Source organism: Indicator indicator, chromosome 3 (assembly GCF_027791375.1).
Source record: "Indicator indicator isolate 239-I01 chromosome 3, UM_Iind_1.1, whole genome shotgun sequence".
In the NCBI taxonomy this organism is placed as follows: Eukaryota; Metazoa; Chordata; class Aves; order Piciformes; family Indicatoridae; genus Indicator; species Indicator indicator.
The window spans coordinates 15,573,670-15,645,758 of record NC_072012.1 but is presented as its reverse complement, the minus strand read 5'-3'; positions in this window follow the sequence as shown (position 1 = coordinate 15,645,758).

Here is a 72,089-nt window from a genome sequence, read left to right as displayed (position 1 = left end):
ATTCCTTGAAAATTAGTTTTAGTGTGTGCACTTACCAAATATAGGGAGATACTGGTCAAGTGGCCCTAAAGCTTCTTCCTTTTTCTTATATTATCCTATGTAATGATGTTGCCTGAGGGAATTTCTAGGGCTTGGAGTTTAATGAAACCAAGTATATGGGATTTAATACTCAAGGTGCTTAGTTTCCACCACTCCCATTGGCTTAATATTATCCTGTATTTTACGTTCTCCAATTTCACAGCTTTAATAATTTCACAGCGTTTATGGACAGAGGGCACCATTAGGTCATCTAGTCTGACTGCTTGCCTATCGTAGTCCATTATGTTACACATTCATTCAGTATCTTAAGCCCAAATATCTAAGTTAAACTGAAGGTTTTCAGTCTTGAGAAGAGTAAATCCTGTGCCACAGAGAGGGAATATGAAGGAAAACAGGTAAGAGTTTGTCTAGTGACTACAAACAGAAAATTGATTGTCTGATGCTTCAGAAAATAAGAAAATGAGATCTAAATACAGTGAGATAATTGTGCATGAGATGGTCCAGACTTCCTGAATAACAACTGAGTAGATGAAATCTTCAAGCATAGGAATTAATTTCAGTCAGTTGTAATCATTACCTGACTTTAGGTTGACATTTTGTAAGAAAATCCTGCACAATCTCATGATTGCATTGCCCCAAAGCAGCTGTAGAAAGGAGGCAAGTACAGCAATTCAAACATCCACCTCTTCTGAAAGTGCAAAGCTGTAAAATAAGCATAAAGCAACAGATTTCCTATATCAAGCTCTTGGCTGAGTAAAAGCTAAGGATTTTGGATATTGGTATTATAATTTAAAACTGTTCAAAATCTGTGATATCTCATATCTAAACAGCTGAGCTTCTGTCCTTCATAGTCATCTTGAGAAATGGCTGCTCAGAGAAAATTTTACCATAGCATTTGAAGTTTCAACATAAGCTCTAATTAAAAGACATAAAAATCCTCTTGCCGATCCAAGGTTTCATTTTCATGGTTCCACAGGAGTGATTTAGAATAATTTTACTTTATAGACTGCATAATAAATAAAGCCAATCTCAGAATCTCAAAACAAAACCATGTGAGGTAAGTAGGTTATAAATCTGGAGAATCTGGCCTGCAAAAGCAATGGAATTTTCATGGCTTTAATGTGTGATTAAATTATTTTTAGCTGAAGGAAAAAAAAATAATCATTCAAGACAAATATCAAGCTGCATAAGTAATATACTAAGAAGTGCCCCATTCCAGTCGTATGTCATAAAGTACAAAAGCTGCAGCCTCTGCTTCTACAGTGGGTGACACAAACAGAGGAAAGGGTTGCTAAAATAGTTGGCATCCTTGGATGTTTTAATCCCTCCATCTTCCACTACTGTTTAAAACTGCATACACTTGAAATTATCACTGTAGGAGTATTAACACTGGAGAGCCAAGGGTAATTTTGAATGTATAAGCCTATTCCCAAATAAAAAGGCACTTTCCACTGTGATTTTCATTCAGTGAATGAAATGTTCCAGACTTTAATATGAGAGTGATAAAGGATAATAATGTGCAGCCATATCTTTAAATCCAGTGCATTTAAGTATTTAACAAGCTATTGTCTCCTGCTAGTAGAGGGAAATGCACCATTTTTCTTTACCCAATAAAACTGGTAATTGTGGTATGGTTCTTGCAAACTAGTGTTTCTTCTAAGATATTCTAAACTGTATCTGCAGTAATTTTTTTCTTTATATATATCATTTTTATAATTGTTTCTACTCTCATATGCACACCTGCAAAACTATATCGTTTGAGGAGCTAGACTGTTGTCTTCTTGCCTTTTTAGATCTCTGGTTAAAAGCACAGGAAATTTGAGGAGTGCAAAGAACAAAGAAAGGCAGCTGCAAAAAGTATAATAATAAAAAAACCCCTTACATCTGATACCGCTGCTGCCTGCAGTAATTGTACATTGTTCAAGGCAAAGTAATCCTTTAACACAACAGGTAAGTGTTAATTGTGATGTGGACAACAGCTGTGGCTGAGGGCACACATCTGCCCTCTCCAAGTTGTGTATCAGTTATACATGCAGACATGAGCCAAAGAGAAACAGGATAAGTGAAGGTGTTTGGGAAGTGAGGAACAGCACACAGAATGGCTGAGTTTGCTAGGACTCCTAGTGTGGTTTAGCAAATAATTTTACTATCTCTTGCTGAAAAAATTGCAGACATGGGGTGGAGGGGGGTGTTTGGTTTTTGTTGTTGTTGTTTCATTGTGTTTATTTAATTGTGTTTTTTTGTGTTTTTTTTTTCCTGGGGTGGGGAAAATTTTTTTCTAAACATTCAAATGGTTTCCTCCAATGTTTCTGAAATTTATGGAAGTGGAAAGTAGTGACATCCATGTGAAAGAGAAGGCAGGACACATTTCAGATAAGTGACTGATGTATGATAAACTAGAATGGAAATCATGCCAGCAAGGGGCATACATCAGTAATTTTATAGGTATTTTGAGCATCTTCTCTCCCCTGCTGCTGTGGAAATGTATCTTCTCATGAAAATAGCTTACTGGACATGCATCAGAAACAGAAACCACCCATCCTGTGTCAACAAACTGCAGATGGGTGACCTATCTGGAAGGGTCAAACACTTACTGTTACTCTTAAGTAACATACAGTTTCTAGAAATTTCTGAAAAGTACCTGGGATTCCTGGTGGACAACAGGATGACCATGAGCCAGGAATGTGCCATTGTGGCCATAAAGGCCAACAGCATTATGATGGGGTGCATCAAGACGAGTGTGGTAAGCAGGTTGAGGTAGGTTCTTCTCCTTCTGTACTCTGCCCTGGAGGACTGTTTCCAATTCTGGGTTCCTCAGGTCAAGAAGAACAGGGAACTGCTTGAGATGGTACAGCAGAGGGCTGTGAAGATGATCAGGGGACTAGAACATCTCTCTTACAAAAAAAGGCTGAGGTACTTGGGGCTTTTTAGCCTAGAGAAGACTGCGCTGGGGACCTTATTAATACTTACAAATACTTGGTGGGTGTCAGGAGGACTGGGCCAGTGGTTTTTCAGTGGTTCTCAGTGACAAGACAAGAGGTAACAGGCACAAACTTGATCATTGAAAGTTTCAGCTAAGCATAAGGGGGAACATCTTTATTTTGAGGGTGGTAGAGCACTGGAACAGGCTGCACAAAGAGGTGGTGGAGTGTCCATCTTCAGACACCATCATGTGCAATCTGCTCTAGGTGAACCTGCTCTGGTAGGGAGGTTGGACTTGATGATCTCCAGAGGTCCCTTCCAACCCTTATCATTCTGTTATTTTGTGATTCTTGAAAGGACTAGGGCTTTACTATTGGCTATGCTATCATTTAACTCATCTTTTTCCAGTGAGTGCTCTCAGTCAGGCAAAAATGGGCATGAATTGAAGTTACAGGCAACCCCAGATGGTACATGAGTGGTTAGACTATGCATCAATTAATTTACTTTCTTAGAGGTATCTTTTAAGTTGTTAGCCTTGATTGGCACATTTGCTATTTGAAAACAGCTTAGAAAAGAAACCAATGTTCCATATGATCAGAACCAAAACATGATGATAAGCAAAACAGCAACAACAAAAGTTTGGTCAGTCTGAAACGATTTGTTATGATTTAGCCAAGAAGGCAGAATAAATTGATGTATGCAGCTCCAAACATGAAGCCCCAGCATTTTACAAGGATAATACTTCTGCTGGCAACACAAGTTGTACACACACACAATGACCAGATCTTTTCCTAAAATCAGAGTCTAGATCAATCTTTCTTAGCTACTTTTTAATGACACATATACGGTGGGTAAATATCACTCACAGTTCAGAGACCTTTGATATTTAGTCTACTCACTGTATGTGGAAATCCCAGGGATGAATACTCATGCAATCAACCTGTGTTAGGAAATGTGGAATTAGAAATTGAGAGTTTATCAGAAAATAGATATTAACAAGTAGATACCTAATCTAAGTGCTACTAGGTTTTCCTGTGGTGTGTTGAGTTCACCTTCTGTCCAGCTTTCTTACTGCAGTGCTGATATATTGGCAGCTGGATTGATCTAAACTATTTAAAGCACTTTTAAATGGTCAGGGCTTAGGGTGAAAATCATCTGGGCAGATATTGAAATGATTGTACTGCAACACAGCTGGCTAAAAGAGGCAATAGGAATCGTGGCCTAACTTTCCACTGGCTTTAGAAAGAGATGATGTTTGGATTAGATATTGCAGAGGTCTGATGTAAGACATTCCTACTCTTAGCACCTTTAATTACATATCAACCACTGACTTCTTGGACATCATTTGATAATTACTTCAAGGCATCCTGTGGTCACAGGAGATCATTAAGGTTTTGATAATTGCTTTAGAAAAAAATATACTTTCCTTGGCTCAAAATGTCTGAAATAGATTTTGCTTAAAGTTTGCTCCTAAAATCATCTTTCCCTATTAAAAAAAAAGTACAGAAAGATATGGATTTTCAGAGGAATCCGGGGGAGGGGGGGGGAAAGGCAGATGATTTAGGAGTCTGATTTTTTTCATTTAAACTACTTTACTGAATAAAAAATGTTCATTCAATAAAAGGACAAATAGATGATTGAAAAGAATTAATTTTATTTTAAGCACTAATTTTTAATCAGAGGAGTTGTAAGTAACAATAGAATTTTTTTACTAAGTAGTGTGGACATGAAACAAGCATGGTTTTGAACACAGGAGTGAAGTAGTGGGTTTAAAACTGAATGGAAACTGAAAATAAATTATTAGCTTAATTAAATAAGTATCAGGTCACAACTCTGGAAAAAAGTGATTAGTAGTGAGGAATAGAGGCATATTTCTATAGGAATATACAGATACTGATGGAAAATGATGGAAACATCATAATGTATCACAAAATCAAGACTCTGAATCTGATTTTTTTTTTTAGCAAGTATTGAGTTTTTGTTCTCAGATTCACCTTTGAAGGCTTTTCTGATTTTCTTTTGATGATAAAAATTCAAAAAGTAGTAAGTAACTGTTTTGCAGGAGAAAGAATCTCCAAAGTGGTTTTGTTCATTATTTATTGTCTGCATGGTTAGTACTTGTGCTTTTCTTTCACAAGCAGGACATTTGGTAAACTTGATGAAATGTAATCTGTGCTGCAAAAAGACAGATGAAAGCCCAAAGGTTTTATGAGTCCATTGTGGAAATATTTACTGTGATTGTCGTGGTGTTGCTTTGGTAAGGTTTAAACTTCTTCCTCAGTTATGATCTAAATCCCTTTGACATGTTTTTGGCCTATAGGGAATTTTCTTCTGATGAGTTTAGTTATTTGCAGACTGAGAATGGTTGGAAGAGTTCTCAGCAGATATGATCTTCCCATATAAGTTTAATGCATAATTAAACAAGTCATTTAATCATATTGTTCATTGATTTCCCACACTTTCCAGGACAGGATGGCCTGTAACACATCACCTATGATGTGTGAAAGTAATCTTTGTGAGCTCTTGGAATGTTTTTTTCAAAAAGAATCTATTCCCCTGGACAAGTGCCTTGTTGGATAAAATTCCTATTGTAATTATTTAGGTAGGTAACATGAGTATTCATGTCAAAGTAAATATATTGGAATCCAAGGGCATAGGTGGATAACTTTTTTTTTTTTTTAATATATTTTGTATGGTTTCTGTGTTCACAGAAATAGATCTGCTGGTTTGCAGGTGTACTGTAGATTGTAGTTGGTAGGCTGCTGACTTTGATTTTGTCTTTAGTGTCTAAAACAATGAAGATTATATTTGAAGATTCCAGGTTTATTACTGAAGTAGTGCCAGAAAACAAGAATAAAATCCAGATTTCTAGAACAGATGATAAAGATATAACTTAATTTTTTAAACACAGCATAGATTTCATAGGACAATCTCTAAAAAAAATCTTTCTATCTTTATTTAGCCCCACTGAAAAAAACTTCTTTCAGATAAGAAATATAAACCATGGTTAGAAACTGACAGAAATATCTGTTTGTTAAAAAATAAATAAATAAAAGAAAGACATCAGCCAACCATTAACTACAAAAGTAGTTAAAGAAATATTTCATGATTTCTCAGAATAGCATTTCTTATCATTTGTATTTCACCATCTTTTGATGCAATATAGAGCAGTGTAAATTTTTTTTTTTCTCAGTTCACAATGACAAAAGTGATGCTCTGGCTCAGTTTTAAATATTCCACTCTAGTGGGGCAGATTCACTGCAAATAGTGGAAAACCAGTACAAAGAGCACCTTGTAAACTGTGGCAAAACACCTAATGTGATTACAAGTAAAGCGCCCACGCTGTTGTACTCCCCTCTTCTTAGGATGGGAACTTTCCCTGGGATTATTTTTCTGCTTTTATCTGCATGCTAAATAGTGTGAGGTCCCAATGGGTATATTTGAACATCAGGCAGAGACATTTATCAGTTAGGGATATTAACAGAGGGGACCTGATTATCAGAGCCCAGATTCTTGAAACAGGCTGACTGCAGCAATTAATATTTTTATACGCTGTTTGAAGAATTTAACTTTAAATGTAGTTTGTCGCCCACTCCCAGACATATGGATAAACCATGGACAGATTTTTTAAAAAATAATTTCAATCACAGCAGGAGGAAAAGATGTAGCAAATGAAAAAAAAATGAATACTGAAAGACAAAAATTATTTTCTTTCCCATCCTCTCTAGGTGCAAATTAGCCCTAGATAAGCAATTTATTGTAATTCCTACTTTCGATGTCTGTTTACTTCTTTTTCAGTTACCTTAGCAAATTTGGATATATTTTTTCAGTAGAACAGTATGAATCAGGGATAGCGTAAATGTTGAGGGTCACAACTAAACATGTGAGCTAATGGGTTCAGACCTCCTCAGATAGAAAGAAGTTTTATATCCAGGGTTAAATGTGCTGACTCCTAAGCTACTGGGTTCAGACCTCCTCAGATAGAAAGAAGTTTTATATCCAGGCTCAAATGTGCTGACTCCTAAGCTACTGGGTAAATGGGTGATGGGTTTTGCCTCAGTGACTGCTTGTTGGGTTTTTGGGGGGGGGGGGTTGGCATTACAAGTGCCTGTAACAGAACTTTCCATTTTGTGTCAGCACAACGACATTTCTTATTTCATCAATAAACCCTTTCCCCTCCCCTCCTCCCTCATGTTTTACACCCAGCTCAAATTTTTGCTGTTGCTTTTGTTGTTCTATTGCTACCCTCATTGTTTTCCCTAATTTGGCAGCCAACACTGAAAAATCAAATTTTCACACTGCCTGACTCAATAATATAAGTTGGTCCTGGGCTTTAACCAAACATGGATCTCTCAATATATCAGTCTTGGTACGTGCTCAGAAAAGATCTCTTCTCTATGGCTCTGGCAGCCTGTGCATCCTTTATTGCTAGTGCAACAAGGGTGACAATGTGTGTCAGGCCTGGCGGGAGCTGATCCTTGCAGCAGACACACAGTCAGCTATAGCCTCCTGTCAATTTTACCTCCCAGCAACTACTCCTGGAGGCCTGAGTCTGCCAGAGTTCACAAAAATGAGGACAAACAGTGCTGGATTGTTGTTTTTTCCATAAGGCAATTCAGGAGCTCAGAAAACAGATTGAGCTGGGAGAAAAGACAGATGACGAGTGATAAGAGGCCACCTGTGAAAAGAGTTTTTGTCTTGCTATTTGCACATACTAGTGAAATTCACTGTTAAATGGAACTGGACAAGGAGAAAATAAATTCTGTCTTGTTTATGCTTTGCATAAGACAACTTTCTTATCTCAGCCATTAGATGTTAAACTGGGCTTACAAACTACCAGGAAAGCAGTATTTGCAGATCCTCCTCCCTGCAGGAGTGGCACACCTGGTTAATAGCAAGTTAAAAGCAAGATTCCTCCTTCCTTTGGAACCCGCTGTGGAAAACCACCAGAAGTGGGATATGGGCTTTAATGAATCGAGTTGAATCTTGCTAATTTTGCATCCCTTGTGATGAAAGCAAGTATGTGGACTGTGCACAAAATAGTTTTGGTCACTATTAACTCTGTAATACTTTTGCCTCTGCTGCTGTGTGTAGATGAGAAATTTGACGCTACATCTGGGGGAAAAATTCTAACTGAAGTCCCGCTCCAAGAAATCTTTTTTATTTTTTGCAATTAATAAAAAAATTTAAAAGGAAGATGATATTCTGTACAAAATATGCCTTAGCACCTTAGGCATTGCAAGGATCACCAGCCAATAGGCTTAGAAATAGCATAGCAACCATCACTAGGGAAAATGTCAAAACTTTGAGACATGCAAAAAAGAAAAAAAAGGCAGTCAACTGGGGGAAGTTCCAGCTTCCCTTATATCTCTGAGAAATTATTTAATTCCCACCTCTGGCAGCTAAAATGCAGTTAAACTGCATGGAATCTTACAGTATAACAAAAGTGGGGGGAAATCTCAAGTTTTAAGATATATAAAGTCATTAACAACATTGTGCAGAAGGGGATGCAAACTTTTCAAAGAGAAAAAGAGAAAACACGTTTTGGGAGTATAATTCAAAAAATACTCTTGTTGTCTTCAACAATGTATTTATATTCTAAACCCTACATCTTTTTATGCTACATGTCTCCGATGGAAGACCAAGAATCATTAGTTCCTCATTAATGACTAAAAAATGTAAGGCACACTTTTATTAAAAGAAATATTAAAAATTATTTTGGTAAAAAACTCATAACATGTGATGTTCCCTTTTCAGTCCTTACTCAAAGGACAATGTGAAAATCTCTTCTTTTTCTTTTAAAACTGTTTTTAAAGAGGTATCAAATATGTACCATCACACCATCTAACGAAGAAAATTGCCTGTATGAACGTGACAGAGACAAAAATATGAAGACATTCAACATCTGCTTACCTGTATGACCAGTTTTCTTCTTTTTTTTTTTTTTTTTTTTTGGTGGTTTTGGTGGGGGGTTTGTTTGTTTGTTTGCAGGGATTTTTTTTCTTTTTTTGCCCACGATTTATGCTTTTGGCTGGACTGCAGCCTTTTTTCAAGGAGAGTGGCACCTTCATATGAAAATTCATTCTTCAGCTGTCCCACTATAATCCATCCATAATTCTGTATTTTTAATGACCTCGAGAAAGTGGAATATAAGACCTCAAGTCCTGTTGGAACAAAAGGCAACTCAGATGATGCCTTCTTCATCCTTGAACCAATATTCCTACTGGCAATTGAAAAATGTCTCTGCAAAAACACAATTGTGCCCTTTTGGGTGAGGATATGCAAATCTCTTCTCAGTAAGCACAATGATCAATATGAAGCCTTGATTTGTATGATCATGGTTGTGTTTTTTTCTTAATGAGCTGGAAAGACATCTGTTCCTGATGTTTCTTATTGGCAATAATTTTACATGTAATTTAGGATACTTGCACTATTATTTTCTGAACAATAATTAACTATCCAATAGATTGAGGCCAAGAGCTTTTTCTTTAGGCATTAAGGTACTCACAGTAGATGTTTTGACCCTGCTCCATCACTCCAGCACTCTTAATGTGAGACTGGCTTTCATTAAACATACAAATTAGTGAGGAGGTTAATAAACAAGAAGTATTGCTGTGTTTGATTTGTTCATATTTATGTAACTTAGAGTAAATTTCTCTCTTCTCATTACAGTCCTGGTGCATGGATGGTCCTCGGTAGTCAAAGGAGAGCAAGCCTAGAACAGTCCATGCAGTGTATAGTCAGTCTGATTAATTCACTGTTACCTGAAATCATTGAAACAAATTCTGTGACTCCATCTAATAAGAAATTAAGTAATTTTATGGCCACTAACACCACTGACTAATGCTGTAAGGAATAGTAATCAAACACCACACTTCAGGGTGTAAACCAGTTGCTGAGCAGGTTGGGTAATTATGTGTTTCTCCAATGTTACAGAAATGGTTAGATGTCCTCTGAGTCTTTACTTCTTTTCCTGAAACAAGGGAATACCAAGAAGTGAATTCCATGTTTGAAGGAGCAGTGAGGAAATTCAGCATTGTAAGTGATGAGATAATGCATTAATGTAGACCTAATTTTCTTGGGTACGTCCATTATTTAACATATAACATCTTTCCACTGTATCATATTCTTAAGTAACTTAAATAAGAACCGTGCCTGAAAGAAATTAAAAGACATAAGAAGAGCCATGAAATAATATTTCAGAGTTGTTAGATGACAGAAATTTAGCCATAGAAGTAACTCTTTTTCCATTCATTACCCTTGGTGATTAAAATCAGAGATGATGATCTGACCTCAGCTTTTCAGAATGAAACAGTTATGACAGTTAACTGCGAAAAGAGAAAGGACATGTCAGGACAGATCCCCATCTCTATACAGAAGCATACATTAGAGGCTGTATTCTATGTCCCTTTCTTAAAAGACTCAGAAAGAACAAAAGAAAAGAGAAAGCATCTTGCCTTATCGCTAGGATGCCTCTATTTCATTGTTTGCCTACAGGATTGCCCTGAATCCTTGATCCCATTCCATCATAATACAAGCAGCAATCATTTTTTTCTTCAAAGGATGAAATGTGGCCACTTATGGGGAGGAAAAAAAAAAAGGAAGGTAGCATATACCTCTACTAGCTCAGGAGATCTTTACTAGGAAAAATTACCTTTTGGGGAAGATTTGCAAGGACTTTTTTAAGTAGTGGTTATCAGGAGCTGGGAGGGCCTGAGACAAAGGTCAAGTCTATACATATCCTAAGCATTTGCTACTTGCTGTTGCCAGGCAAAGGTTAGCAGGCTAAATGAACCTTATGTCTAACCCCATGTGGTATTTTTTGTGTTCTTATCTGAACTCTTGTCATGCTGAGTAGACCACCTCACACCTGACATTTTTCCCTTTATGGCCTTTTAAGCTACTGAGTCTGATTGGTATAGCATCCTTAGGGAGTGGGAAGACGTGGGGCAGGGCAGGGAGAACAGGGCAGGCATTTGTAAGTCAGGAAAAGGATATTTCTCCCTCTTAGGATTTCAGTCATCTGCATGGCTGTTTCTATCCCTCCCCTCATGACTAAAATCAGAGGTGACAATCTGACTCTCAGTCTTCAGGATCAGCAATTTTGGTGGCTGCCTGTGAAAAATAAAAAGCAAATATCTTTGTTAATGAAACATTTAAATCTAAGATTTTAATCACACGTCAGGACACTCAAAGTTAAGGTTGCCACAGCAACACTACAATAAAGCTCTTGGTGCATAGCAGTTAGTGGGATGCACAGTTTAATTAAAAATTGTCTCAATTATCTGACAGTTTTCAGCCCCCCCATATTCTATTCTTTCCTCCACCCACTGCAAATTGTTGTTCAGATGAGAAGGACAAGAGCTGCAGTGGCAGTGGCAGAGGCAGGCACTGCGCTGCTACATATGGGGCCTGAGTTTGGGCAGCAATGATTGAGGCCAGTGCAAAATACATCAAGTTTGCTTTTCAGCTGGGTAGGTCTCTAAAATCATCATGAGTTGTCAGAAACAAAATATTTCATCCAGGTGGAAAAAAGAAATTCTGTCTTGCTTTTTGTTACGTTGAAGGTTTTTTCAGTAATGAGCTCCTAACACAGAAGCAGGATTGTTTCAGGGACACAAAGTGTGGAAAGGTTCTGGGTACTTCACAGAGACAAAAGGGGAACAACTTTTGGGGTAGCAGCACTGTCCAGTGGTTAGACGATCTTAACTTGTAAGTAGGTTCGCTGACCAGCAGTAATATCTGTCTCAAAAGAAAAGAAACAGAGGTGATACTGATGCTTGCAAACTGCAGAATGATAGTATAGTGCTCAGTTTTTATAGGTAAAGTGCTTTGGGATCCTTAATAAAAATTATTAAAGAAATGCCACATGAGTACAACAGGGTAATTTTGCCTTGTGCTTCCTGCAAGGCAGGTGTCACTTCATGTCCTTTCTCATGTGCGTGTCATCCCTCTGCTTGGGTGGTACCTGTGATACTTTCCTGCCTCTTCGTGAATTGATGATGCCTGCAGCAGTAGGTTCGTACCTAACAGCTCTGATGTTGTTAGAGAAGCAAGACACAGTAAGTGCAGGTTATGCAACAACCCTTCAGCATTCATCTTTCCCCTTTCCCCTCTCCATTTCCCAATCTGAGGTCAGAACCTCCTGCTCTGTAGGCAGTAGGAACGATGGCAGACCAGCCCTTTAAAAGACCACAAGGGAAGCAGATTTGACATGGACCCACAGGGAAGGAACCAACAGGACTGAGAAGAGGCAACTAAAGGTCACTCTGACCTGCCAGCTGTAAAAACAATCCAAGTGACACGGCAATAAAATCCAGGCTTGGGAGGAACCTTCTCCAGCTCCTAAAGGTGCATTCACTTACCCCTCCCCACTCCTGGCTGCTGCCCGCACGATGCCAGAGTGTAAGACGCAAGGCAGACAGAAGGAGGTATGAGGCAGGGAGCAAGGGTTGCACAGAGGGAGAGGAAGCTCTGCCTGGCAAAGGCCAAAAATGATGGGGGGGCAGCCACTGCAGGCCATTGAGATCGAACTTTTTTAAGTACATTTCAGCATAGCACGTTTGCTCCTAAGAAATCTAATATCCTTTGGGTCAGTGCAGGCCAACTGTTAGATATAAAGAATTCATAGCACTTGCAATCCCCAGATGAACCATTTTCAATTCTTCATGTTTCTGGAAAAACGTTATGTCGATCTATCAGCAGTGGCTGTGCTGCATAACGAGGGCCATCTCCTGCCTTAATGCCAAAGTGTAAATATTGCATTGCAGCAAGCAGCAGTAGATAATGCATAATAATGAGCTGGGTTTGTTATGTGATGTGCTATCCAGAGCTCTTGAAAACAATGCATCAGCTTGGAAAAAAAAAACAACAACAAACAAACAAACAAACAAAACACACACACACAAACAGAAAGAGAAAAATATTTTCTCCAGAAAAAGAAAATAGTCTCTGTGCTGGATGTTGAAGTGAAATATTCACTTACAATTCTAAAAAATAAATGACATGGTCAGAAAGGTGAAGACAAGGATAAAACACCAATTCTGATCTGATGAGCCACTGGAATTGTCAGTACAAATTCACTTAGCTACCAGAGGAGCTCTAAGCAGAGTTGAATTTTCATGTTGGAAATATGGATGTTTTTACATAGTCTCCTTCCTCTTATTTAATGGACAAGAATTCTAGTCTCAGCACATGATTAAACATGATGAAAAGAAATATTATTTGAGCCAATAGTTATCAAGTGTTAGTTTCATGATTTTCATAGATAATTTTTCCAGTTTTCATCAGTAATGCATTTTTTCTCTCTCAAAAGGTATTTTAACGGCTGTCAATCATCTTACATTGTAAGCTTACAAGCACATTAGGAATTACTGAACCAGTGTTTGGCAGAGGCTAACAAAATCACATCAATGCAGAATGAAAAATCTGACTCATGTATCTTCATCCAAGAATTTTACAAGTGGGGGCCAAAAAGAAGGGCAGTTTGCTCTCTTCTGAATGCATGCTATGTTAAAGTGTTTGTGGCAGAAAATGAGCTAAGAGTTAATGTTCAAGCTTCTCACTGCTGAAGACGTGATGTTTGCAGGTACTTACACGAATCCCACCTGTTTCCTTAATGCTCTCTTAGAAGTCCTTTGCCTGTACAGCTCTTAGCAACGCAGATGAGACTGAGTACTGACAAGTTACTGAGTATCATCAGATTTCACCCTAAGCGGTGAGAACTGATGGAGCTCTGCATCTTTCAGGTTTCAATTCTGAAGGTGCCAGGAGTTTCATAATATAATCCACTAAGAAACAGGCTGAAAAATACCAAAAAAGTTTCATACAGATCAACACACAGACTAGGCAGCAATATCTCTTACTCATAAAAAAGTAAGGATCTGATGCCAAAGGCTCTGCAATATATGCTTTTTCATATGCTATCATAATACTGTTTCCAGGTGTTTATTCCTTTCTGAGGTACCCAGGGGAATAAAAATTTGGTAGGTAGGCCAAAATTTTCTTAATTAACTTTGCACTGAAGGCAACGGTCTGTATGAACCCACTTCAATACCGGGAAAACCAAAAAGTCCAATAGTACCTAAATCTTTGAAACATTTGTATTAAGTCTAGGATTTGCCTCATCTAAACTTTACCATTTAAGACTTGGACACCCAGTCTTTACCAATAATCTAAGTTTCCTCAATAGTGCATAGAGATAAGTATAGCAAAGGCAAAGGTTTATTTCCTTCTTTTGACTGTAGAGATGGCCCAGAGTTGTGCTTTAGGCAAATAATATATCAACTAATCACACTACAATATCCTGCTGCACTTTGTATTAAAACTTTCAGCATAGATTTGCTTTTTTTTTTTTTTTTTCCCCAAGCACATGCTAAATAAGAATACAATGGAATAAGAACACCCAGGGATTTACTTAGCATTACAAATGAAGATGAACCCCAGCAGCAGATCACACTCCCCAGGAATTCATTGGAGAAGTTTGTTTCAGGAAAAAAACATACAAGTAAACTCATGACTTCAGAAATATGTAACATTTAACAGGAGATGCCTTAAGTGGACAACATAGGTAAAAAAGAAGTGATATGTTATCAGGAAGCCTGACAAAAGAATCCAGGGACTTCCTGGGTACATGAGTTAATCTTTAACTAGACAAAGCAATAAACAAACAGGAGTGATTAAGTGATCAAAACAAAACAAGCAATGAAAGAAAGCCACAGATAACTGAACATCATATTTCCTGTTTCCTATTTTTCATTCTGAAAAAAAAAATATTCTTTTAAGAAAATATGGTGGGAAAAAAAAGACTCCTTGACCTCAGTTGCTATCACTAACCACTAACTTGTAAAAATGTCAAAAAAAATTATTAAGCCCCATCTTAAAAATGATTATGTTGACTGTTTATAATACTTTTCTTAAAATTAAACACAGACAGCTTCAAATCCAAAGAGACATACAATTTATAACTTCTGATATGAACATTAAATACTTAACAACATGACACAAGTCTGTCCTTCCCTTTCCACATCAGACTAGTTTATTTTGCATACTGGATTGGAAACTAACTTTTTTTTTTTTTTTTAAGTATTCTGTCTGTTGCTATTAGTGTGTGCTCTTATCAGATGCTTCTAATTAGACAACTAATTTCTAATTCCATCAAGCATTACACCATTGGAACATCGAACTTCAACGTTATTTTTTGGGGAAGAGTTTACACAATGCAAAGAGGAACATCAGTAATACTAGAAGGTGAAATGCAGAGGTACAAAAATTTAACGTACTGGGAAATTATGAAGCTTTTTGTAGTAAGAAGAATTAGCATGATAAAAGTTTGCACCTGATCACTGATGTCATGTGAAGCCATCCAGTTTTGAGAATTTACTTACACTATCAGAAATTAGCTACCATCTTTATTCTGCTAAGCAACACATATTTTGGAAACAGAACAATTTTCAGTCCTGAATGCTTCTCAAAGATATTCATGCAATTAAAAACACTGACATCTTTTAGGTACAATGTTAATATGGGAAAGTTCAGCTATACTAAGCAAACATTTTAATATCCATTGATCTTCAAATCTAGATTGTGTGAAGTACCAAATCATCTCTCTGGAGTCTAACTTAAGAGTGCTTTATCTGATGAAAAAAAAAAATCTTATTTATTGTGACTGAAATAAAGAAATCTGATTTCACAGACACAGATCTTTACATTATCCATGAACAGTCTTAAGTATTTCAACATTGTCCTTCACATGTCTTAATGTAATTTTAGTTTCAATATTTGTGTCCAAAAGAAATCTTAAATTAAACAGTCTTCTGTAATTTCTGCTAGTCAAAATGCACTAATGAATTGGTAATATTTTCAATTTGTTTGAAAATTTATTTGAGCACTTAATTCTGTATTTGAAGTACTCTGGATTCTGTCCAGTGACCACCGCTGTGAATGGAAGGTTTACATAAGTTCACATTTGCCTTTAAAGGAAAAATAGGCCTTGGAAGTGCTAAACATCCATAGAATCATAGATTCAGTCAGGGTTGGAAGGGACCACAAGGATCATCCAGTTCCAACCCCCCTGCCATGGGCAGGGACACCTCACACTACATCAGGCTCACCAGAGCCTCATCCAGCCTGGCCTTAAACACCTCCAGGGATGGGGCCTCAACCACCTCCCTGGACAACCCATTCCAGGCTCTCACCACTCTCATGGGGAAGGACTTCTTCCTCACGTCCAGCCTGAATCTCCCCACTTCCAGCTTTATTCCATTCCCCCTAGTCCTATCACTACCTGATATCCTAAAAAGTCCCTCCCCAGCTTTCTTGTAGGCCCGCTTCAGATACTGGAAGGCCACAAGAAGGTCTCCTCAGAGCCTTCTTTTCTCCAAACTGAGTAGCCCCAACTCTCTCAGCCTGTTCTGATAGAAAAGGTGCTCCAGCCCTCTGATCATCCTGGTGGCCCTTCTCTGGACACGTTCCAGCATGTCCATATCCCTCTTGTAATAGGGGCTCCAGAACTGAACGCAGTACTCCAGGTGGGGTCTCACCAGGTCTGAGTAGAGGGGGAGAATCACCTCCCTTCTGTTTAAAATAATGGCAAAGGTTCATCTGGGAAGCCACATCATTTGGACGACTGAAGATCTGCTTCTATATTAAAACAGAAGACAGCTCACTGTTGGAATACAAGAATATACTCAAGTTATGTGATCAAAACATGGGTATAGATGCCAAGAAATCTTCAGTTTTACTGTCAGTTCAGCTAATGACTCTCAGGGTGGCAACAGGATTTTAACACATCTCTTTCAGTCTTTGTTTGTATAGCTGATATTTATTGCAGTATATTACTGTCATGAGAAATATTTAAAATGTAGAGTACAATTGCTTTCTCTCATAAATTTCTCAGAAAAAAAAAAAAGAAAAAAAAAAGGAAAAGAGAAAGTATTTTGCCAAAGCTAAAATTGAAAAACAAATAAAAGAAAGTGGTAAAATATTTTTTGGTAAGGAATATTTTAACTTAAATTTTTTACTTATTAGAAAAATGTCCATTTAATGTCACTTGAAGAAAAAAACAATCAAAATGAATCTTCTATTGGTAAACAAAATTAAAACAAGAACTTTTCCGTTAATTGGTATTAGTGCTTGACTCCCAGGACTACTTCTACTAGGGATCCACTTTTTAATTTCACCACATTATTTTGTTACTGCAACATTGGTTTTACCTTTCCTTGTTGCTCTGCCTGGGAGGAATGAAACAAATATTACTGTGCAAGTAATCAATGGAAAAGGTATATAGTCATAAAGTAAAGACTAAGCAGTGCTTATTAGTTAAAAATTTTGGGTGATGATGCTTTTTCGTATTTAACATCTGTAGACACAAAAGTTGTGGCTGACAATTTTATAGCAGAAATAAAATTAAATGTATTTATAAATGAGAGAAGAAATTATTGCTCTCAAAATACCTTCTGTCAGAAAATACCCTGGTGTGTGGCTGATACAACCAGCAATTCTGGATTTGACTTTATAGTTATACAACAACTGCATTCAACTCTGTATCAAACTGCTTTTGTTGTCAATACAACCTGGAAACATCACGTGTCTTCCAGACCCTCCAAAAGAAAGGCTAATAGAGAAAGAAAAAGATGTTTGTTTGCTGTCAGACTGTGTCACACTTCTTTTCCATCCTGCAGAGGAACTTGCGGTGTGAGGAGCTCTGTTTGCCATATTGGGAAATCGGACAACAGTTAGCAGTTTCAAAAGGCATTTATATGAATATTTCCAATGAGCTGCGAGATAGCAGAAGTTCATCTGCAGGCTGCTAGACCAATTCCGGGCATCAGTTGAGGCCAGAGGCCTATAAAATATTTAAATTGTTTTTTTTTTTCATCTCTAGAATATCAAGGAAAGTACCTGCACACTCTTGAGAATGAGTACTGCTTGATACCTCCTGTTATGACCTGATGAGTCTCTGTGTACTGCTAGATCTTTAACATTCAGTGAAATCATTGTTTACACAGTGTGATTTTATTTCCTACTTTCTAACACAGGGTATTTTCCTAACAGAGCTTAATATTTGCCAGGATACCAGGATCTCAGTCTTTCAGATCCAAACTTTGATGCAGATCATGTTTTATGATATCATTTCTTACATAAGAAATGTTCTAAAAATTAATATTAAAATAGACAATGATGTATGGGAAAAATAAAGAAAGCTGCATACTCACACTCTTCTTACCCATTTCAATCTTCAAACAAACTATCTCTGCCCTTGAGTAAAGCATGCAGAACAAATTGAAAGGAAATACAAAATGGTCTTCAATCAGTCAGTTACTGGGCCTTTGAAAGGCCCTTTTTTTCTCAGAAATGTCCCATCTGGTCTTCAGAATTCCTACTGACCTGTCCACAGCTTTCTCAGAGCCATACAAAATATCTAGGTAGTATCAGAGCTAGTGCAGATGACCGTTGAGTATGTTATGCTGACAGCAGTCACAAATAATAATTTAGATATTTTTTACTGATCACTTAGGAACTTCTGTCAATGACTTTTTTTTTTTTTTTTCCTCTTTTCAAGCTGTAGATTGGGTAAATTTTTAGCTGAATAGTAATTACTCTGACTCTCTTAAGTGAAATTGTTTATAAAGTTGACCTGACCTGGAAGCATTTTTCTGGGAGGAAAGAGCTGACAGTTGGATCTTGCGTCAGCTGAAATGTGGAAAGCATTTCTCCTAAACTGTCCATTGGCAAGACAGACCTAAAGCAGGAAACAACAATATGTGGGAAACAACAATGTTGTGACTTAACCAGAGTGCCTGATGAAATCTGGAGACTAGCTGTACGTTTCCTTGGTCCTGTTCTGAGTCTCTGATCACAAAAGTCAAATACTTCTAAAATATATATATTTCTGGATCTATAGAAAAGCAGACTAGTCAACAGAGAAAAAGTAGCACTTAGCAATCTGGACAAGCCCTGCGCACACTGTGGAACAAGCAAGGATATTGCTCAACAATTTAGAATTCATGTATTATAATGGAACAACACGATCACTAAACATGGCAAGAAAAAGCTGACATTTATGGCCAAAATAACACTCCACGTAAAATTCTGACATCACAATTTAACATTTTTATTTGCTTCCATTCTGGATTTTGGGACTGATGATGTTTATGCATTTTCAAAATCATCTTGAATTAATATTCAGTGTTTACTAAGCCCATTGGATTTCCTGATGTAATTTACATTAGTTCATAGCAGCAGGGGCCTCGGGAGAGCCAGTACCAAAGAATTAAATAGTAAAACAAATGCTTTGATCTGTTAAAAAATAGTCACCTTTACTATATGATCATCTGTGGAAAGAAGCAAAAATAAATAAGTCATATTCATTCTTTATTCCATTACTAAACAAAACATTGTAACTCAGGTTAAAAAATATTTTAATGACAACATATTTGAATAACAAGGATTACTGAGTATTTGGCAATTTTCTATGCTGAAATCCTCAGCCTCACCACACTTGTTACTAAGGGCTTCTTTGTTCTTTCAGCTAAGCCAAGTATCCAGCAAAAAAAGATACATTTGTAGCATTAAAAGGTGCTTTGGGAGATCGGAGATTCAACCCGATCCCAGAAAGAAGCCTTTTTTTGTAAACTTTTTTTGGTAACCTTTTTTTAAAACCTTGGAGAAGTCATATAAACCCACTTGTGCCTGTTTTTCTATCTAGTAAATGTCTTGTTTGTTTACAAGCTAGATTGCTGCAGGAAAGATTAGGAGCCGTTACATAAACTCCTATCTGCACAGCAGGTGTTAGATGGGCTGATTCTGTCTATTAGGGTCGTCTTCTTTTGCAAATAGGTTGTGAACCTTGACCCATCAGTCATCAACCTAAAACTTCAAGAGAAACAAAAATTATAAACATTTACATTTAATGCTTCACATTAGTAGGATCAACATTACAAAGCTTACATTGCCAGAGAGTGAGGTTCCAGAGATTATCACACTGTAAAGCTACATGCTAAATTCCAGACCAAATGGTTTTCTATATCACAGATGGGTGTGAGTTTTCAACATCAGTCTTCGATCAATGAAGTCACATGCCTCCAGTTTACCTCATTCACTGAAGTTATTGAAAGCCATAACCTGCTAAGGATAACCTGACAGTTGCCTTATTGATAATGCCATAGTTTCTGTCATCAGAAAGCCAGAGTATTCTCTCACACCTGCTTTTGAGTCTTTGGAATACATAATAGACTGGAACTTGGACAAAATTCTTCACCAGAAAACATTACAAAATGTCTGTAATAATTTGTATTCCTTAATGTGAAGTTTGGGTAAGCATTTCATGTTCTCTGAACACCTTTCTTAGTTAAGTGCAAGTCTGAAAACCTTTCACTGGACATGCTTATACTGGATGGCATTGCAAAGCAACTTCCTATTTTAATGAAAATAAGCTCTTTTTCTGGTAAGCAGCTTTTGCAGTTGTGAGATAATAGTTTAACAGTGATGCACAGGTTAGGTGAATAATGAAAGACATTGTCAAATGTATTTAAAAATATTGAGAAAATCATCAAATAAATTATTCCATCAATGTTACAGTGTCTGTCTGTGTAGGTATTTCTACCACCAGAGGTATCTGTCATCCTCTAGGGTAACCATATTTTTTATTGTTAAAATATTGATGATGCTTCCATGCCTGAAGCCTTATGGAATACTATATAGCAGCTTTTATCTAAAGGTCTCATCATGATTCACAAAGATTAATCATCAAAACATTCCTATGAAGAAAGCAGACTGTACAGTATAGTTGTACTGTACTGAATTGTATATGACTGTAAATAAAAACCTGGCGCTCTCTCAAACGAACTGGAATTGTTACCCCTTGTGCTTCAGGGACTTAAGTCTCAAACTCACAGTTCTAATTTGTAGAGAAACCTCTAGAAAGAAAAAAAATAAATAAGTAGTAGAGAGAAATCAAGTCTCAAAGTCACTAAGTCCAAATTTTCAATTGACTATTCCATTACCAGTTATCTTTTCTCTGGAATCTGAGAATCTTCTTTCCCAGCACTGTACCAAACTGGAGTATCATTGTAGAACTTCTGAAATAGCTTCAGGGTAGGTGTTTAAACACATAGCCTTTGATCTTAGTTTCTAGATAGATGGGAAATCTGTGCCATGTTTTAATGCGCATTGCGGTTTTTGAAGACCAGGATGTTGGTATCAGAAGCTTACAACATGCTGCATATATGATTCTTGCTGTCTTTGGTTTAAAGAGCGAGACAGATGCTCTTCATCCCTTCCCAAAAGAGCAAAGAAAAATGCTCCACACTGGACCGGAAAGAGTTAGAAGTTTAAATGGAAGTGTCAAACATAACAACATATAACAGTAAAAAGCATATGAAATACAAAAAATCCATGGTACATACTACACACCAAGAAAAACCTTCCCCCCCCCCAACCATACATTAATACCCAGGCCTTGGTGCTCTCTTTTCCCCACCCCTGATGCCTCCCTACATTAGGCTCAACCAGAACAGAATTGTGTAGAAAAAATTAACCACACTGCCCAAGGCTGCAGGTAGGCCCAAAATCTTCCCCCCATTCCAGAGATAAGAATTGGTGAGTTCCCAGGAGGAGAGAGAAGGGAGAAAAGAGGCAGAACAGATAGAAATACCTGTTTATAAAGGGTTGCAGGGCTTATGGGAATGAACTAACATAGATTACACTTTCTGGTCCATCTCTGTACCTTCCTGGTCCTCCTCGAGGTCCTTAACTCTGTGGTTCTCAAAAGCATCCAGCCTTAAACCCACAGCACTTCCTTAATTAAGCTTTAATAAGAGTTAACGTATGCCACAGAATTACAGTATTGAGTCAGGTCTTCCCATTGTTGAGAGGGGTGAAACTGTCCATTTTCTCAAGTGCATTTTGGGCAACTTCTGGGAACAGCTTATGTCACCTTTGTATAGCATCCTTCCTGGTGATTGCTGTGGGACTTACTAGTTTGCAAATAAGCGGATGCCTTTTTTATTAAAGGCTTAAACTGAGGCTGGATTCTTAAATTATTTCTCTGAGCTAATAGGAGTGTGTAGCAGAAACATTCCCAATAATACATTTCAACTGGCAGGTTGGTTTTGCTCTTTTCCTTTTATAGTTGAAAGTGCCACAAGCCTATCGACATTGTCTGAGCAGACCTAGGGAAGCAGAACATCAGTTTTATACACATATATTCCTGTCTCACTAGCATCTTGCCCTCAGCTTCTTCTCTTGTATGACAAACATGATCAAAAAACCAGAAACCCAGCTAAGCTATACCCACAAAATCTTGCCACACAGCCTTATGGTAAGAACTTGTCTGAACACAACAGGAAAGCAGTGAATGAAGCATGCTGCTCTTGAACACAGAGGTTTCATTTCTGATCTGGACAGCTGAGTTGGGAATTGTATCTGTGAAAATAATGGCATCAGGCAGAGTGAAGCTATTTTTAAAAGAACTGCCTGCAGGCCAAAGGGTAGCTCCCAAGAGGAAAAATAATCAGCTCTGCCTTCTTTACATTTAAGTCCACAGCACTGTCAGGGCCTGATAGTTACAGCCAGCATTCATTTAACATAAATAAAGAGAAAAGAAAAATAAATACAAGAGAAAAATAAATATGCATCAGATGGACAAATGTACCTTATTCCAGAGTTAATCTTTGCATGGTTGAACCAAAGCCCAGCATAAAAGAGATGGATGAAAAATTCATCTCCATTACACATATGCAAGATTAGAAAGAATGAACTGCAAAGATAAACATTTCTATGAAGATTTCAGTTTAAATAATATCAAATGGATGCAAAGAAGTAGAAAAGTGTAGAAGTCACGTCATACAACTTTTAATTGTCATGTCTGAGCTAACCAGGAATGCTAATATTGTAGCCAAAAGAGACAAATAGGCAACTAAGCATTCACAGGTTTACAGGCTTACTCAGATTGGGAGACATCTCAGAAAGTCCTGTTGTCCAAACTTCTGCCCCAGCTCAGAGCATTCCTAGGATGCTTATGGTCTTGCCCTAAAGTGACAGTCTAAAAGGGTGATGTACATTGTATCACTTAGCAGCAGTTTCCTGTGAAATTTTCTGTGACCACAATTTGGTAAGTGCAAAGAAACATAGGGTGCTCCCCAAATTTTGAAATGTAGCTACTTTCTGTGTGCAAGCAAAGTAGGTACAATAACTGTTAACATGATTTCTAGTAAATACTTGCACTATGGACTCATTTTTTAATGGTTGATTTCAAACACTTAAAAAGCTCAGATTGGCTAGCTAAGGCTGTGAATTCTAGAAGCTAGATGGGAGTCCTGAACCCAGTTCCAATGGCAATCTAACGTGACAATAAAGTCATTTCTATTTGTAAGTGGTCCATTAAGATGGCATGCTTAATATAAAATTCTAGGTTTTGTACCACTAATTTTCTTTATTGTCATATTTGGCATTTTGCATCGGTTAAGTGCCGCAATGAAAGAACAGTGTATTTTCATTAGATTCTCTGAGACATAAGGAACTAACTTATGTTTGCTTCCAAGCTCTTTTATGCAACTACAAAGTAATATTTACTGCTGACCCATAATTACTTTCCTCTGAACTTACTCGTTAAACAGTGCTGATTTAAGATACTGATGATATTTTACAGGAACATGAAGGACATGGAGGAAAAAGCCTTAGGTTGAATGAGGGGAGGTTTAGGTTGGGCATTAGAAAAAATTTCTTCACTGAAAGGGTTGTCAAGCACTGGAACAGGCTGCCCAGAGAAGCAGTGGATTCACCATCTCTAGGAAGATTTAAAAGAAGTGTAGATGTGGTGATGAGGGACATGATTTAGTGATGATCTGGCAGTTCCAGGTTAGCAGTTATACTTGATCTTAAAGACCTCTTCCAAGCAAAACAATTCTATGAATCTATGGGAACAGATTCTTGATGTTAAATATCTCAACTTGCATCTTCACTCACCTTTTAAATGGCTGCACACCCTGACTCAAGTCACTGAAGAAATTTTGTCATTGAAATAGTTAAATGAAAATGAATAAACACACCCTTAAAGAGTTGTGCAAGCAGCAAGCCAAAAGTGAGCTCCCAAACGCTAACTGCAATGAGAAGAAATACTGGAACATTTCTTAGCCAATTAATATATACTTAGAAGCTTATGCCCTGGTGTGCACATGTAACTCTATTTAATGTTAATGAAAGTTATGTGCATGCTTCAGAGAAGGCTAGACTTCTTAAAAAGGGTTGTTCAAATTGCTTCTTACAGATACAGGTCAAAGATTAATCATTCAATTTGGCTTCCTCCACATTAAAAAAAAAAAAATATTAACAACAATACACAGTACTTAACTGCAAAAGTTGAAGCTACAAGCATTATTCCCACTGTATTTTTGTCAAGTTTTCAGGCCATCAACACTGTTTCATTTCCCAAGAAGAAAAAGTGGAAGATTACTGTGATGAAATGTTGAGGTTACTTGCATAAGTGTAAAGATAATTCAGATTCTGGAAATTCATTTGTCTTTATACACGATTTTGGTTCTTCCACTGATTAACTAAACACACACACAGAAAAAAGTGAAACTAAAATAAGGGTACTAAAGATGTCAGTGATCCATCAGAAATGAAAGTCGTTTTGTTTTGCTGTATCTGAGTAGCTCTACTAGGCAGATGCAGACTTAAACTGATATAGTGCTTATAACTGGTCACCAATGGCCCATTCACTTGCAAGAGACAGAAACATAAATCCATCATACCATTCTTCACTAGATTTTATTCCTTTTCACATGCATCAATCTTATTTTCTATAGCCAGATGTAACTACTAACTGTGTTAGTGTACCAGTTACAATACACTGAACCTGTACCTCATTTTTCTGTTGGACTTTGTCTTAAATGGTCATTTACGTTTGGACTCGATGTTTCAAATGTCACTTAATCAAACCATAAGCTAATCAATGCAATAGACTTATATTTCTATTTTTAGTAAGCATAAATGACTAAAGCAAAATGCATGGAAAAAACAGAAGAATTATCAATCCTATTCTAATGTAAACGTTTTCTTTTGGTCAGATGAATTCTAGTTAGAAATAATTATGTCAAAGATAACAAAAACCCAGATAGGTAGTTCAGATGATAGGGACAAATATAGCATTCACCTATGACCAGATTTAATTTCCTAAAACCCAATATTTTATGGCATTTGAAATGCCCTGGTGTACCCAGAACATCTGTGCAGGTTTGAAAGCTGTAACACAAGACCCATAGGAGAACCATACATGTGTGGAAGGGCAGATGAATGCATCCTAGGAAAACTGAAATAGTACCAAATATCTATGTTTGAGTAACTAACTAGAATCCTCAGACATCCACACTTTGGAGTATATATAAACCAAAAAATCTCCCCCCCCACCTCCCCACATTCACCTTGAGAGTATTGATTACAAGTCCATTGACTATAACATCCTTAAACACACAACGTAACATGTAGACAGCTTGATGTTCATGCTTATATTTGTGTATGTTAGCTGTGCTCTTTGTCCTCTTAATTTAAATTAAGTGAATCCAGACTGAATGTGATGTGGGATATCTTAGTTCTTTCTACCTTAGATTAGACTATCCCTTTCCTGGGGATGCATGCCATGCTCCTCTAAAGACCCATTTGCTTCTTCTATATTTTTGAGTTCTACTTTGCCAGTTACTTACTCATTGCAACACCCATTGTGTCAGAATTGTGATTACATTATCTGATGACCCAAAATAATAATCCTGAATAAAAAATAACACTGGCCTGGTAAAATTAAGAGTCCTGCAGAATTGTAGAAATTACTTTTCCTTGTACCCTTAACATGGTTAAAAGAACAGTGATAGCTTATCTGAACAGACCGAGGTTTTTTTTCTTTGTTATGTTGTTTTTTTTTTCCCTGACAGAAGTAATGATAGCATTAACAAAAAAATAAGGATTTTATGGTAAGTTTTAGGAGGTCTTTTACTTCACAGTAGGGACATGGCTACAGAAGACATGTAAACAGGGCACAGACATGGGGCTGGGATTATATAAATGATGACATAAATTTATATAGCAAGCAAGACTACAGTTTTGTACGACAAGGAGAAGCAAGAAAAGTTGAGGTACACTCATAATAGCTGAAGCATGCTCTCATATTTGCTTCTGAGAAAAATTGAAAACAGGAAGAAAATATGCAGTTACCTCCTCTCAGGAGTTTCAGTCCATAGTCTTGTCTCTCACACTCTGTGTGAATAATTACCTTCTAAATGACCAGACTGAAGCAAAGTCAGACAATGTGTAAAAAAGTCAAAGTTGTTCATATGAGCTCAGAGATGACTGAGACAACGGAAATTTTTGACAAACAGTACTTAAATGAAAATGGTCTGCCAAACATCAAAGTTTGAGCTGATAATTCTTCTGTTATTCACAAAGAGACATGTATTTGATGGTTAAATCTTTAAGGACAAAATTTTTTGCTATTTTGCCTCTGTGTAAACCCATATTTCCAGTTAGGAAATGGAGGTTTGTTCTTAATGAAAGACAAAGAAACTAAACCAAACCAAACCAACAACCAAAGAAAAAAAACTACCAAAAAACACTGGGTGGGAAAAAAAAAAGGATAAGAAAAGCAGTCCTAAAAACTAACATATCATCTGAATGGCTTGCTTAAAGTCATTTGGTATTTAGATGCAAAGTATTTTTATTCCTATGGTCCCATAAAACCTGTATCATATTTCTATGTCTTTACTTTGCTTTTCACTTAATGCAAAATTCACTCCATCTAGACTGCTGAGTTTCTGACTAATATTCTCAAATCATCCCCAGTTTTGCATTTCAGAATCTCTATCAGCTTTCTGCAAAACATTGTCTCCTGAGGGAAGGCAACAGTTGGCATTTTTAAAACCTAGAAGCAAGTGTTTGAGTTTGATGAGGCTATAAACTCGCTGACTGATGTCTTGTGATCAGCAGGGTACAAGGAACAAAGGAGTCTCGAAGGAAAAGGTCTGCTCAGTGTCCAGACCCAGTAAATCCTCTGCTGATTCCTATGGTTGCAAACAAGGCTGCTGATTACAAGCAGTTTTATCCCAGGGTCTTTATCACTCTTCTTGACAGCTTGAGATTATTTATCAATAAGATCTAATACCTTAAACATTTTTGGCAAGTTCTCTTCTTGAAAACACTGCAAGAGTTGAGCCAAACAGCCAAAATGGTATTCCAGAAAGGGAAACCATTTTTTAGTAAACCTTATATTTCATTACATAATATTCCATCTGTAGTATTTCTATAACAAAGCATTATTAGACACATTCAAACTACTGCAGGATAACTTAACATGGCTCTGAAAGCAAGCAAGTAGTCAGAAGGTCAGACTGACTACATCTTTTTAATAGGTAGGCATGGAGCAAGGCAAATGACCAAAAAGCTGTGAGAAATAAACATTCTGTCACTACTGCCTTTCTGATTAATTCCATGGCTTTCTCTTGTGATCACTGGTGATTTTCCAGTCGAGGAACACCTTCTGCCTGACACTGATACATGCTGCTTCTATGACATGAGAAGATGTAGGAAGTTGTCATCTGCTCTCAGAGTGTAGAAGAGTGGGGAATGCTTTTTCTTGAAATCCATAATACAAGGGTTACAATAAGGACTAGGTTTATACTTCTGGCTAAGAATGAGAAGGAAGAAAGGGAAAAGGAAACTTTACTGTTGATTGCAATGGTGTAGGAATTTCATGTGAAGAAGAGTTTAATGTAAGAATCTGTATTTCCATACAGGTCTAAAGTTCTTTGTCAGTACTATGGAAAAATGAACTCTTTCTGTGAGACTTCTTGGGCTGCACAACTGTAAATGTATCCATAAGTATTAATTCCCAGAAACTGCAGCTTTCTTCACCAAAGCCCAGAGAAGTAACAGATGCCAGATTTCTGGAAACAGTCAAGGTTGGGTTGGACAGGGCTCTAAGAAACCTGATCTAGTTAAAGATGTCACTACCCAGTACAGAGGAGATGGCCTAGATGGCTTTTAAAGGTCACTTTCAACCCAAAGCATTCTATGATTCTAAAGTCACATGATATTTTCCAAGTGAAGCAATCCTCAAGTATTATTCAGCTTATCAAAATGAGTGGGCTACTTCATTTGTGCTGTGTCACATTAGTTTCTTTAAATGTACTCTTTTAAATAAACCAAGACTTATTGAGACAGTACAAGAGATCACACTGGGATTCCACCCATGCCACTTGGAGACAAAATTTGAGAAAGAGGATTTTAATATTTTCTTTCTTTTGAGATGTATCTTGGCATCTTCTTAACAGACAGATGAGATCTTCATGTAACCTCTTTGTGAAATAAGCGATTGGGGTTTTCTCTGTGCTTGTCTGTATCAACCATGATTTGTTAATGTAGGACAGGATTAGACTTTTAGCTCAGGAGATCTAAGGTCAAACACAAATGTCAGACATTAGAACTGCTGAGTTCACTTACAAGTGAGTTCACAGCCCTCGAGCTGGAAACAGTGAAGGCAGCAATCAGTAAAACTGGCAAAAATATAGCAGGTATCATTAGGACAGCCACAGTTACAGTCCTAAACAGTACTCTAGTTTTGGTTGTACAGCTAGTCAATAAGGTTTCTCGACTGATGTATGCTGGAAATGGACCTCTACAAAACTGTTCCGGGCATTCTAACACGAGGGGTAAAGATATTCCTAGGAAAAATCCAAGATGGATGTGGGCTTACTCCTTAGGTACTCTGAAACAGGGGACATAGCTATTTCTGTCTAGTGATCACAAGGAAGAAGATAGTAGGCATTGGAATCATCCAATTTAATGCACAACCAAGCACAAATAATCACCCATCCCCTGAAATATATGAACCTTGTGGCAGAGGTGATATACAGTGTGGAAGGAGATGGACAGGCAGATCAAGATTTTTTAATTTATTTTTTATTTCCTCACAGGAGTAGAATTTTCAAAATCTGACTATGCTGGTAGAATATGATTTTAGCCAGGGCTAAAACATAATGGAGAGAATATATGAACATCCACACAGAGAGGCAGAAGGGCCATATAACCCTGTGAATCCTGTCTCTGATAACATCCCACAGCAAATGTTTGGGGAAGAAGAGAAGCACAAGCCAAGGTGTGGTGATACATCCATGGAAACAGCACTTTTGGGACCTTTAGGGAAAATGGAGTGGTTTTGTAGTTAACAGACATTAGCAGATTTTCCTTCTATGGATGTCTGAGGTTAGTATTTGAACCCATGAACACTCTTTTAACATCTATAGCATCCAGAAGCATGGATATTGCAAATGTGCTCAGAAACGTTAGACAGTCTACATAAAGAAGGATCTGTTTCTCTTTTGTATCACTACTTCACAACATCACTGTCTACTAGTTCTTTTGTTGCAGGAGACACCTCACACTCAGTCCCTATCATAGCACACTCAGTCATCTTTGTTTTCATGCTACAGAATCCTAACTGTTCCTCACACGGGAGTCCTACCACATCTTTGATCATCCAGAAACTATACTGCATCGATGATCAACTTTTGTTAACTTTCTCTGGGCCCTTTTCACTTGTAGTACATCTTATTTGAAAAGAAGAGCCAGAATTGTACTATTCCAAGTATAGACACATGACAATTTAATAAAGTATGGCAATTTGTCCTCTGTTGTCTTCTATGCTGTTCTTAATAATTGCCAAAATTAACCTTGTTTTTGAACCACTTTTAAACACTGATCTGATGTTTTCAACTAAGCATTGATTATAAATCAGCTGATCATTGCATATGACGGTTTTCTCTCAAGTGCAATTCTTTGTCTTTATCAACACTGAATTTAATTTTCATTTGCCATTTAACTCTAGTTATTCTCTGTTTCTTAGTATACTTAACAAGCTGAATGCCTGGAATAACACAGTGGCACAACCACCTCCACTCCCGTTTGCAATCTTATCCAGAACACATGTTGAAAAGAGTCAGTCCTGACATAGTCTAAAATATTTTTAATTCTTTTCTTACCTTTGTTAGGAAAGAACAAACCATGCAAAACACTCTTGTCTGTACAGAAGCTCTTCACATTTCTTACAATCAAAATGGAGTAGGTTTGTTTTGCAAACTCTATCACATACTTGAAAAACCCTACCGATGTTTTAAGGTCCAATTGATTCTTTTTGCTCTCAAGTGGTTTTAGGTTTCTTTTAGGGTATCCAAACTGGGCTGAATAAACTGCCCTTCCAGAGCTATTACCAAGCTTACATATAGAGAAACTGTGGTAGCACAAAACTGACAGCAGCTGGGTACAGATTTTCTTACCTCACTCATGTCTGTATCTGGCCAATTTCTAAAAAAAACCAATTGAGCCTGTCAAGATAACAAGAACAGAACAATTACAGGTAATTAGCCCAGCAGGAGAGCCACAAAGGTGTCTGGGAAGTTGGCAATCTCAGAAAGGTCAAGAAAATCACACAAAATGGATATATGATTTACCTATTTAGATCACAAGTTCTTCTGGACTCACAGAAAATCAAGTACAATGACCTCTTTTCAGGCCTTGGACTGCTAGATCGAAAAAAATACAAACATATTTAATCATAAATATAACATTAAAGGTGACGCCCCAGTGAGAAATCTGAGCCAGGTGAAGGAGGGTATTTTCTTTTAGAGGCCATGAACTTAGTCTAGACATAACTAAATTTCAGAAGCTCATGATCACTTTAAAGGAACATTTGATTAAGGATTACGAAGTTTGGCCTTATTTATAAGCAGCAGCGGTCACAATCTTATCCCTTGAGCACCATGTGGTAAGTATATACGTGCATTTACTCTTGAACTGTTAGTTTGTTAGGTTAATTGGACAGTAAAACACATTCCTTCCCTTATGAAAGTTCTATTGGTTTATATTTCAAGTTTGGAATCTCGACCTTGGGAATTGAGCTTTGCTTCTTTCCTGTCCTGTGACAGTGTGTAGAAGCAGTAGGAGAAAGTAGTCTAACCCACTTGAAATAATCATTCCCAAACTGTGGAAAGTGAAGTTATTCACTGTGAGAAAACCCACACTAAAAATCACACTTGATGGTAAGAATTATCTTGGACAGCACTCCTGAGATCTGGCATCTTTCCATTTGGTAATCAATGGGATTAGTCATGTGAGAAGACTCATTTGGAAGCAGTGGCCTGGCCCAAGTCCTCTGACACCACTTAGCTCTCACTTAAGTCCTTGTACTCAACAGATTCACGTGACTAATGATTGTTGAAAGCTGCTGTCTCCTTCAAAACTCTACACCTGAAATGAAGACTAGCAGTTCTGTACTAAGCTAATAGAAATAACCTCAGGGAGTTGTTATGCATTCATTTCAAACACTTGAAAGAGGAATAAAAAAAACTATGAAGTTGCTATTGAAGTATAATTAAGATGGTGTTTTCAAGTACAGTGTAACCTTAAACTGGAGAAGAAAGAGACTTAAAATGGAACCACTTACAGAGCAGTAAAAGCTCCATGGCGCGAGGCACTCTGCATGCACAAAATTATAGGATTAGAAACCATTCAACCAGACCAGTGCCTGTGTAAGACAGAGGTTTGTAAAGGACATTTAAAATGTTATTCTATTGAAAGAGGAGAGAAATGAGAAAAGGAAGGCTGAGAAAGGAGAATATGTATAAGTGAACAGAGAGGTCACTTGGAGTAAACAGAAATTCAGACCACTTTCTTGACCTTCTTGAACTTGTTTAAACTTAGATAAAAAGACTGAAGCTTCTTTTATGGCTCTAGCATATGCTGATATTTTTCTTAGAGCAAATATGTCTTAGAATCTGCTTACAAGTGATTTATATTTCCAATACTTTTGTTGCCATCATAAAAGCTGGTAAAAAATTCTTCTGGTGAAAACTTCAAACCCAAAACAGTGCCCTGTCTGCAGATGCCTCATGTGTTACTGCTTTCATACCCTGAGCTTCACTGAAGAAAACCAGTCCTCAGTAAAGCTTTCAGGATCATGTTTTTAATGTTTGTAATGTCCTGAGGGAGGAATACATTTATCTGCACTTATAGATCACAACAGAACTTGACTTAAGGGAATAATTTGGGAAGAGATTACAGTTTTTGAGTCCAAGCCTGAAAATCTGAGTTTATGTTTGATGAATGACTGTTTAAGAAATATAAAGCTTGTCCCATAGTTCTAATTCATTACATTCAATTGAGTTGTCTATTATTCTAAGTAATAAAGAAGCTCTGTGTTGCTATTTTTGTTTGGAATAGTTCAACTTTAGTTAGGTCATATTAGTTCTACTGGAAATAGCACATGCCATATTATAAGTACATAGCACACTTAATTATTTTATTTTATTTTGGTTTGTTTTATTTTATTTTAAAGTTATATTGTATCATTTTAAGATTTTTGAGTTTGGAAAACCTAACAAAAATAATTTGCTGTGTTGTTTCTTGGTTTTGGTTTCCTTGTTTTCTTTGTGCAATGAGTAACAAAAGCACACACCAAACAAAAGTGAAAATTGGAACTGATTTGGGCCAGATGTGGAATGACACTGTAAAGAAATCAGCAGTTACATATATCCACTTTCCTTTCTGAGTACTTCTCAGTCCATTAATAAGCATGGAAGACATGAAACAACATCTACTAGGAGGAAATATTTTAAAATGTAGAGTCCCATAGCCAATCTTTGTCTCATGCAATTACTGACCCACTGGCATAAGTTTTAAGTAATTACTAGAATATAACAAAAAACCTTGATGATTTAAAAAATCGTAATTGTTTAATCAACTAGTCTATCAATCCTGAAAAAGAAAAAAACCCACCAAACATTTAAAAAACCAGCCACCACCACCACAACAACAAAAAAACCCCAGAAAGTATAATAATGGCTAGATTTGATAAAATTATGTTTAATTCCAGCCAAAATACAACTGTAAAGAAATCTTTGCCAAAAGGGTGTGAATTCATGCCTTTATGGCAACATATGTGAAATTACAAGTAAAATACAGGAGAATAGATAATGTGTGGAACCTAAGAGAACTTACAAAGCATTTTCAGCCGGAAGTCATCATCACATTTGGGAATAATGAGCTGTGTTCTGCACTCTAGCACTGAAAAATTAAGCTACTAAAGCCACTGCATAATCCTTGGGGAAGCTCTGGGAAAGGAGACTGTTTTTATCTCATGAGCTACAAGAATGAGAAGTGACTTGGTGACAGTATTTCTATACAAACAGGAAAGAAAATGCTGGGCAGCATTAGTGTAGGCAATCCAGAAAACACTGCCAACAGTTAACCAGTGAAATGTTTTACTACATCTCTTGTATTCACAATCTTGGCTACCTCTTCAGGTGGTATAATTTAAACAAATTCAACTCGCTAGGCTCAGTACAGAAATAAACTGGTGAAGTTTAATGACATACAGTATAAAGATGTCAGACCAAATGATCTAGTAGTCCCTGCTTGTTCCAGACACAATGAATCTGTGAATGATTTGTCTTTAATGACTGATTAAAGCCACATACAACGGGGAATCCAGACTTCAACAGCAGAGGAAGCACTGCAGGGTTTCTCAGTGTGATATATCTGTTTCTCTGAGACTTGAAAAGTCAAATATTTCCACCCAGCTACTCCTTTTCTTGTTTATGAAAGGGTGAGATGGGACAATTCAGTAGGGGGAAAAAAAAAAGTGTAAATTAAACTCATCAGTGATGTTGGACCTCAAGAGCTCAGACTCTTTCAGAGAGTTTCATAGATCCCCACTCATTTATTTTGCTCTTCTCAAAGTTCCCTGCACAGCTTGAGTTCTGGAAGCGCTGAGAGTTTTGAAGTTATCGTCAAAAGTGACATTTCGGTGTTAGGGCCTAAGAAAATCCACAAAAGTCTGTCAGGCCAGAAAACTTGAAGGTTAGATAGGTTGACATGTTATTTGGACAGGAAACAGCTTGCTGTATGGAACTCCTGGTTGTTTTATATTTTCAGAGTTGTCATCAGAATCAAAACAGCTTGAAGTAGCACTTATGACTCATTTTCAATGTGAAACAAAGCCATAAGTTAAGCACCACATGCTATGAGCGTAATGCATAACAGGCCCCTTAGCTACACTGAAAAGTTTTACCCAGTTTTCAAGTGTCAGTGTAGTTTTCCTTGTGCCTAAGGCTCTGTGACATCTAGACATTCGTAATCAGGTTCATTTCTACCCTCACCACCTATTATAAACTGTCACTCTTCAGCTTCTTCACTTACTAATCCACTACTGAGAATTTAATCTGCAGTTTCCTGTGCACTAAATTTAAGGCCTAGCAGTTTTCATGTATTATTCACTTCCATTTGCTGTACTTGTTAAACAGTATATGTTCATTGGAGTTAATAAATCACCATTCACTTTCCTGCTCGCGTTTCCCAGAACAGAGTTATTACTCAATCCACCTCTACCGACAGCAGCTTCATAGCTTCCACAGATTTCTTTGTATTCATGAAGCTATTTATCACCTGTCTTAAATATTGGCAAAGTAAGCTTGCTCGCAAAGCTTAAGCTATAATCTGTTGGAGGAGTATGTGCAGGCATACATATAACTGACATGTGAAATGTCTAACTATTGGTTGCATGACACCCACCTCATCTTGGCTAATCTGAGGTTATTAATATACCTATCAAAGAGGAATAGAAAGAAAGTTATCTTCCTTATGTGTCTCTTAACGATAAAGAAACAAACAAAGACCGAAGACCTTATTAATTCTGCATACCTGGTTTTGCTCACATGCCCTCAGCAGCATATGACTAGAGAGAGTGCCTGGTGATTTTGCCTTTTCTTTACCTTTGAAAGCAGATGTTCTACTTTTCTTCCACTTCTTTAGTACAGTGTGAAGTTGCAGGTAGATGCCAGAAGGTCAGGGCTGCCTACAGACACCAGTGCATGCTGCCTACGACTTCAGTCAATGTAAAATTCTATTTACATAATCAGAGCTCAGTTGCCAGTACCAAAGTGAACAAATCCATCTTGTCAATGATTTCCTGTATGGTTTTTAGACTCACTTTCTTAGGTCTGACTTTCATTTCTGTTTCCCATGTCAAATCTTTTTCTTTTGGCTTTACTAAATCACATCCTTTCCTATTGCAACCATTTAACTACATCACACAGGCAATTTTTCAGGCATAATGTGACTTTTCTTAATTTACTAATTCAGTTGTCCTTGTGTGAGCAAAAATATTATATCAGTCTAGTCTAGAATCCTTGCAGGATGTCATTGGGCATAACCTCATTTGCAAATATTTCCTCATTATATTAATCAAAACAACTATTTGAAAAAAAACACCAAACAACTAATCAGAAAATTTGAACTGCTTCTTCAGAACATAAAAGATATATATTTTTTAAAGAATAATACCTTGAACTTTTTCTGGAGCACTGGCTTTTGACAGGTGTAAAGAATGACAAATTCAGTTGAGTGACAACTCAAATAGCTGACCTTTTATTCCTAAAATTCTGTTCTATTAATATGCCAAAAAACCAAACAAATGAACAAATAATAAACTCCAACCAAACAAACTTGAATAGAACACTTTTAACCAACAGTAAGAAAATAGTATTTCTAATTTTCATCCTGAAAAGAAATATATCTAACTGTGTGGCCAGCAACACTATTATAAAAACATATTTTTAAGCACAGGTTTTTGGAATGATCATAAACAAATTAGAATCATGGAATCATAGAATGGTTTAGAAAAGACCTTAGAGATCACCTAGGTTCAAGTCCCTTGCCACGAGCTGGAACACCTTCCACTAGAGCAGGTTACTCAAAGCCCCATACAATCTGGTCTTGAATGCTTCCCAGAATTGAGCATCCACAACTTCTCTGCACACGACCTCTTTCAGTATCTCATTATCCTTACAGCAAAGAATTTTTCCTAATTATCTAATCTCCTTCAAAAACCCGCCTTCAAAATGAAATCATGCGGAATTTTTCCATGCTGTGGGATCTGTACAGCTGTCTGAAATACCCGGGACCTAAGCTAGATTCATAGCTTCATTAGCACTCAAAATAATAAAAGCAGAAGCATGTTTTGAATTAATATGAAGCATAGCACTCAAGGAATCCTATTCTGTCAAGATACTCCACCTTCAGAGTTTAAAACATTTGAATGTGTGCAGTTCTTCACTCACAGGGGAGATGTGGCAGGTATTATCATTAGCTGGTGGTAAGAAAACAGGTGGGGTTTTTATTCTATTATAAAATTCACTCAGATTTGGGACATTTAGAAATGGAATTTCCCCACCTTAAAGAATCAACATAAACATTTTCCTTTTAAAAATGCAGCTTTTTTGGAAAATCCTGCATTAATCTGTCAGTATGTTGTGGAGGAATGAAAAATATTTATGTTCCTTTGGGTTTTTTTATTACTTTTTCCAAGTTCCAAAACTTGAAGAGAGGTAAAACTATGCAAAGTATTTATTCAATCATTCATTCATATGTATGGAGGACCCATACCTAATTTTTGCCATCTAATTTGAAGACAGATGTTTTAGATCTCACCTAGCTAGTGGAGAGGGTGGGTATCTTCACCAAACAGTCCATCTAATCCTAAAGTAGATGTTCAAAGTAGCTGGGATGGTTATGTTATCTTTGTACAGCTAAAATAGTACAAACAATACTATTTGTACCTATAGTAAAAACTGAGGACTATTAAGGACTATTTGTACTTACAGTACAAACTCCACTATACAAAGAGGCAAATGAGTCCTATCTGAATAGATGACTCAGAAATTCTGTGTGTCTACAGATATGAATGCAAACATAAAGGACTGTATTAACTGTGACATTTTAAAGGTGTCATCAACCAGAAATTGCTGCTTTACAAGATGCTGTTTCCTCTGTCTTTCTAAGTACTGATAATAACTGCTGACAAAAAAATACCAGCAAATTGTTTGGCTTTTTTTTTTTTTATTTTAACATTAACTCTGTAACTAGTCATAGGACAAGAGGAAATGGCCTCTAGTTGCACCAGGAGAGGTTTAGATTGGATACTAGGAAAAATTTCTTTACTGAAAGAGTGGTCAACATTGGAAGTGTTGCCCAGGACTGCCCAGAGATGTGGTGGAGTTATCATCCCTGGAGGTGTTCAAAAAACATGTAGAAATTATGCTTTGGGATATGGTTTAGTGGGCATGAGGGTGTTGGGTTGACAGTTGGACTTGAAGAGCTTAGAGGTCTTTTCCAACTTTAATGATTCTATGACGGTCTTAATAAAGAATGATATGTCCCAGACCCCACCAATGACATTTTGAAATGTGTCCAATACAAATACTGTGTATTCACACTCAAAGCTTAAAAGCAACCCACATACAGCTGTGAAACCAAACTGTTGCACCTCAGTTCTAATAGAAACCTGAGGACAAATTGCAGGTGTTTGTTTGCATTGGATTAGCAAAGCTATGAGAAGATGCTCTTTTTTTCCACAGTATGACTATGAGATTTGTCAGTTAGGATCATACGTATGTATTCTATTACAGAAAGGCTGAAACAGCTCTTTAACTGGACTTATTTTCAACTTGTAATTGCAATCTAGTAAGTAAAATTCAAGTACAGCCTAAATGAATTCTCTAGGGGATGGTGAATCTGATGCCTCCGAGTGTAGCTGGGTTATAAACCATCTGAAATAGACTTGTTGATGGAAAGGAAACAGCAAGCGCAGCGAAATGTAACATGTCATGTCTAAGGACGTGTCAGAACCACTCTTTCAAGGCCTGGGCCTGCTAGCACCCTCAGTGTTTGCAATGAAGTTTCCTGCTATGTTCCAGTAGGCTTTTAACTGAACGCTGACAGAATTTGACACCAGCATCTATAGATCTTTTGTTTTCAACTTCAGCCCTCGTGGCAAGGTGACATTTTGGAGCTAGTGTTTCCATTAAGTGAAATCAAGTCCCGCCTTATTTCTAAAGAAGCCGTATCTATTTTAATGGAGGTATTTAATAGCATAGCACCCTTTCCAGTAAAAATGATAGTGACAAAAAAAGCACCTCATTCTGCACTATATCACTTAGAAACAGAAGACAAGAATAGGCCATAAAAGCAAGATTCATGTGAAGCTTTATCTAGTTTATCACCAGGGAAGGTGGCAGGAGTGAGCCATCATACATTTCTAAAGAATACATTAGACCAAGAATAAAATAGAGGTTATTGGTAAAAAACAGGTAAGCCTTTCAGACTTGCTAAACATTGAACCATAAATATTAATACTTAATAAAATGTTGTCTAGGAAGAAAATTAATAGTTACTTTCAAAGGAAGAAATAAAGGAGAACTGGTGGCTTTTCGTAACAATCCTTATGTTACATAACATAGGCAAAAAAAAAAAAAAAGCATTTGATCAGATCTTAAAAGATTGAACTGTAATGTTTCAATTTGGGAAAAAAATAAAAATCATGCTTCAATATTAGGAAAAAAATAAACAAACCAAGAGAAAAAAAAAAAAACAACAAAAAACATTTTGTGACTAAATTTTTGAAACCTCCATTACTAAAACTCTAACTAAACTCTAAAACTAAAAAGCTCATGTATGGATATTCTGCTATCGTATAAAATTTGCTTAAAGGCAATTCTGTGGTTGGGACTTTCATAATCTGTTTTTTTACCTTCTTATGTGCATTGTCTAGTGTCTAATGAGCATTCATATTGCTGCCATCCCCTCATTAGTACGTGGTCTTTCTAGTCTCTGATTTTCATAATATATGTCATAACCTTGAGGTCACTATCCTATCTGTATCATTTGTGTGAAATGGGACAGACAATTAAAATGCAAGTAGGGGGGAGAGAGAGAGAGAGACAGAAAAATGTGGAAACTCACACACATACTGAGCATGTTTCTCCTTTTCTTAGGAGTCTCAGTGAGTTATGTGCTTGAGAGAAAGATTTAGAGCACTGATGCTGAACAGCAATTAGTTCCCTAATTTACTTGGCAATCCTAGAAGCCTGAACTTCTTTTACTGAATCAGACAGAAGTAGGATGATATCAAATGGATATTCAGGGTGTTTACACCAATTATCCAGAATAAGGAGTGAAACTACTATTCTGTACTCATCCTTCTTCATACATGACTCATTGTCACAAAGGGCTTCAAACCTCATGCTCTTTGTATCTTGCAACATTATCAAATAAATTATTGGTCTTGAACTCCTGCCTATTCAGTACAAAATCATAATTAATTTCATGATTAGCATCCATCACTTAGAGTGTTCCAAGGAGATGTACTTTCAAAAATATCTATCTGGTGAAGTAGGTAGAGAAAGGTCACCATTATGGAAGACATCCATTTTGACCTGTCTGCAGACTGAAGTGGGCATTTGTTGGTAGGCTAATCTAGAAACATTAAAGTAACATTTCCTCATTTTCTCCTGTAATTTCTACTGTAAGTAAAAATAAATATAATAGCTAAGTCCTGTCTTGCAAATTGAACTTAAAGGTTTTAAACTGAGCATCTCTACCAAGTTACCTTTAATGATGAAGGAGAGTGCTGAACAATAATCAGGTATATATGGAAATCTTTTGCTAGTGTTGATCAGCCCAATTTCATTTAGCACATTGAATGGATGTAAGTTTAAATCAGTAGACTTGTAAATATAATTTTTGCTTTGCCTGAATTATTATGATTTTAATATTTTTAGCCCACATTTTATTATATCAAACAAGAAAAGCAATATTTTTTCCAAAAGATAAGAATATTATTATTCAAAATGTCCAGTAAAAACTAATATCTTAAAATCAGGTGCTGATTATCTAAAAACCCCCCTCACTATGCAATGCATACAAATGCACACAAATTGTGCATTCACCCTTAGAGTTGGGAAAAAATCTTGACAGACAATTGCTCATTAAAATCTGATGATTGTAATTAGAGTTCTTTGACTCCCTCTAATTGGTAACAACACAACTAAAGTAATCTGTGCTTTTGGCACTCTGTCTTATGTATCTCATAAGAGTTAGAGATATATTGAACAAAAAATGCTTTATTAGTTATAGGATTTAAAAGACATCAATTAACTTCTTCAAACCTCCCTTTTTTTCCATTAAAAGACAAGGCAATTTGTTTCCTTGATGTGTGAGCCATCATCAAATCTAAATTCACAGCAAGAACACTTCTGAGATAGCCCAAACTTATCACGAGGTTAATGAACCATTGCACTACTCTGATCAAACCCATTTGTCAATGAATAAAATTTATCATCTGCTATCGTGCAACATAATTTGGGATAAAACTGCCCAAATAAGAAATTATTTATGTTTCTCTTTAGCAAATATTGCTCCTTCGGATTGTAAAATGTGTGTATAGTAGGTCAGTAAGGTAACAAAAGTTTATTATTTTGCAGTAAAAGTCATATCTTCAGTTTGAACCAATTCCTGATTTCTGAAGCATAAATGTTATGTGAAAGCAGAGCTCAACTTATAGTATTTCAAATAATTTCTGTTGTGAAGCCCTATCAAGGCAATTTCATATAGGATTCTGTATGGGTTATGCTACCCAGAATCTTTCAGGGAAAATTGAGGGATAAAAATTTAAGTATGGCAGGTCACTATTACCATGCTATCATGTCAGTCTGGTATTGTTGCATTTTTAAATTTTATTAGTAGTCATAAACAATAACCATAAATTAAGCAGGCTGTGGCACATTAAGAACATTCCAGGTTTGGAACAGTCAGTGAGGGAAAGTTGCTGAAAAATAACCAGTCAAGAGATCTCTGCTATTAACCAGAAGACAGGAACAATGAAAGAAGAGTGGGTGGCACTTTCTGTTATGCAGAAAAAAAATGATACAGCAGGCTCCCCATTGACAGTGAATGTACAGATATGAGCAAGAAGGCTTGGGAATAAGAAGTGCAGAAGCTGAGTAACAACAATTTAATCCACAGGAATTGCTGCCCCCTTATGTCACAGGTGAATGAGTCTTGGGAGTTGGAGAAAGGATAGTAACAAGCCAAGTAAGTTTTTTTAGACCCCTGGGCCAGTAAAGATGAAAAAGGCAAAAATGAAGCACAAGACACTTGCTGTGGAGGGCATTTTTTTATTAACTTTCCTGAAGTTGAAGAAAAATTTAGGGACTTCTACAAAATCCTTCCTGTCTCCTACAATGTTTTGTTGTAAACAGAACAACATTCACAGTTCTGCTTAACTCTTCTTGAATGATCAGAGCTACAACATAAGAGTCCCACTAGATGCCATGAGCAAGGTGGTCAATGTGTTAATCGAAAAGCCAGGTTTAAGGTTGTGTTTGTTCTTATGATATGAAAAAATTCCAATGTCACACTGATTTTACATGATTTACATCTGTCTCTGGATGCACCCATTCTGTGAAGCAGAAAAAGAAAATCTTTAAAGGATGGTAAAAAAGACCCACTATTCACAGGGTAGTGTTTCTGCTTATTGCCCACACAGAAAGGTTTTCTCCAATCAAAACAATTCTATGATTCTCTTTTTGCAATTTGCAAATATATATATATACATGTATAACATGTATGGAACATAAAACCTTCCCCCAAAAGTTACCCAGTCTTTAGACTTGCAGCATACTCTGTAGTCATCCTTCTTACATAAACTTCTTGCTTTTAAAATTTCACTTTGCAGTTCTCAGGACTATCATTTACAGTTTTCCATTTGAGTAAAATTTAAAACATTGGGTACATGTGCTCCTGGTATCTACAACCATCTTATAAGATAAAAGAAGATAAAAAGTGAATATGGTGTTTCTGACATCATATTTCTTTCTTTTTCTTACTGAACGTTTTCCAATTCCTTCATAAATAGCATTGAAGAATGTTTTGGGTTTTTTCACTTATTTGTTCTTTCTAAACATTTCTCTTCCTTGAAACAAAATTGCCCATGGAACAGTTTGCATGGAAAAACTTTGTGACAGCTAAGCAAGTAAATGAAAGCAGAGAGTGCGTATGGAAATGTTGATATTGGCCTGGTTAAAGGAATGGATAAGATCTTCTTGAAAGGTTTCTGCTGGAAAATGTTCTTGTCTTTTCCTGCTACCATAAGACGGTGTCTGGGATTGTCATGCCCTGATGCAGTTTTATAGTGTATACCTGTGATATCCAATACCTTTTCTACTGAGACAGGTACTTTGACATGGAAATTCTCTATCAGATATCAAAAGCAAATGAATTGCAATGAGAATAAGATGCAACCCTGTGTGAAGAACTTATATTCCATTATTAAGTATGTGCTTATTGTTTCAGATAATAAATGAAAGATTCTTAAAACAAAAATTCTCATTTTAGGAACATTGTTTTGGTTTATTTGTTTTCTCTGGGCTTAAAGTCAGAATCAGTTACAAAAACAGAATATAACACCTGAAACTTGACTACTTTTTACTGTGTATTTGCCAGAGGAGAAAAAAAAATTAGAAAGAGAGTAAAAATGTAAATAAATGATGTTTGGCATAGACAAAGAAATTCAGAAATCATTAAAATTAAAGAGGGCTAAAGGGCTGATGTGAATGTCAACTCTAACTCTTTGCAACCAATGCATGGTTTTAAGAATCTGTTCTTCATTGAAATGTAGCATATCTCATTTCCATCTTGACATTTCAGCATTTGGCAGTGGACTCTGTAGCATCTGAAGTTATGAAGAGGCTCTTAACACAACACTACTTGTGCTTCTCTGTCATTATAGACTGGGATCAAGTCATACTTTCAAAATCTTTTTTATAACATAAAGATGTTGATCAGCTGGAATCTTTCATATAAAGGCTTACAGAGAAAAAAATTATACAGTGAGTAAGAATGTATTTTCTACTCTCAGGAGCAGTGCTGTGCTTAAAATAATCAAGGATAGGATTTTTCAAAGTGATCTTCAGCTCTTACCTAGCCAATTCAGCTGTAGATGGGTGGCTCACTTGTGGACCTCTTTGAAAATCCCAGAGTTAATTATCAGTGTTTGTACAACTCTTTGAACCTTCAAGATGTTCTAAAAAAAAGGTAAGTGTGATGATAGTTTGTCTTAAACACAGCTTGCAAATTATATAAATCACACTTTAAATCCCTGAATAGATTGATCATGTTCTGGGAGTTTTCCTCTAGGATATGTATAATCAGATTCAGTTACAACTCTATACCGCGTAGCATAAGATTAAGCAGATCATTGAAAACTACAAAGGAAGACTCTCAGAAACTGACCCTGAGGTAATGTAATGGTTTGAATCAGAGCAAAATGAGTCAAACCAAACCAGTGGGTTAACCTGGCTATCTTCCCAACACAGAAGTGAGGGAAAAGTAATACACAAAACATTTGGGATTGAGACAAAAAGAGAGAGAAGATAAACATGGTACAAAATGCATAATTACCTTAGCCTAGTCACAGAAAAAACATGGCACAAAGCAGCAGCAAGCAGAAGCAAGAGAACCAAAAGACCAAGCCAGAAAACTACTCCCCCATCTCTCCTTATCCCCCCACCATCCCAGCGGAAAAAAACAACACCCAAAAACCCAGAACCCAGAAACAGCAACCAGAACAGGAAGCCTCCCACGGTGCAATCTGAACTTCAAGCCCCATAATACTTTGCTGCAGTTATCGCTTTCGCTTTTGGAAGCATGTGGCATGGTATGAATAACAGCAGCAGGTTCCATTCAATCCATGACAAGTAAGCATCTAAGAGTTTCACATTACTTTCAGAATCACGTTTAAAACACACACCGTATCTGATGTCTATAAGCGCTTCTGGTAAAACTAAATGTTTGCATTTTAAGGAATTTAGATGCTATTAATTCATTATCAACCTAATAAATTTGGGGGGAAAGGACTGACCCTCTAGCTTTAGCTTTAGCTGGTAACCTTTAGCTGGTGACTGGCAGCTCTCTCTCAAAGTGTACAAGCTTCCAGACCAAGAGTCTAGCAAGTAATGTATAGAGCTGAAACTCACGTGGTTTGGATAAAAGAGAAAAGCATTTGCATTTGCATAAATGAATGGTTTCTTCTGATTATTATCCTATAGCTTAGTCTTAAAAAGCAATTAAAATTAGTCTTAAAGAGCAATTTTCCAGTTCTCTGACATCTTGATTGCTGGAAGAGATACTCAACCGGTAGTGTTTTGGAGGTATTCTAGGTCTTTGGGATGGCTAAACAGCATCACATTTTTAATGTTAGCAGTGACAGTGCTGCAACAGATGTATCGAAATTCTGAAAGGAAGTTACAATTAATTGAGTGGAGTGACATAAAAGCCACTACAAGTAGACCAGAGTACAGATAAGAAAATATATCTTCATAATCAGAACTGTAAAAGCACTAAATATCTTTAAAGGTTCCCATTATGCTAAATAAACACCAGCTATGGTAAGAAAACTACCATGTCCACAAAGCTTAGGATTTAAAGTGATCGTGTGTCCAGAACATGAAGAACAGAGGCACAGAAAGGCAGTTACAAAGGAGGTATCAGGCAGAAGCAATCCCTTTTCACATCCCATCCTAGGCCTCGATCACTATCACTCCTCTGGCATCAGTGTTACTTCGAAGTAAAATGTTAAACAGCATTGTCACTGAAAAAGTGAGGAGGAGCAAATAATCTTTCTCATCAGAGGTGTTTTCTTTGAAAACATACTCAATTTAAATGCTTTTTCTGCTTTTTATTTCATAATCCAAGTCAAGATGATTGAGTAAACCAGATTATTTGGGATATAAAGCAATAACAGGCCTTTGATTTTTCACTTAATTTAAAAGTTTCTTAATCTGATGTTTAATAAATAGTATCTCTTTCCTATTCAAAAACAATGTTTAGTTAATAACTTGTCTTACCACTTCAAGTATTTTATTTCTGAAATATACAAGGTTCTTGGGCTGGATTCCAACCTGAGGGCTTTCTAACACAGCAATCACTACTTATTTTACATATGCTTCCCCAGATATTCTCACAATACAAATCCCATACTGCCTGCAGTTAGATTCCAGACAGTACACTGCAGATTTGTACACCTGGGAGCTGCGAGGCTTGCGGACAGTTGCTCATTCTTGCATATGTATGTACCCTATGCATGCAGTGAAAGAGCCATTTGGGCTTCTGTGACTTCCCATTTGTAGCAGTACTGGCTTCCAGGTATAAAAACCCTTTGTGTTATAATGCACTAAGATGCTACTTAGAGCAAATACCTGCACTTTGGTGGTCAGTACTAAATATGGGAAAGAATAGTACTTAAGTCAGGTCTTTCTCCATGAAAAGATCACTGCTAAAAATGTTTTAAGATTTCACAGTGAAGCATTTCCTAGGAAATTATTATTTTTGTTATCTGAACAATAGTAGTTCTTTGTGGCCCAGCTTATGCATGTTCAAATTTCCCATGCATTCCACATATGTAGTGTGAGACAGCCCATGCCCTACCTTTCCTGCAGAAATTTCAGTTTAAACTGAGAGGACAGTGAATCCTGCAAACTATCACAAAGGCATTATTTTTATTTTTATTTTTTTTTTATCTATTAGTTACTTAAATGATGACAATGAAAGGATTATACTTGCCCAATCACTTTTTGGACCTAAAATTGGATGATACTGTAATGACAAGTAGTTTGTATTTCCTATTACTGAAATTTGGAGAAAAACCTGATTTCCTACCTTGAATGCTGGTCATTAATGGACTAAAGCTATTCTCAAAGGAACTCTGCCCAAATCACCAATTCATATCCATATTTTTCACATGTCAGTTTGTTAGTCCAGCTTTCACTGGCTATCTATCTAACCTGTACACATAACATTCCTTCAGAACTGTCTATCACTACAGAGGCGTGCCTAGTTAAGTGTAAATGGAATGATTCCTGCATAATTAGATAAATACTTTTCAATCAGGTTACGTTAAACCTCTCCCCACACACACCCCCAAAAAACCCCAAAAAACAAACAAACAAACAAAAAAAGACATGCACTTGCATCAGAATAAGCAGCACTTGTTTGCATAAACTACAACTTCTCTCTTAATGCTTAGTTGCTCTCATCTTTAACAGAAAATGCTTGCAGTTTTGTTACAGAAACATCTACACAGTGGCAAATTGCTTATTGGCTTTAATTTCATCTCACTCAGCAATAAACACAATAGTGAGAGGGAATCCTGGCTCCACAGAATTCAAGGAAGAGGAGAGAGGAATTTCAGCACCCCACAGTTTTGAGTCATTTTGCTGACTTCACTGTGGCAATATTTCACACATTAATGTCTGCAAATAACGGTAAGTTTTTGAGGGCTAAAAGAGGAAACTAAAATGCTTTAAATCACTCCCCTAAAAGATCTTGGCATTGAAAAGAAGTGTTTGTTTTAAAAATTTTTTATCTGATGCTAGTTAGTAGAAGAGATAAGGGTAGAGAACAAAGTTACAGAGACAGAAGAAAATATTGACAATGATAACAGGAAATGCTAATACATTTCTAAGCATAGATACTGCTGACTAGATTGGTACTTTAATGGTGTTAAACACAGTGGTGTTAATTATTATTTTTTTATTCCCTAAATTGACTTTTACCATACATAGAAACGAAACAATACTTTAATGTTGTGGAACTTTGTGCATTTCTGAGCCAGCTTGGTCACTCTTTGTGGTTAGCTTAGTTACATTCTATGGATTGCTTGTCTTGGCTAAGAAAAGCTTGTAAAAGTAATGGAACAGAAATATTCATAACAACCAAATGAGTTATTGCCCCACTGAGTTATTTCCTCACTTTCACTCTGTAAATGTTTTATGGTCAGACCTTTCAGTTTTCAAAATAATTTCAGTGTCTTGGACAATTCTTGATAATAGAATTCAGCACATGAAGAGATCTCCCCTTTTCCCATAGAAGAGGTTATAAATTTTAATTTCCTGTGTCCTCTCTGAAAGATGCTTTTCCAAGAGGCTGAGTTCTCATGTTGTCCTACAAGGCCAAATTACATTTACTCTCTGATGTGTTGCACTGGCCAAGATTTCTCTGCTTGCTTTATTGATCTTTTCTTTATAACTATCAGCACCAGGTGGTTTTTACATATATGACTTCTTGTAACAACTGTGAGCAAGTATTTCTGTAGCTTGAACAGAGTATAAATCTAACCATGTTCTTGATCTCAACTACAGTGTTGTGCTACTGTAAGTGTAATGGATGTTCAGCTTTGCAATGTATAAAGGGTTTGGGAAATGTAGAAACTCTATGTGTAGTTTCTTGGGGAAAATGTAGCTTTTTTTGATTAAATGGGCTTCCTTACCGTGGTTTCTGGAATAGCAACAAACAGTCTGAGCAGAGCCTTTCTGATTTTCTGTTCCACATACAAGACTAGGGATGTTAATTTATTACTTTGGAAGTCAGTTCTCACCAATTTCCAGATTTCTTCTGGAGGAACTGGCAGGCAATATTGGGCACTGTTGGAGCAAAACAGTCATGGTGAGAGCAATGAAATAATGTCATTTGTGATCTTTCTCAGGAATTTAATAGATAGAAAACGCTCAGGCAGCCAGACATCTTCCTGCCATCTCATGTATTATCTTCATTCTTAAGAGATATTGCTAGTAGTCAGCAGATAGTAATGATTATTTTCCAGTCATTATGAATTTGACCCATTTAAGAACAGTTATGGAAGCTATGATACAATCAACCCCTGGAGCCATCCAATCCCTCTCACAATTCTGATGCTTTCTGAAGAAGAAAATACAATATGAGATAAAGGAGAAAATTGCAAAACATATGATGGACAATAGGCTATGGGAATAAATTCCTTTTACAATGGCATAAGAAGTACAGCACAGTACAATAATGACGCCAGTACTGGGTAATAACACAGATGCAAGCAACATCCTTTTGAGTTATGACTGTACTTTGTTTTGAAATGAGGATAACGCTGTCCACTCATGGCTAATCTGGATTCAAACTGCTCATCCACAAAAGACAGTTCCTACCATAAACAGTTATTAATTCCCTTAGCCATCTAATCTTAGTCTAGAAGATTTATCTAAAAAGAAAACAACCTCGCTTAAGGCAACTTTGGGTGTTTTAAGGAAAATGGAGGTATTACTAAATCATGTTATTTTTTCAGTCATACAAAGTGCTTCTCATTCAAGCCAGAGTTTTGACAGAAAGACAAAGTATTTTGAAGTGAGAGTGGTTAATTTGTAAACATCTAATGGATATTTGGTGTGAAGGCCTTTGGATTTTTATAAAGTTTTCTTGGTTATTTTTCATGAAGATAACTTCACTGATAGGGAGATTTCACACTGAGATATAAAAAGAAGAGCCACTGATTAAGGGCACACTGCAAACAATACTTTTGCCTTATAGCTATTTTATTGCTCACCTGTGGTTATGGAGATTTTTTCTGCTTTTCTTCTGAAGTATTTTGAAAAAGACCTCACTATATTGCTCATTGAGTTAATGGGCTTGCTTACTCATCATAGTTTGGAGAACAACAAAGGAAACTGCATGTGTCCCAATTTATACTGCAAATGGAACAAATGTCTTCTGTAAGTATAAAAGGATGATTTCTTTTAAAGAATAAAGCCCTCTGAGACCAATTAAGAATTGACCTACATAGTAATGCACATATCTCCATGTTTACTCCCTCTTTTCATGGAAGTGATTTTTCAGTACCAGAAAAAGAGTAAATAAGTATGTGTGACCATCCACTTCCACAACAAAGATTTTAAGGTTAAATATGCAAGCATTTTTTGTATAATTTCCATAAAATTAAGCTGATTTTATTTTTATAACCTGCTAAAATAACAGCTGAAGAAAATAGCCTGCAACAAATCTTTCCTTGCTTAACAGCTTCCTTGGTATCTTTGTGCAATGTAGAGTGGCCAGTGAAAAACACAACAGACTCTTTCATTCTTAAGATCTAAATCCCCAAAACATTTGTGTAGCTGGAAGCATTTTTGGCCTGTGATTCATCAGCACAAAGCCAGGGGAATTGTATGGAGGCTTTTGGGGAGCTGTATTGCGTTTGCACAATATTTGTTTGTTGCAACATCCTTATATCATTATCATCCTTGCTTATAACTCTTGATGTGTATCATTACTATTCTTGCTTACAACTCCTGATGTGAGAAAAGAAACTTAGAAATATGAATTATGGATTTAATAAAACATAGTATATATACTGGGGCAGAAGCCATGTGTTAAAAGGATAGCAACAGTGCTAGCTGGTTTAATGGCTGTACACTCAAGTAAACAAAAACATGAGAGACCTAACACTTTATTGTGCATGTACTATGGAAGAATAGTAAATGGTTATATTTTGGCAAACAGGTGTGCTCTGCATGGCTGCTTCAAACAAGGTTGCTCTCTCAACCTATCCCAAAATATAAGGGTTTGTGTTGATCTCACCTTGCAGTCAACTGAAACTCCTGAGCAGATATTCGGGTTTCAGCTGGAATGAGGTTTCAAACCATGGAATGGCTGGAAACGTACCCCATGCTATATGCCACCACCCAAAACACTACCCTGGGTGTTGAAAAGCAAGTCCTATGGTGAGATGTCACTAGAGAAGGAACTGAGTCAAGAAAATGGAACTCATTTCTGCAACCTTACAGACACCTGGGTTGAAAAGCATGGCCTTGAGTGGGTGCATCACATTCCCATCCACTAACCTCTGGGAAAATCAGACCAGACAATGGACTGCTAAAAATACTGAAAATAATGGTGAGTGGCGCCTTCAAACATCGGGGGACACATTTAGCAAAAGTCATCTGGTTAGTCAACACTACAGGATCTGCCCATCAGGCTGGCCTTGACCAGTCAAAACTTTTATGTGCTCTAAATCAGGATAAAGTTCCTGTAGCACACATAAAAATATTCTAGAGAGAACAGCTTGGGTTTATTCCTGCATCAGGCAAAGGTAAGCCCATTTGTGGGATTGCTTTTGCTCAAGAACCTGGAAGCACTTTGTGAGTCATGTAGAAGAATGGGGAATTCTGATGTGTACCTCAAGGGAATTTGATTTTGAGACTTAAGAATAGCCAATGAATTACATTATATGATGTTAATTGATAACATGATACACTTCTATTGCAAACATATGCCATATCAGGGTATGACAGAAAAATCACACAAAATGATTAATGAAACCAGACAAAGTGAAGTGATGTTAGAGCTGGACAAGTTCATCGGTCATGGAACCAGAACTGGCTTCAACATGCAACATTCCAACAACACATAGCCCAAAGTCATACACAAACATACTTCAAAGAAATTTTATAGGGATGTCCCATAGATAAAAGGAATGAGATGTGTGTGTATGTATCAAAACAGCCCCAGGTATCTCAGCCATTCCTCATCAGAGAGTCACAATCTATTAAACATTTTCGTAGCTCTCTGTTGGATTCTCTCCAGTAGTTCCTTGTCTCTCTTGAACTGGGGAGCCCAGAACAGGACATGATACTCCAGATGTGGCCTCACTAGGTTAAATTCTGTGTCATCTGTTCAACATGAAAGGAGGAAGACAACATTTTAACTACTTTCAAAATAGTGGTTATCACATTTATGGATTAGATTACATAGTATACTTGGAAGAACTAGCAGGTAACTGGGCTCAGTGATTTAGTCATACATCCCTGTGAAAAACAAAAAAAACATGCTTCTGTTTTCCATCAACAGACTTTTTTTTTCAAATTTATCTCCCTCTGCCCATTCTTGCCTGATTGGGTCTGAGTGAATGCATTTGGTACTAAATCTCATCAACCATTTCACAGTGTCTTTGTGTTGATTTCAAACACCTGTTAAATGAGTGTCTCTCAAACAAACCTGTAACACAGTCCAGAGATGTATGGATGAATGCAATCAAGAAGACACCTCCATTCATAAGCAAAAGGAAATCTATGTGATGGCACTGTAGGCAGAACAACCAAACCATTATTTCCAGCATTATATTTAAAGATATGGCCCTTGTACATGACAATTCCTGAGAATTTGAATAGGACTGTACAAATCCAAACTCTTTGTTCTGCACATTTGTAGAGAGGTGATTACCCACAGGATAAACTAGTGCTTTTGTCTTGTTGATAACATTCTTTGTTCAGTAAATGGAGCTGTGTTTAACAATTGGACTGTACACTTCACTCTATTTCAATAGGATGCAGCACTGCCAGATTCATATTTGCATTATATAGCCTTCAAACAGAATTTTTGGATCACTGCACCCTGAGCTTATTTCCACTTTAAACTGTTGTCTCTTCATTTACTCTTCCTAATATTATCTGTAAATTATTCTTTTGATATTTTGTGTTATGTGAAACCATTATTCACTGTCAATTATCTCTACTTTACTCAAATGCTTTTCCAGGTATTTGCTGCTCTGTTTCTGTATAACTCTCTTCTACAACAGATTATCATTAAAATTAAATAATAGTATTTTCCATTTGTATATCAACTTATATGATGCCTATATATAGTCACATTTGTATCAGCTCCAGAGGTAAAACACAATAATTATTACACAGACTACAGCAATGCAGTTAACAGTTCAGGGCAGCTGTTTTCAACCTGCAGATTCTGCAAATTGCCTCTGAGACAGTCACAAAAGTTAACTAAGAAAGGTTAGTGCATTTTCTAAGCTAGTATTCCCTGTATAGAAGTGAATATGAACACATATTATCTCGGAGATCCATACAAAAATTCAGCATCATTGGTTTAACATAAAAAGTAAAAGACCTGATGGAAGATGGTTGTGTAGGCCAAAGGGAAGTGAATAAAATTTCAGTGAATACAAAACCTGCTCTGCAAACAAGTGGTAAGGGATCTCTGAAGTCTGAACTGTTCTAAAAATTGGATTTGCATTTCTTCCAGAAGACTGTACCACCAGTACAAATAGGCTTCATGATACTCTTTTTTTGACAGTTGTAATTCCTGTATGCCAAGACAGTCATTTTCAGTTATCTCTCTAGAATTTCTTCCCAAAGTAAGGATTAGCTGGAAGGTTTCTTTAAAATATGACAGAAGATTTTTTGTTTTCAACCTCCACAACAGCTGGGTTCTAAGTATGGTTTATATCATATAAACCACTGGAACACAGGCGTAAATCATCAACTACTAAAAGGTTAACACTCCAAGCTCCTACCTCTGATTACTACTTCAAGATGATAACTCATCTTACATACTCTTCAGTCTCCCATTCTCAAATAGTTGGTAAAGAAAGTGATATCATAAGCATAGAAACTATTCATCCAGGCAAGCCCAGGTTCTTCACTTGCAGGACTGATATTACCTGTGTTAGGCTCAGCACTTGAGAGGGAAGGAGCACGGTATGGTGTTTATGTGACTTGGGCAGTGTGGCCTACTTTATACAGTTTCTCACTTTCCTTTCAGTTTGCAAACATGTATGGCTTTCCAATAACACCTGACAATAAAACTGTGCAGTACATGCGTACAAACTGTTTGCACTCTCGCAGCTGCTTTCTTGGCCTTCTTAAAAATCACTCCGCAGAACTAGCTGCTGCTGAATACATCAAATCTAGTACATTTTAATAAACCTCACAAAGTCGTCTATGTGCAGCTAAAACATTTTGATGCATATTTCTTTAAAAACATGTGGGGCTTTAAAATCTCAGAGGAAAATAGCAGCAACATGTTTTGTGTCCGTTGCTATGGGAACTGTAGTTTTTGCTTTTATTCAATAACAATCTGAACTAGCTCTTAAGCCTGTGCAGCAACATGACCTACTGAAGACTAAATTGCTGGGGTTCTACATATTTACACACACTTTCTTCTTTGTTACATTTTGCTCCTCAAGAATAACATAAAAGATTCTGACCACTTGAGTCCTTTCCACTACTTGCTGTGCCTTTTGCTTTGTGGCTCATAAAATTATGAGGTAGGCAGTTGTGCAACAGTAGAGAGTTCCAAAATTCAAATGCAAAATTCACTTTCATTCAAACATATCTCTTTTTTTTTCTCAAAGATTAAAAAAAAAAAATCCAGGCTGAAGCACTGTAAGATGCAGAAAAGAATTTTTAAACTTTGACTTGCAAACCAAATGTTCTTATTAACATATTCTTTGTCTCACAGTAGCACAAACACTTTCCATTTAAGAATCACTCAGTTAAACACTGTATACACTTATGCAGGAGTAAGGTTGTAGGAAAAAAATCTGAATTGTATTACTTGAAAACTTATTTTTTCTTTGCTCATCTTTCAGTAGCTAGCAATTGAAATACAGGTGTTTGCACATATTGGAGGGAATGAAGAGATCAAGCGAAAGACCACAGCATTTCTCCAGAGCATGGAGACCAACATGGATGCTCATGTTTAATGTCTTTCTCCAGATCTCTTTATCACCTTTTAAAACTGTTTTTTTCTGGAATATGCAGATATGCTAAAGAAAAGAGGCCTGACATCAGAACTTACACTAGAGAGAAGAAATGTGAAGAAAAGGGTTGAGGAAACAACAAAAATACAACTGTACTGCAAGGAATGAATACGCTATGGTATTTGCCACCTTCTAGTAACTCACTTATAATCTCATTATCAGTGCCAGTAATGGGAATTATCATATTCATGAAGTCTTGAGGATGAGTATTGTGTGCAAACAGGTGGAAATGTGAAAGCAACAGTCTAAGAGCTTATTTAAACAAATTTGTTATTTGGAATGCAAAAGAAAGCTTGCACCTTGCATAGGTACTAGCAGAATAACAAGAGTCGTGGATGGGGAGGTCTGTGTATAAATGTGCAAATACTCTTTTGGACAGTTTCAGTGTTTGATTTCTGTCTTATATCCCTATAGAAACCGTTATTATTTTTCCAAGACAGAACTGGGGTTTTTTTTGTTGTTTGTTTGCCTTTTGCAAAATGTTGGAAACACGCAATCCCTGTAGGTATTCTCTCTCACCAACAAGGAATATTTTTTTTTTTAATGGCAATTTGTTCTTCCTTGTTTAGAAATCTCATTTTCCAAGAAATTAAAATCTGTCCCGAAAATCTTTATATGCTCTAACCATCAGAAGTGGAAACTGAGTGATGCAACTTTATGGGTTAAAAGTATAGACTTTTCTATATGAACTGTGAATCTCATCATAACCAATTGAGAGAAAATAAGCAATTTCAAGACACAATTTATCTGACTTATTTCAGGCACTGATTTCAAGATTATGTAACCTGTACATTAGAGCCTTTCCATTCGAATCTCCATAAAGAGAGAATGAGTGGATGTTTACATAATACAGTACTACAGTAATTTAGATAAATGTCAAGCATGTGTAGCAGGATTCTGAAAAGAAGACGAGTACCAGAGTAGTTTCAAGAATTCAGGTAACGGACTGGGGCCCAGGCACATGAAAATGAAATTCAGTCTTACAAAACAAGCAAATTTATGACTCTGAGCCCTTATCATTTACTGAATTCACAGTATTTGTCTCACATCTTTTGAATTTTCCTCACTGAGTCATCAATTAATGATAATATTTGCCAAAAACATGTTGACATTTTCTAACTGCACAACCTCTTGACAATCTTTCTTTTAAGAATAACACCGTATTACAATACCATAACTCTTTGTTTATGCTTTTTTTTTGGGGGGGTGGAGGGGGAGGGTTGTTGGTTTTTTTGTTTGCTTTATGTTCTGGGCAAAGTTTATCTTGAGGAAAGTATTCCACTGAGTGGCAGAAAATGGAATCTTCAGTCATAAATTCTCAGGAATGACCGAAGGTAACTCTTTACAAAAACTAAAATCCTAAAATACTTACATATTCTATTTAGAAGGATGAGTAGTTTGAGCTTTATCAGTAAGAACTTTACAGGGCTTCCAAGAACTTTAATTTCTCTAGCCCTGTTTTGAGAGGACAAATGAGTACAAATGGGTTACCAAATCTTTGTCTGGGGGAGAAATTTAGCAAGCAGCAGCTTCTGGTGCTGACACTTTTGAGTCTCATCCCAGAGTTGACCAAAAAAAAGCCATTTTAATTTCTTGCCTGCAAACCATTCCTAGAACTTTACTTTCTCTCACATTACTCAAACATGTGACATATATCTACTGAGACAATCCAGTCAGACCAGGACTACAGCCAGATGTCTCATAAAGACCATTTTCATAACAAAAATTCTTATTGAGTTGTCTATGAGAATATCAGCAAGAGCTGAGATGACCAGAAGGGTTCCAACATCCAAATCTTCAATATTTCATAATCTGGCTCCAACAGACTTTGGTGTTGTAGGTGTCTAGTAGATGTCAAAATACATCCAAGGATCTTGCTCCAGTTGGCTTCAACTGACTTTATATCTAATCATGTATGTTTGGATAAAAATATTAAAAGGTGGGACTGCTCATGGCACAGGGGTTGGAACTAGATGGTCCTTGACGTCCCTTCCAACCCTAACAATTCTATGATTCTGTGATTCTGTGACTTCTGAGGTTAAAACAAACAAGCAAACAAAAACCCCAAACCACAAAACCAACCAACCAAACACATACAAAACCTCCCCAAAAAAGCCCAAAACTTTACTAAGTTGAATGACAGGAAAGAAGAGGAGTTAAAGAGAAGAGCACCTCAACAGCTTTCATGACCATTTCTAGTTTATATTTTGGGTACAGCATTTTAGTTTAATGCATATTGAACTGCCCTCTTTCTGTGAAGTCTTCTAAAGAAGGGGATCATATTTCATACCAACATTGTTTAAATCTTCTATGCAGATGTATTGGGTTCTATGGGAGAATTATTTTTTTCTAGTTTCACACATTATTTTTACAGTATAACTGCGGTGATGAACTTTGCAGAACATTTAAATGTCAGCTCATTGGTTCAAGAAGACAGATACGAATGCCAAGAAATTTCTTTTAATTGGACAGATGTCATAGGAAATGGTCAAGTGTCTTTTGATAGAATCTAACTTTAGCATTGACAGTTATTCAGAAATGAAAGACAATAGTTAATCTCAGACAAGTAATAACATAATGTATTTAATAATATATTATAATACTACTGTATTTCTTTGCCCAGTAAATGAATGACAGGACTCTGAAAGTGGAACAATCAGAACTGCTGAGAACTAGGCTGATTGTTCCCATGCATTCAGTCTGAATTTGGCCATCATCTTCAAAAGAAAAAAAATAGATTTTTGCAAATACTACAACTAATTTGAGTTCCTTGTTGTATCTTCATTTTTATTGTCCCAAAACATAGAGAAGCTTTGCTTCCATTGCCAAGATTTTATTATAGGTATACATAATTTAAATTAGTACCAAATTGTTGTCTAGATTCCAAGGAACAGCCAATATGTAGAATGGTCAGAGGCTTGGTAATTAGTCTGTTAGTGGTAACACCTAGGAAATTCTTCTCTTATTTGAAAGAGGATTTTGCAATACTTGGCTAATTTCCATTAACAAACAGTTCTCTTATTTGAAAGAGGATTTTGCAATACTTGGCTAATTTCCATTAACAAACAGTATGTGTCATGTTTTTGAAGAAACCAGGAATTTTCAACTCAAGGCCCTTGCCTTCCATAATGTTATATCTATGTTTTTAGATGTATTTTTAGATGTAGTTGTAGATGTAACTTTCCTTGCTGTTAATTCTATTTCTCCTGCTTTTTCCTCCCAAGTGATTTGACTGAGTTTATTTAATGTAATTTAGTAATTAATTGTCTGTCATTGTTTGCAAACTTTTCAATGTAGCCTTATTCACAGTACATCCTGACCTTGAAAATGACAAAATATCACCTTATACAAGCATTCTTAGGATATCATTGACTTTTCCTGTCCACAGCTGAGCTAAATTGTGATGATGATGGTGATGATCATGGTGTGATCTGAAATTATTTTCAAGAGACTTGACTGTGGATCAGCTGAAATGTTTTATTTTTCATAATTTTTATATACTCAACATTTAATTCAGCCACTACTATATTGTTATTGCACTACTATTTAGCACAGCCATTGTTGGTCATCATTTCAACTTTCTTTTCTTGAAAACACCCAGATAATATAATTTTAAACTGTCATATTTTCGCAAATATTTCAGTACAAGAAAGTAATGAAAAATGAAACTTCCCTTCAGACAGTTTCATTTTTGACAAACTGGAGTTTCATAATGAAGCTGAAAAATCTCCTAGCTGTTACTAAAAGAAAATACACAGAAAGTTTGGAGTGAAGGAAGAGAGACTTTCAATCTAGAGAAAAACACGGAATTGTCTTGATTACACATATAGCTCCCAATTAGCAAATGGCAGTTATTCAAAGACTGTTTGAACATAGATGTACATACAAGGTACTATTACTGTCTTGTGCTAATTGGCACTACTTCATTCCCCTCTCTTTAATCAAGTGCTTTGTGCTCTGCATTAAGGAAAATACATTTTTCCTTACTGTCTTCTGATAATTCCTTAATTTAAGGAATTATTCTGCTCCCTGTGGTTTGAATTCAGACATGGTGTCAAGAACAACGGGGTCCTGTAGCTAGTTTGTGCAGTTTTCATCTAGGAACGAGCAAGATAAACAGTATTCAGATGTAGAATAGGGAGGAGGCACAATCAGGAAGCAAGGTGCAACATGTGAAGATATGTCCCAGTGGTTTCCCTATCTTGATGCAATTGCTTCTAGGATGATTTGTTAAAGGCAGAATGTTTTACATAAACTCTTTCCCCTCCTCACACCACCATTAGTGTTTCCAATCTTTATATTTTCTCATGCCATTTTCAGCCTGGCAGAATGTGAACACCTTCACATAGTGCATGAAAGAATATGAGCAGCATCTGTCACAGGTGGTTTGTTCTTTGTCTCATCTTCTCCCTGGAGAAGGAGCTGTGTATGTAGTGGATAGGGATATAAATAATAGATTATTCCTTTCCACAGTCAAACTAGGCATAAATAAATAAATAAATAAATAGTTTGATCCAGACTGAATTTTGTTTTGGTACTTCTCCTAAGCAAAACGTTAAAAAGAAAAGTCAGTGACATATGAAACTTTCTGTTCAGCTTCAGAAGATGTATTCTGGTTTAGAAAGACAGACAAAAGAAAGGTGAAATGAAAGATTAGATTCCTAAAACTTTGCTGGAGAAGAAGCTGGCAAAGGGAAGATTTCTTCATGCCTAGCACCTCAACAATTTCAATACCTACTCAGAACATGACATATTGAGTTCACTGCACATCTGGATTCCAGATGATGCTTATGGATTAATTCATTGTTTAGGACAAAATGAAGCTGTCATAATGAGAAGAAGTGAAAAGTTTTAGTCTGAGAAGGTCTTCTCCTTGATGTTTGTGGCAATTTCTTAAGACAGGGCATTCCGTTTCTTGTGGTTTTACAAGGTTGAATCATACTTGCCATTCAAAATGTATGGCAACTTTGAGTAATGCATTAGCAATTTTAAGATGATTAGGATCACAGTCATTCTAGGGGGTATTTTATTTAGTTCCAGAGAAAGTTATATTTAGATGGAATTACTATGGTTGTAGATAAATCCTATTTATCTCCTACCTTTTCACTTATTCTTCAAGAGTTCCTGCATGATTGTCCTTTTTTTTAGCAGTTATTTACCAGCTTATAGTTAACTTAATCTATTTTTCAAGTCATATTGTTATATATGGTTATTATACTTCTCCTGGCTCTAAATCAAAGAATCTCTTCACAAGGTGAACTCTTCCTAGGAGGGATTTTAATGCCAGAGTGGATCAGCCATGGTATAATTATCACACTTCGGTATTCCCATAAGCTGTACTGTTCCTTATGTCTAGCCAAGTGACATTCTCAAACGTAGGAAATTGCTTCTTACTATTAAAAACAAGTAGTTCTGTGATCAGTGAAAATGGTGAAACTTAATTTTGTCTGATGGACCATATTGTACCTTTTCTTTATTCCTTCCTTACCTACAACAACAACCCAGGACTTCCCTGCATGCCATGGACAACACCATCGCATCAACAGCAAACAACATGATAGTAAAGCTAAGGGTAGTTGGGAGCTCTTTATGTGCTCATTGCCCACAGCTGCTGCCAAAGAGAATATTTACCAGATGAGATTTTTCTGCTTTTTCCTCATTAATTTGCTGACCTTCACTTAAATGACAGTGTTTCTGACAAACTTGGTTAAAAGTGACCAATGTAATCAAAGCCTCTTGGGGTGAGGCAAGTAAATCCAATTGAATTCCTTTTGTTTGCATAGGAAAATAGTCAAAAAAGAGAAATTAATTAAAATAAAACACTCCCAAAGTTATCTACATTTGAAAAATAGTCTAGTTACTGGATGTCAAGATGTCAGGTGCTAATTTGTGACACTGGAGGCTATAGTTTTTGTGGTTCCATTTTTTCACCAGCCTGAGTCCTCAAAACATGGTTTATAAAACTCAGCTTTCATTTTAGCTAGTTGAAGATGGCAAGTATAAAAGGCCACTGTGTTCATATAGTGAAAAAAAATCCCATCACTCCATGGTTCCCAATATTGATGTTCATTTTATAAGCTTTTTTGGTCACTTCCTCTAACTCTGAGCAAATCAGTAGAAGTTTTGAAGCAAGCTTTACATTATTGTTTTGGTTTGTTTGTGGGGTTTTTTGTTTTTGTTTGGGTTCTTTTTGTCACTGTTTTGTTTGTGTTTGTTTGGGGTTTTTTTAAACAAGGAGAAGAGGAAAATAAAAAGGATAAAAAGAAGCAACTACACGAATACACCTATCCATAGCTACCTTCCAAAGTATACACTGCTCAGGTCCTGACAACAGGGAAAATGCAGCATTCTTTTTGAATTGGGGAGTAGGGCTGCATCATTGCAGACATAATTCCCTTCCAAAAGAACTCCAACTCAATTTTCTCCTTTCCAGTATGAATTTAGTGCTAATGTATCATGATGGGGTGCTCTTTCAGTCATAAATCTCTCAGATCACATTGAAGTTCTGTTTCTCTCTCTTTTTTTTTTTTTTTTTCCTACTGGTAAATGCTTTCTTACTTTGTTAAGAACAAGGAGATTTATTTACCAAGAAAAAAGCTTCTTAGAATTAAGTCTTATTGCTATGTAGCAATCATTCATAATAGTTAAATGCATGCTAACTAGAGTGTCTGGGAAAAGAAAGAATAATGCAAGATATATTTTAAGTTTTTCAATCAAAATATGTTTTGCTTTCCCTATTCTGTCTCTGTCTTCCCTTGAGGTTTGCAGCTACATTACCTCAAAAGTGGGGAGCTGGTTTTATTAGTATGTTTTCTAATTTTTTTCATATTATTACTGTATATTTTTCAGGGCAGAGAGGCTGTTATAGTAAAATAATAATGTTATGGAAAAAAAGTTAGACAAAGCAGAACTTTCTTGAAAGATTGCTGATGTTTTAGTACTCTGTGGATTCCCTGAGTAGAGATATTTTTATTACACACTGAGTGCTATGATATAGAAATGATGATTAGATTCACTCAGTATAACAGAGAGGTTTCTACTTTTCTACTAAACCTTATTTTAAAATATAAAACTCCCTAAATCTTTGTGATTCCAGTATTCATGAATCTCAGTTTGGATATGTACTTGACTACTCTGTGATCAACACCATTGAACTGCAGTGCCAAGCTAAGTTTAAATGACACTTCCACACATAAATACAGAGTATCAAGAGTACTTCTTTTGGGATTTTTTTAAATCTTTTTCTTTTTTTTTTCCATTGATATTATGATTATAGAAAAGGGTAATTTCCAGTGTTAACACCAAATATCATCAAGCAATATGAATCTGTATGTTGGATGTAGTACTAACAAGTAGTTTACAAGGAAGGAAAGTGTATCCCTATGTACGTGTAGAAAAGGTCAGTGATTTCTTTCCTGTGGTTAACAAGACCTAAATCTGTTTAATGTTGAGTAATCTCTAAGAAGCAATATAACATGGATAATTATTCAGAAATTCAGATTCTCTTCCCACTTTTCTTAAAGAGTGCTTTTCTGAAAACTAGCCAGACTAGACCTGACACCTAATGAACTAACGATCTACGAGTGATGTTCATATTTTAAAATTATTCATAGAACAACTTAGACTGAAGTTGTGAGTCTGGATGATCTTGTATGCTGGGAAGTCAGGTGCAGAGATGCTTCAAAACTGTTCTGCAGAAATCCACCACCTGCTCATTTATGCAGGGAAAAAAAGTGTAATGGAAAGAAAACTTGAAACATATTAATCAGAATTTATATTTCTGCAGGCAGAGAAAGCAGAAAAATTGACACCGGAACCGAGAATTGAACCTCCTTATATTAGTGGCAGAAATGTCACTTGACTTCCTTGAGCCTATCTTCTAGAAATAAATGACAAACCAAGTGTCAAATGTCCTTCTAATTCTTTTGTATTTCTCATGTTTTGGAGGACAACAATTACACCTTTTTGGATCTGCAGATATTGTGAAAAAGAAAGCTCTTTATTCATCGTAGGGAGCTAGAAATCCAGGAGTAGCTTGCCTTCCCCATGATCTTACTATTCAGACAGCATGGGCTCCTCTGGCATGACTTGAACTGGATCACAACACCGAGAGACACCTGTCTGCAGGAAAAGTGATAACAAGAACTGAAGGATGTTCTGCAGACAGCTCAAATATAAGTATGGACATGATGCATTTATTTCCCATGGCACAATTACTTTAGTGGAGGAATATTTGAGGTATTCTTCAGGCAGACTTGGCCTTAATACATCCCTTTTCACCACTCTGCTGCTACTACTGCCTTTATCTGACACTGATGGACCTAATAGCCCTAATGGCCAGCCTTTTTCTGTGACGTAGACAGAGAACTGGGGAAGCATTGAAGCACAGAAGTTCAAAAAGTCAAAACAGTGTATATGTATATATCTAGATCTAGATCATCTATATCTGTATCTATATATGCTTGGTTTGTTTTGTTTTAGTTTTTATAATTTTAAATTAAGCTAGAGAATTAGTAAGTAGTAATATTTTTTTTTCCTCAAATAACCTCTTTTGGTCACTAGTGGTTAGCTGAAAGGAATGCTACATCCTGTTTCAAAGTAATTTCTATACGGTTCAATGAATGTTGATTAATCACCACGAAATACTTTTTCTGGTTCTTTTTCAAAATCTTGAAGGAATAGAAGTCCATTTGCAGTAAACATTTATAGTAATTTTTAAGCCATTTTAACCTAGTTTTGGCAGCATACAGAGCATGCTTCTCTGCTCTACAGCTTTTCAACACCTCACTTAAAATAACAAATTTGCCCTTCTGCTCCAGGGTTGCCTAACAAGATATAAGGATAAATAACTCCTTAAAACCTTGGAACATTTCTCTTGTCTCTTTGGCCTAGTCTACTCTCTATCTTATCACTGTCATTCACTGAAGAAAATGTCACAGCTAATGTACTGTATGACCACATTTTTAATTCAAGATCACAGTGTGGACACTTCTTTACTACAGGCTATATAACAAAACATATCAAATCTTCATCTGCACATATAAAAGATGAATTCATTGAAGTTGCTTGGGCACATAAGAATATCTTTGCAGGATGAAGTATCCAGCTTCATGTTAAATTCTTCCACGTTCCCCTCCAGCACTGTAATGTATCCTTGCCACATGGACAATCATGGTGGGGCTCCAAGGAGGACAAGGGGAAAAGATTTAATAGAGACAAATTTTTCCTATCAAGACATCTAGACTGTGCTCATCTAATGCAAACTGGATTTTGTATTTCTGTAGTGTAATAAAATATCATCTGATTGTTTTAGTAAATTAGCATCCCTACATAATTAGCAATCAGTCAAAATCAGAATTGGCTGATACTTCAGCAAATTTTTGACATTTTGAAAAAAAATTAAAAAAAAAACAGGGATAAAATTTCTGAAATGTCTTCTTTAGATTGTGACCATCCCTATTTAAACTCTGTAACTTGGGAACTAAATTTAGGCTTTTATATTCATAAACTCAAGATAGTGGCTAAATCTTAATACTTTTATCCTCTGATTTACATAACTAGGGGCAAGATTGTGCCTGAGTGGATTATACCATCTGGAATACTTAGCTCTGGTAACATGATAAAGCTTCCTCTTATCTTTATTTCATCCATGGGTGGAATTCACTTTGGTGTGCTCTTCTTTTTTGTTCTCTTTTGCTGCTCTGCATACACAAAGTTGCCAGCTGAAACTGACACTGAAACCCTCCACTTTATATTGCATTCTTGGGCAACTAAGCAGTGATTTGAACTGACTCAGGGCATATTATTTGTTGAAGGATTTCAAGGTTTCAGATCTCTGAATGATGCAGCACTGCCCTGTTTGGGCTACAGTTTACAGACGACTCAGGGCTGAACTAACTACACCATTCTCAATGAGTTGTCTCTGCATAGACAGGGCCTCAAGGCTGGGTCACTTTTACAGTCCCCCATGAATCACCTATGTGCACTAGACATTACCAAACTTTGTTTAGGATTCTGAGTCAGACAATGTGTACACTCAATTCCCACAGATCTGAGGGGTAGTAGTCTGCTTAGCAGTTTTCATGTTCAAGTGCTAAGACAAGAAGGTTTCCAAGTCTAATATGCTGGTAATCATGCATTTTGGGTCCACCTACTTTACTCACAAGAGTTACAACTCTGTGGAAATCTCCCTTTTTAGCATTTCCTGCAGTAAGTAGTAGTCTAATCCTTAATGGTTTGTAATCTAATACCTTCTATGTTAGGGGATTTGACAAGCATTACAGCAGCTATTTCAGTTGGTTGCATTGTAACTCGGTCTAAGCTTTGGAAAGCTTGACAGATCCAGCCCTGCCTGAGCACAAACCTCTGCACTGCCATTGTCAGGCCTGAGGTAACTCAATAACAAAGTGAAACAGTCCAGTGCACCAGGCTGGATAACCATTTGGCTGGGTTTGTATCTAAGCTGGTGAAATCACAGTTTCTCCTGTATCATTTTCACCTGAAAATATAATAAATTGGTTTAGGATTGCTCACCTTGAGAAACTCAGCCCAAGCCCTTCCTTTGTGAAGAAGCACAAAACTAAGCAAAACTGCAGCTCAATTTCATTACCAACTCTTTGCTCAGCTTTAATATTAAAACATTTTCTTTTACTTTTATCTTTCAGTTGTCACCTTCCCTAGCAAGGCACCATTTTCTTTCATCAGGGCTTTAGAAACAGCGCCAATTTGTTTCCACCTCCTCTCTGTACAGCTGTGATCTTTAATCCCTGGTATCAATCTCTTTTTCTGTGGTTACTGCCTCACTCTGTAACCCCTGCAACCTTGGAGCAAATGAGTCTATTTTTGTCTCTGGAGATTTGATGCCAGATAACACAGTTATTAGGGACATCTTTTTCTTGCTCTAATAATGATGATCTGCCTACAGTAATTTTTCCATAGGTGTGCAGATTGCTACTTTTTCTTTTTCTCTTTTTTCTTTTCCTTTTTCTTTTCCTTTTTCTTTTTTTCTTTTTTTTTTTCTTTTCCTTTTCCTTTTTCTTTTCCTTTTTCTTTTTTTCTTTTTTTTTTTTCTTTTCCTTTTCCTTTTCCTTTTTCTTTTTCTTTTTCTTTTTCTTTTTCTTTTTCTTTTTTTTTCTTTTTCTTTTCCTTTTTTTTTCTTTTTCTTTTTCTTTTTCTTTTTCTTTTTCTTTTCCTTTTTTCTTTTTCTTTTTATTTTTCTTTTTCTTTTTCTTTTTCTTTTTCTTTTTCTTTTCCTTTTTTTTTCTTTTTCTTTTTCTTTTCCTTTTTCTTTTTCTTTTTCTTTTCCTTTTCCTTTTTTTTCTTTTTCTTTTTCTTTTTCTTTTTCTTTTTCTTTTTCTTTTTTCTTTTTCTTTTTCTTTTTCTTTTTCTTTTCCTTTTTCTTTTTCTTTTTCTTTTTCTTCTTTTTCTTTTTCTTTTCCATTTCCTTTTTCTCTTTCTTTTTCTTTTTCTTTCCCTTTTCCTTTTTCTTTTCCTTTTTCTTTTCTTTTTCTTTTTCTTTTTCTTTTTCTTTTTCTTTTTCTTTTTCTTTTTCTTTTTCTTTTTCTTTTTCTTTTTCTTTTTCTTTTTCTTCTTTTTCTTTTTCTTTTTCTTTTCCATTTCCTTTTTCTCTTTCTTTTTCTTTTTCTTTCCCTTTTCCTTTTTCTTTTCCTTTTTCTTTTTCTTTTTCTTTTTCTTTTTCTTTTTCTTTTTCTTTTTCTTTTTTTCTTTTCTTTTTCTTTCCTTCTCCCTGAGATAATTATTTATTTCCATTTTTGCTTCATCCAATCCCCTGGTATGACCTATCCATTTGTGTGCAACTTCTAGCTGTCAACATTTACACTAGGCTGCTCAAATTTGTTGCTGACCACTGACAAAGTTATAAATTCATTTTGGTCAAGCTCTCTCAAATTCTCACAGTGCAATTCTTATGCCAGTGCCCCAGGAAAGAAATCTCCACTGCAACGTTTTTTTTCCAACTTTCCTGGATTGTGGCACAGGGTTATAGAGTGAGGTTGGATATACCAGGAACAACCTATTATCATTTTCTCTCTGATGTATCAAGGCCATGCAGGATCACAGCTGAGTATGAGCTGAAGAAAAAGAAGATCTCTCAGGTGATGAAAACCCCTAAATTTATAATGCTAGCAAGTGAAAGATGCATATGCAAAATCCCACAGGCAACTTGTGCAGCCTGAAGGACATGAGGTATGCAATGTGATATATGGGATGCATGTCATCCATGAGATCCAGGTGGAATGTTTCATTTAATATTTGAACTGTAATGCCATGGAGCTGCAACTTCAGAATCTGAGGGACACTAGTTATAGCTTTGGTTAGCACTGTCTTGCCCACTGATGATCGTTTATTAAGAAAAAATAAAAGAAAACAAACAAACCCAAAATAAAAGACAAACAAAGAAACAAAAACCCCACAAACAACCCAAAAATAAGAACTCTTCTGTGGTGTTGTCACTAATGCCAGCCCATCAAGAGCACGCTGTTTCAAATCACATTGGCTGGTGAGACACTTTTTGAAAAATATCTGTTTGATATTGATTGGGTTTATTTTATTTTAAATATTTCCTCTACATTTTAACAATCTTTTGTAAATATAAATCTTCTTGACAGAAAAGAAAAAAAATGCTTTTGAGGAACACTTGTTGGAAGCCTTAAGAGTGTGACCAGCAGATCAAGGCAAGTTCTATTCTGTCTCTACTCTGCCCTAGTGAGGCCACATATGGACTAGCGTGCCCAGTCCTGGGCTCTCCAGTTCAAAAGTGATAACGAACTACTGGAGAGCGTTCAGTGGAGAGCTAGGAAGATGATAAGGGAACTGAAGCATATCTCTGATGAGGAAAGGACTAGAGACGTGGAGCTCTTTAACCTGGAAAAGATAAGGCTGAGAGAGGATCTAAAGGTTGAGTAACAAGAGGATAGGGCCAGTCTCTTTTCTGAGGTGGCCAGAAGAGGGGACAGATATGAAGGAACAAACTGTGGCACACTGTTGTGGGCTCTGGTAGGAGAAACAGTGCAAGAATGGTTTCATGGTACTTTCAGAAATGGAAGATTGCCAGCTGCACTATTTGGGGGAATAATAGCTTGTGTAAATGCAGTTTACCATCCTTAAATTTCTTAAAAGAAATTAGTAATATTGAAGGATATATAGGAAACCCTTATATTCTTCGTGCTGATACATTCTCATTCCTTGATATTCCTTACAGTGCAAGGTTCACTCTATATATACCTGCATCGAAACGGAAGACTTTCTGATGCTGGAAAACTATTCCTTAAAATCATTCCTTAAAATTATTCCCTTTGCTGGATGCTATTGCAATTATCCTGACCTTTAGCTTAATTTTCACTAGTTATGGTAGGAATGTATCTTTCAGCTTGGTGCTGCAAATACTCATGATGCACTAAAGTTATATAGATCTCATAAACTCATAGAATGGTCTGGGTTGGAAAGGACCTCTAAAGGTCATCTAGTTCAACCTTCCTGCAGTCAGCAGGGACATCCTCAACTAGATCCAGTCACCTAGAACCTTCTTTCTCCTTCTAGAGGAGCTGGAGAAAGACTTCAGGAAGCCTTGAACAGCTCTCATTAGTTTCCATTTTCCAGTACGAAACATCTCATAGAGAAGAAAGCTTAAACAAGTCAACCCAGGATACGACCTTAATATTTTCTTAGCAAAGCAGGGTAGAGTCAAGACAAATGTAGAAGGGATTTGATTAAATATATTTAAAGAGGAAGTGCACTAAGTATTTGGCCACAAGTGACTGAGTCAATTTTTTTCATGCTGAGTCAGCTTTATGATTGTTGCTCTGAAAATTGTCAGAATAAAAAAAAATGGTTTATTTTATTTTTTATTTTTCTTTCTCTCTTTCTTGTTTTTTTTTTTGTTTGTTTGGTTTGGTTTGTTTGTTTCTTTGTGGATTTTTTTGTTTTGTTTTGTTTTGTTTTTTAATATGTGTGAGTAAAGGTATCAGGGATCTGAATTTGGTAGGAAAGGCAAACCTGAATTAGTAAAAAATTATTCATAAGAATAACTAAGACACTAGAAGAACTGCAGAGAATCATGCTTCTAGAGATGAAACTTGGCCACTGTGCAAAATCTAACATCTGAGAACTTCTGCTTTCAGCAGTACTTCAGCTCCAGAGACAGAAATATGTGTCTTACAGATTTCACTGTCTTCTTTCTTAGAGAGTTCAAGAAGACATAGTCAGTATTTTCATAATGAGGTCACTAAAAATAACTTGATGATGTACCTTTGGATGGTGAATAGTTTTTCTCAGAAGTCAGATTTTGGATCCGTGTTAATTTTTTCCCCAATTCTGTAGCTCAGATAAAAATGAGCTTTTTAATTTTCTTTTTTTTTTTTTCTTTTTTAGCTGAGGTCCAATAACTCAACAGTGATTCTGCACTCAATGTTTGGCTATGAGTGGAATGTTAATTTCCTAATCAGCTGATGTGAGCTGTGCTTTTCAGGTTTCATTTTAACGATCTCAGGAATTTAGTAGGTTAAGAACATTTGTGTCTCAGTGGGATGCATAGCTCCTGATTCACATTTGGTAACAGCACAGTTGAATTATCGCCGCTTTGTGTTTGCGACCTTCCTTGACCATCCACTGTACAAGTCCCTGGTTTGAACTAAATTCAGCATCTGGAATGGTCACTTGCATGCATTGGCTTATCCCACTGCAATTGAGAATGCCACACTGGCTTCCTGTCAGATGCATAATTGCTTCTGCAATACTTGCAGAATGCAATTCACATCTTGTCCTCATCTCCACTTACCTCCCAGAACAGCTGATCAGTCACTGGGATTGTAACTGAGACTTTAGTTGCCCTTTGTTAAAGGTCGGATTTTTTTAAGTAAGTTACTTCCCATAAGAGATATGGAAATTTAACTTTGTTGGTTTTGGGTGGGATTTTCTGTATGCCTCATCTTGACTTCTCTAGCAGAAGTTCTGTTTAATTGTAATGTAGTTTAAGTGTATAATGCCATGTGTTGCTTCTGCATGAAGTGCACTATATAAATGCAAATCAGCTAATTAATTCATAACAACAAGTATTATAGCAACACATTGACTGTCATGCTCTGCAGTTTCCAGTTGAACACTGTGTATATGCTTTGTTGGTAGAGAAACTGCAGCAGGAGGGTTAATAATTTTAAATCTAAGCAGCCTTGGCTGTTCATACAGCCTGTGATTGTGATTGTCTCTTGGAAGCCCATACAAATTAAGGGACCAAAGTTTCTACTCTCAGCCCTAGCTGATGACTTTCCATGTGAATGTCGGGAAAAAAAAAAAAAACACAACACTTTTTTGGATGCTTTCAGACATCACCTCTTTGAGAAATGGAAATAATGATTCCTTTTCCTGTCTGAAAGGTACAGGGGAAGCTATGGATAAATCAAGATATGTGTGGAAAGAACATGGTATAAAATATCAAAAAAATCAAAGTGAATCCAGCTTTATCATTCTTTGCACTAGAATGTTATACAAACTGGTCAACTTGTATTAAAATTACTATTTTATTTTTCAAGTGTTTCCAAATTCAGTCTACCTACAGGATCTAAAACTATCCAAAATTTCAGCAAGCTATATGTAAGCCAGATGCAAAACACTAACTCTTCTGAGAGATGCTTCTTGTTAATCATACAGCCATAGAATTATTTAGGCTGGAAAATATCTTTAAGGTCATTAAGCTCAACCAAGTCCTAACCCAATACCTAACACTGCCAAGTCATCACAGTATCACAGTATACCAGAGGTTGGAAGGGACCTCAAGAGCTCATCGGGTCCAAACCCCCTGCCAGAGCAAGATCACTTACGGTAGTCTGCACAGGAATGCATCCAGGTGGGTTTTGAAAGTCTCCAGAGAAGGAGACTTTCATTGTCATTGCTAAACCATATCCTTAAACACCACATCTACAGTTAACAGAATGTCTTTGCTCAGAAATGCAAAAATTGTATTTAAAAATGTTTAATTTTAGGCTGATCACTTTAATGGTGAAACTTAGAGTTCTCTAAGGGCATTAAATTCCTTTCATAGGCTTTCAGTGGACAATAAAATCCATGAAAATGCTGCTGTGTGTGCATTAAGGGGAAACATCTGGCTGCTCAGAGGACTTCATAGCAAGAGTTCTGTCAGTGTAGAAACGGTTCTCTAAACAAAATTTCAGAACTACAAAATAATTTCTGTTCAGATTTTCAGTGGAGAGCGGTATCTAGCTGTTGAAAAAAAAATAAATAGAGAGCACTCAAATACTTTACTCAGCTTTAAGAAAGTTTACAAGGAAAAATATTCAACCACTGCATAAAATACAATAAATCATTCCAAATATTGTTCTTTTAGAAAGCATAGCTGGAAATATTTCCACTGATTTTTATACTCTACATCACGTTCTCTGCGACAACAACAGAATGGTTGGTAGTCAAACATTTTGGCTCCTGTAGGGACAATTGGTTTTTTTGTATAGAAGTTTTTCAATGTATCTTCTCTTCATTGTATGTCTCCGAGCAACCTGAGACCTGAAACTTCCTTTCCTAAAACAAGACTATAACCTGACTGCAGAATTGTCCTTCCTTTCTGTAGTTGAGTTCTTGCAGCTGAGTGCTGACTGAGCTCTCACGCAGTTCCCAGGTCAGATTTGCCTTATATCAGCTTCTCACAAACAGCAGTCAGCAACCACAGTGCACTAAGGTACACAAGGTGCACCTGAATCTAAAAGGAAACTATCTGAGAGATAAAAGCAGTATTTTCAATTAGAATAGTTTCTGTCATTTTCCTTCTTTCACCAGTGTAAGACATCCCTGCCTTTTTTTTTCCCGAATACATAAAAAAAAAGAATAACACAGCACCCAAAATAGTTTATTCATCAACAGTCTTCAGAAACTCATGAAAACAAAACTCTCTACTCTCTCTGTATTACCAAAATTTCCTCAGTTCACCAGTTACTAATAATCACTCTCCAATTTAACTTCAAAATAAGTGGATGCTTTGTATAAGTGTTTCCAAAGTCTAGCAGTTGTTTAAATACTTCCTTATGAACCCATATCCCTTCTAATTTTTATGTGCAAATGTACTTGTGTATGCACATGTAAATGCACATACATGTAATGCAAGGACATGGATAGCTATACACATTTTTTATGATGCTTCACAGTTTCCATACACATACACAAACTGAAAGAAAATACATCATGCTTAGACACAGACATTTAATACAACAAGGAGGAAGAAACAGAAAAAACGAAACAAAACAAAACAAACAAAAAACTTAAATTGCCCAGTTATGGGGAAAATTACCAAGCACAAGATTGAAGAAGATTTAAAAAAATATGATGTTGAAGTAACTGTGTAATTATGCAAGATATCATATTTCTTTCTACTGTTTTGTTTCTTAGTTAAATTAAATATATGAAGGGTGCAAAAGAAAAGATTTATACTGTATGAAGGCAGCTAAACACATCAGATTGCTAAAAACATTATCTTAATTATCCACATGTTATGCTCAGAAGAAAATCATTAGCTTTCTCTTTATAAGAACTATCATAGCCAAAAATATTTCATTCCAGAAAACTAGGTGCAAGTAAAAATGTTCAAAACAACTTATGCTTGAGTTATGAGTACTTTTCTTTGGAGTTTTTGATTTAAAGCACTTCAAAATTACCCTAGCTGGAGATCGGAGCATCTTCCCGATAACATCTGTGAACCTCTACAAAAAGATTGGCTCCGTTGACCATTTATTAGTAATGAGAGTGAATGGGAAAGCCAAAGATATCTCAGATGAGAATGAATGTCAGTGCATTCCTGTATACAAAGCTGGTTCAAATACTTACAGAAACTGGACACTTTTAGTTGTAACCATCCCAAATCGAGTTTTCTAGTTCAAGCTCATCAACAAAATTCCCTCCACATTTAACAGAGACAGAGAGATGGATGCTTGCAGTGCATTATTCTCCTCACCCTTGTGTTGGCTAAGATGAACACATGTAACAACTTTATGCTTAGAAAAAGACTTTAATTTGGAGCAAAAGGACAGCAATCTGTGTCCTGGAACAGAAGAGTCATCCATTTGCAAAATTTAAGGAAATGAGAAAATAATGGCTTAATCTAATAAGTGAACTTGGTATTAAAGATCAAAACAAACAGTCAAAGGATAACCTTTTTTAATCAGTACCCTCGGAAAGCACGTCTTCCACAATAAAAGACAGTGCAAAAATTAATAAATTGCAGATGTAAAAGATTAAATAAGCTAAACAAATCTGTTTGTCTGTGAATTCTTAATGTTTAAATACAAGGAATTTTGGGTTAAGGCAAGGCTTGCTTGACTACAGGCAGGACATGGGCATTCTCTCACTGGCTTTCAATGTGGCTTAAGGTATAATTATTTAATATCACTCTTCCTCATATACAAAGGATGGTTAAAATATTCTTTTTCACTTCTCTATTTAGCTCATCCACTGAAAGTATTTCTCAACCTTTTTCTTATCTAAAGCAGAGAAGAAAAATCTCTTTATGTTAGTACAACTTCTGACATACCTGAATCCCAAGTTCCATATGTAACTTCTAAGTATTTCTACAGTAAACTGACTGCAGTAAAATAAGACTAATGTCTTAGAGGATTCAGGGATTAATAAACAACCACAAAAGTAGATCTGGGGCTGTGAAGACTTTGGCCTCCTCTGCTAAGTGATATTAAGCTCAGACGTCACCCATCCCTCGTATTAAATGACATGTTACTTTTTGAAAACAAATACTGAGAGAAGAGTTCAGGCATGAAATTCAAACCACTTATTTTTCAAGCTGGTGTAATGGAACTTGACCTTTTACAAG